The following is a 67,618-nucleotide window of genomic DNA, read 5'->3' as shown; positions in this document are numbered from 1 at the left end:
CATTTCTTTCCGGCACGTGTTTTAAGAAATGTTAAGAAAAGTGGGTGGAAAAAAGTTAGTGGAATAAAAAGTTCCACTTGTATATATTAATTTTAAATGAAATGTGAGTAGAATGAATTAGTGGAATGTGAGATCCTATTACAATTTATAGTAAGTATGAACTGAGACTCCTATTTGCGGACGGACTAAAATAGAAAAACGGGACTCCTATTCACGGACGGAGGGAGTAGTTTCTTGAGTAAGTTTGCTGATACATGGGCCTTATGGTTTCATTTAAATTTTAAACTACTTTGTGGGACGTCGTTTGGTGATAGCTCCAAATTGCTATAGTGACAAACTGACAAAGCACTCAGTTATCCCCTAAATTTTAAGCCTTAATACTTGTTAGTGCAGCCTGTCATAGTGGATGAAAAGGGGGTTGAACTTGAAGGTGAATGTAGTGGATATTTGTGTGTTAAAAGCTCTTGGCCTGGTGCATTCCGAACGCTTTATGGAGACCATGAAAGATATGAAACAACTTATTTCAGTGCCTTCCCTGGCTATTATTTCAGTGGAGATGGTTGCAGAAGGTAGTGTTTTCTTGGGAAATAAGCAAAAGGTCTTAGAAATGAAACTGAGATAAATAATGCCCTCCCTCTTCTATCTCTCGATCTCTCTCTCGTCTTCTCTGAATTTGTTTGTTTATTTTTCTTCTGGAAATTTAGGGACAAGGATGGTTACCACTGGCTCACTGGCAGAGTTGATGATGTTATTAACGTCAGGTACTATTCTTCGTTTTTTTGTCTTATGTTTAAAATTGGTAAACTATTCAAACATTAAACGACAGAGAACTTATGATCATCGAATTGGATATGGCGGCCTTATCGGGTCCATTGTGGCATTAGAGATCTGTCAACTCTTACCCTACTATGACAATCAATTATTCAATTAAATCCAACCTCTTCTTGCTATTTACCATGCATGCTATTCATTTTTCATCATCAATTTCCTATTTGATCTTTTGAGTTTTTCTTCTCAATTTTCTATTTACCATGCTTGGATCTCTTTGTGTTTTTCTTCAATAGGACAGATTTATCTAACAAGTAACAACATATGAGTATGTAAGAAGTTTGGAACTTCATGGTCCTATGATTTATGGAGAGGCTAATCCTCTATGATATATGCTAGAGAACTTTCCTGAGTCAAGCTAATATTAACTTTTAAAAAATCTCAACAAAATTTTGGTTGTTTATGTGTCTGAGACAGAAATGTATCCAGACAGACTTTTTGCAAGGTCTGTTTTACATTTGAATGAAATAAAACACTTTATCCCATCAAACATGTGGTGTTTCCTTCCTATGATAGATACAAAGGACGTAAACAACTGCAAAGAAGTCTCAGTTTCTACGCTCAATGGGTTTGAATAAAAAATGAAACAAACTTGACTAATCAGGCTTGACTTTATTTTAATTTGATGGTTTAACTAGTTCATCAGAATAAATGTTCAAGCTTTATTCTATAACATGCAGCGGGCATCGTATTGGGACTGCAGAAGTGGAATCTGCCTTAGTTTCACACCCCCTGTGTGCTGAAGCTGCTGTTGTTGGTGTTGAGCATGAGGTAAAGTTATAGCTCACTCCATGTCACTTTTATACATCATTAGTTTTCCACTTCTCTTTACACTTCGGCCTCTGAGTCAAGGCTCATCTTTAATTATTTTAGTTTTGAATATGATGTTAGGTCAAAGGACAAGGCATATATGCATTTGTTACTCTAGTGGAAGGTGTTCCTTACAGTGATGATCTCCGGAAAAGTCTCATTATGACTGTGAGACAGCAGGTATGTGGAACAATATAGTTATCATGTGTGCAGAAGAAGCAAGTTGAGTTCATGGATACACTCAATTTTATACTGATGTTGAATTTTAGGATTACATACAAGCTGCTTAGACATATGGTTACAGCAAGTAGCTGATCAATCAAATAACTATAATCAAACATAACATGAATGATATGAATCAAATATCTAAAGTAGAGTGCTTTATCAATTCATAATATGATTGATTATTACTGCATTTGCTTTGGGGAAAGGATGTTGAGAGCTGTTATTAGTGAGGGGATTGGGAGCATACAGAGAGTATTTGTTATATCTTGCAATTATTGTTTGGACATTAAAATGTGTGATTTATTTCAGATTGGAGCCTTTGCAGCTCCGGACAGAATCCACTGGGCCCCCGGTCTACCAAAGACGAGGAGCGGAAAGATAATGAGAAGAATTTTGAGGAAGATTGCTTCGCAACAGTTAGACGAGCTTGGTGATACAAGCACACTCGCAGAGCCTGGAGTTGTCGATCAGCTGATTGCACTTGCTGATTCTTGACTTATGTTATGATTACCATTTTACTACAGGATCAATGTTGTTATACCAATTTACCATATGTTGTATCATATGACTTGTGTAAATTTGTCGGGGCCACCAATAAATATAGTGGAGCAGCTTTGTTCCTATAATTAGATTGCTAGGTGTTACTTTACATTTATGAATAAAGTCGTATTGATCAAATTTGGCAGTTGGTCTCCCTAATGGACAACTTAGATTTCTGGGATGAGACACAACATGGATGCTTGTGTTTAGTGTAATAAAAATTTCTAAAATATGCTTGAGGAAATTGAGACAAAACATATCCTACAATTCTTACTGAATGAAATTTCTGAATTGGATAGATCTTATAAACATCTGCACCTCATGTTATCACAGTCAAGAACTGCTTCTCAAAGCCAAAACATAGCAAAAAAACCAAGGAAACATATAATGGTGAATTAATCTTGGTTGATCAGTCAACAAAGAGAAAATTGAAACATGAAAAACATCGAAAGGACGAGGACTTGAGGAGGAGGAGGAGGAGGAGGAATTGGATGCGAGTTTTTGTTTTTTGTTTTTTCCCCATGTTTACCTCAAAACGCATCACTTTCTCAAACCATCTAATTTCAGCTTGCCTCAAATCAAATTGTCGTCTAATTTGGATTCAAATTTGTTTGTTGTTATACATGCATATATTTATATGTGTATATCATGATTTGAGTTTCAAATTGTGCTGTTTTGAGATTAGTAATTTGGAAAAGTTTATTGTGTTTCCAGTCAATTTCAGAAGTTAGAAAGAAGAATCCATGGATGATTGGTTGTATGACAATTGATGGCTATACTTTTGATATGTGAATGATTTACTTGTTCTTTCTTGGCTATAGTGGAAATGGCGGACGTCGAGTCTGACAGAAATATTGAGATATGGAAAATCAAGAAACTGGATCAAGGCATTGGAATCAGGTAGAGGCAATGGAACCAGCATGATATAGCTTATCACCTCATCAGGATGCTGAGATGCTTGTCGATGAATATGGAACGGTTTCAAATATTAAGAGCAGGGTGAATCGACAATCCGTGCTTGGTGCCATAACTTCAACCCAGCAGAGGCTAACTAAAACTGTATAATAAGGTTCCTCCAAATGGCTTGGTTCTCTACAATTGTTACCGATGATGGCAAGGAGAAAAAGGTCACAATTGATTTCGAACCCTTTAGCTGTGTGATAACAAGTTCCACACTGAAGCTCTGAATGAAGTGTTGGAATCTGATGACAAATTTGGTTTCATAGTCATGGATGGAAATGGCACACTTTTTGGCACATTGAGTGGAAATGCTAGAGAAGTCCTTCACAAGTTCACTGTTGATCTTCCCAAAAAACACGGGAGAGAGAGAGGAGGGCAGCCAGCCAGCCAGCCTAATGTTTTTGCTGGGTCTGCTGACTTCTGAGCTGTCTGCAGAAATTCTTTCAAATGTTAAGGAGAAACGCTTAATTGGCAAGTATTTTGAGGAAATCAGTCAAGTTACAGGGAAAAACGTATTTGGATATAACAAGATACGTCTACGGGTGAGATTGTGATCACACCAACAAATAGCCTAATGTTTTAAACAGTGCAGACAGGTATAAAGTTGAAGAAGATGATGGCTATGGTGGCATCCAAAGTAATGGCAATCAAAGACAGGATGAGAGCCATAGAGACTCACCTCATCATACAATCGCTTCTCTTGCGGGACAAGAGGATGGTCCGCCACCTCTTCCATCGGAGGAATGCAGTTCGACATAGTTGAGGAGGATGACGATGTTCTCCTACCCGGTGATCCAGAGTTCCCTCTAAGCAACTCTGTTGCTACATCACCAGCAAGCGTGGTGCAGGTAGCAGAGGAGATTGAGGACACCATGGATATGGAAGACGACTACGATGACGTTTACACAGAGGAGGAGGAGGAGGAGGGGAAAGGGGAGGAATTCAAATTGGAGGATGATATAGACAAGGTGGCTGACCTCTTTATCCAAAGATTTCATCACCAGATTTGGCTGCAGAAGCAACAATCTGAGGAGGGGATCCATGCTTGAGGAGGCTAGCTCTCTCTCTCTCTCTAGTAGTAGTAGTATTCTTAAGTTTCCACTTCCAATTTTTTGTGCTAGACAATGGGATACAGAAAAGTATCCTGCATGTATTCAAAGTTGCCAGCAGCATATATGACAGTATTATTGGGTGATTTTGTTTAGTTTTTTCAAATAATGAGGTATTAATTGAGGATTTATACTAATAAGTATTCATAAAGAACAGAATATGGTACATAGAGAGATCAATCTGGGATTAACAATATGTGTGTATGTTACTCCTACTTTATACTGTGAGGAAGTAGAGTTGATGACTCCAATAAAGCTTCATCATCATCCTCCTCATCAATCCTACTCCAACCAGGATGTCTAAAAGAGAAGAACTTGTTCCTATCAATTACATGCCCTCTGAAGCCAGTTATTTTAGATGAAACCATGGGTATCACAAGAACTGACGATGCGTTAATCGATTCATCTCCCAAACCAAACGGTAGTGAGCAAGCACCCTGCACCAAAACAGAAATTTAATTTCCATATAGTTTCTATCTAAGTTCCGCATCCGGTTCAAAATCGAGAAATTCAGGAACCTTGGTCTTGGTAAGCAAGCTCGCTAGTTTAATCCGCATTGTTTGCACGAGTGATCTCAAGTCTTTGATAGAAGACTCCTCAGAGGGTGCAGCAAATCTGTAATTATTTGCACATAGTGAGTACATGTCAAGTTCTTGGGCATCTAAGTGTATTGCAGAATTACCTGTCTCCATCATTTGGATGAGCTGTAGTTACAGAGACCAGTGGTGTATCTTTGACATCCCCACCTGAAAAAATCCATCCCTGCTTATTAATATTCAAACGACAGGTGGGGGGATGATTCAAGGAAACCATTAATCATTGACATTACCTTTTACTTCATCAGGTGCCAGCAATGAAATGCCTATGAATACAGAAACCATTCCTAGTATGAACATCGTTGTTCGTAATGAATCGAATACCTGCTTGAAATAGATCACATATTAACCATGCCCTTCTCTGTTAGTGAAAATAATTGGAAGTTAACCAGGAGCACCTTTTAACACCAACAAATGTCTACAGACATAAATTCATTACAAGTCTTATGTCAAGGCAACATAAAGTCTAATAGTATTTGAGTTCTAGGAGCAATTGGTGAAACATTTTACTTGACATTCAAGCTCTTAACATTAATTTTTAAAAGAGCCTATTGTAAGATAAGGTATGCACACCTGATATTCTTGAAAGTATACAAATCCTGTACAAATGGAGAAAAATGTCCAAACAATCTGAAACATGGGGACAATGAGTATTGCATCAAACAGAGACAATCCTTCATTTAGTCTTGCCATCTGTATAAATCATTAGAGAGTACGAAAAATTAGAAAATATATCATACCAAGCATTTTGACCATATTACAAAATTAGAAGGTATAGATATCTACCCAAAATCCAGCTGTACTGAAAAACAATAGTAGCATGGAGTAAGTGAACCAACTATGCAACTGATACCCATTTGACATGGACAACCTTAGAAGATTTGATCTACAAAAGCAAGAATTAGGAATTTAGCTAATTTTAAACAGGTTATATATGGAGGAGCATACCGTAACACAACTTACAGAGACTTGGCAAACAGTACCGAACATGATCCGATAGCACCTGAAACAAGAGCATAAGAAAGTGGAAGAAGCATTTGCCAGTAGGGTTTGATTTCATGCCCTGACATAGCAAGCATCAGTTCTCCTCTCCTGCATTTTCCACAGTTGACTGATTACAAGGATTGAAAGTAGAGGGGTGGCCATCTAACCATATAAATAGATCAGAGAGGAAGCTTTCGTTTTAATTTCATTATACAGAATTCACTGTAGCCTCACCTGTACATTGAGTGACTCAAGATAACAACGATAACCAGAATCAGACAATATATCAGGAAAGTGGTATTGCCATACTTCTCTGCCAACTGCTCAGGTGTATAAACTGGTTGAAGAGAAAAGCAACAGAACAAAAGTTTTGAGTTCACCAAAATATGCATGATTCATAACTGAGAAAATATTATATGGAGCTTTAATCGTAAGCTTGCAGTAACTGGTTTGACATGTAATATATAGAAAAAGGCCAACAATTTCATAACTATGTGATCTACTGCCTCTTCTATTTGATTCGTAACACATGAAATATCACTATTGTAGCAATACATCTGAATATCATATTTTGCAAAAACTTTACTAGCTGAAAACCCATTTCAGAAGGGAAAACACAAAGTTGCTTTCGTTTTCCTTTGCATGTAGTAAAAAGGACCAAGAAATGTGCATACTGTGTACTAGTGAAGATCAGTGATGTCTGGTGATTATTGGAGAAGTTTACAAAGAGATGCTATTGTGATACAGAAAATTGATACTTCTTTTCACAATTTTTTTTTTTCAAATTTTGATCAACGTACTCTAATTCAAATTAATATGAATCAATATCATGCATTTTCTCTCATATGTACTTGTGTCTTGTGACCAACCAAATAAAAGTAATCAACCAAAAAATTTGGACATCCACCATTCCAATTTCGATCATCAAGTTGAGAGTCGGAAACTAGAGCTTTGGATACTTAAAAAGAAAAAGTTCCGTGACAAATGAGAATTCAAGTTAGACGTTAACATTCTCAGATGATATACCAGGTGATTGGTGGTTTCCAAAAGCCACAAGGAAGATGTTTCCAAGAACAATGAAGGCTGTGGCTATGAGCACTCTACAAAACACAAGTAATATGTGTTAAAAGATGAAAAAAAACTGATATTTGGTCAGAGTGAAGTGTAATCCAGCTTAAGAATTTAGAAACGAACATACTTGACAGCCACAGTTTTATTTAGCACGAAAAAGGCAAATGCGATGTTCGAGACAAATTGTACAGATCCCAGAGCTGCAAGAAGGGACTGCAGAAAAGATAAATAAAAAAATGACATTAACATACAAACCAATGGTGCAATATGCGTCTACTGGCCAGTCAAGATAACTAAATACTAGAAGATGGAGTACATGAAATCTATATCAATGGTTGATACAAAGAGGCAGCTTGATTTATGATACTCACCTGAGCGGCATAGCCAAATGAAATGAAATTAAGAGAGTTTCCAAGAATAAAAAAGATAATCCCTGCATATTAACAGAAAAACAAGATAGTAAGCTATAAGATCCAATGATCATTACTCAAAACGATAGACCTTAAATTCATAGTACCGATTCTCCATGTCTGGAAGTGTATAATATGCTTTGTAAAAGCTTTCCCATTTGTCCCATCATTGGCAACACTAGAATGTCTTTCTCTCTACAAAACAAAATTACAAAAAGTCCTCTTAAAAAAACATTTTCATGAAATCACCTAAGGCAATAGCAAGGACATCTAATAATATAAAATGAGCCAGTATAGAGATCCTAACACAAGATGCCAGCATCAGAAATAGATGAGTAAAATTTCTAGAACATCATTTTCTATCTCATCTTGCCTTATCACCAACCAATTATGGCCCTAAGGACATCCCTGTTAGTCAGTCCAGCTCCATAGTAGACTCACAGCATTACTTTTACATATTGCACTAGTACTATATAATGCATTTGCTGCATCAGCCCCTAGATTTAGTAGTAAGATCCTTATCATTAGAAAACTAGGCCAAAACTGATATCTGCTGCATTGATGTATATGTAATGCTTACCACAACAAGTTCTTCTACACACATAACCAATACTGACCATTTCCCATAATAGTATAAAGGACTAAATTTGCTGGCCGCAGAAGGAAAAAGTCTTGATGGAAGAAGGAAGGATCTATTTTGACTACTTTTCCCCAGTAGGGAAATGAAAAATAATTAGCAAGCAGTATAGGGATAAAAAATGAAAATCCCATGGCACCTCATCATGACCCAATTTAAGGAGATTAGTTCCAAAGTTGATTGCAATGCTGCCGAAAAGGTTGATGAACGCTCCAACAACCCACTCCCCCATTGATAAGCAGTGTTCAAATAAAGTCGGAAACTGTGACGCTATTCAGCCACATTTATCACAAAATGTTAATTGCATCCACTCAAAAATTCCTCGTTTGCAGCTTCCAGTTTGCGCCAAAGCCGAGAGTGGTGGTTGGTGATGGATGTACCTTCACCATCAATCAAACAAAAAAACAGTTCAGATTCTAATCTCAGGAAGATTAATCAAATCCACATTACATTGATCTGCAAATGATTTAACGGCTGAGACTGGGGAAAGTGAAATTGAATGTGTAACTGAAGCAGCTGAAATTTAAATTCCCTCAGATCCGACCTAATGCGCATTGTAGATTAGAAAAGGAAAAGGGGCTATAACCGGGGAATGTGGTTAGAACAATGAACATTGCAAAACAACGGAATTCAAACAACAAAGTAAAAATACCAAATCAAAAGAGAGGGCGATGAGTGAACAAAAACTGCAGGAAAACCAAACCGCGCGGCGTAGGGCGGCGGAGGAGAGATTAACAAAGCTTGAATTTCAAAATGGGAGAGAGAATTTGGCTGCGCAAATCTTAAACGGCAGCTCAAGCTGGCCGTCGTGTCTGAGGAAGAAGCGTCCACTATTTTTCCATTTTCATTTAATTTTATTCAAAATGAAAAATAAACGTGCCAACTGTCGGTCGGTACAAATTACAAAAGGACTTTCCAACTATAAACTGTTTTTTCAAAGAGTTGAAATACCTCCTTTGCAATAACTGCCATATTTATAAATGAAAATTAATAATGCAATCACGATGGGATAAAAACACTGTCTCGAATCTTGATTATAAATATAAACTACTATAAATATATCTAATATCTGGATTACAAATTCAATTTATAGGTTAATCACTTAATTGTATAAATCATATACTATATTTAGAAGAATTACTTCATTTGATGGTCAAATATTATAGGAATGTGGAGTATTTATTAATCAGATTGTAGTAAATCTATTTGATAGGAGGAGTACTATAGTAATTTATTTAAACTAGATTATAGTGTTTCATTAAACATTTACAAATACATCATAGAGTTCTATTGGTATATCTAAATAACAGCCATCAAAGGTTAGTTTAATTCATTATAGAATTTTATTTTCTTTACCGACTTAATTTTCTGTAATTATATTCCCTCGAGTACTACTATAAATATATATGCACAACAAACCACATTTTAGATGAGAAACAAGATAATCTAAAAACAATAAAAGAGAATCATTTGAAAGTTGAAATTATTTTGCACAAGGATTGTATCAACTATATAGTTCTCTCCTATTCTACTGTGACAAATTTAAGAATATACATACAAATTCAATCTTTGTTCATTTAATAAAACTCCACCTTAAAACGCAACTGGAAAGTAGTATATATACATAACATAGATAGCAGAAAAATGACTAGAAAAATCTAATAATTTACACAATGCAATCTATATATATACAGCATATGCTCGAACAAAGAAGAGGTCTGCAGCTCCGAAGACGATGAATAAATCATGCTACAGAAAAAGAACGCGTAGTATGACCAGGATGATGATCACTATAATTGCCAGCATCCACCAACACTATCAAAGAGGCCAAAATGAGTAATATAGTAATAAAAACATGCATAGCTATTTAAACATTTATGAACCAAGATTCATTTCTGCTGAAGCTAGCCCCCATTCTCTTGACCCCTTCTCCCTCACCCTCCAAATATTAGGCCATCTTCATTTCTCAAGTTGGCAGACATAAGCAGATTATCTAATTCTGACTCAAATGAATAAGCAGATTATCATTGTATTTTGTATACCATAAGGGCATTCAGACAAAATAGCCAACAAAAATCAGTTTTCTCTATATTTTCTGGGTCAAATCACCAATCCGGTTCAAGTGACAAATGCAACTGTTATAAAGATAAATTCCACTCACCCAAGAGGTTTTAGAATTTCCACTTTTTGATGCCTTAGAGAGCTGCAGCTTAGCTTGGGTCGTTGAGACAGCAGAAACCTCGATACCATGTTCAATGTCGTCTGTTCAAACCAAAAGAGAGATGCTCCATGAAACATAATGGTTTACAAAGGCAAGAGTTTGTCAGGTTAGAAGCTCTACCAACAGCCCTGCTCTGCTCATTAACTAAAACTGCAAGGTCCTTAAACATCTCATTTACTTCTCTAACTTGGCCCTGAATCTCTTCAATTCCATGTTCTCTTTCCTCAATTACAGCTTCATTGAATGCAACGTCGTTGTCCAGTAACCGAATCTCCTGTCTAGATAATTAGATTTCTCAGACAGACAACTGCCATACCAGCAGAAACAACTTTGAAAATTTAATCCTCATGCTACAAAGTTGATGAGGTTATAAAATCTTAGCCAAATGGAGTACCTTTTTTACCTTTCCAACTGTATCTACTAATAATGTGGTACAAGTTAATATTGAAGTGGCATCTCATTTGGGGAAACCAACATAAAGTAGTTACATAAATTCACACAAAAAAATGGAGTTGTGAACTTGTCAAGTGCCAATCATTCTACGATTTAAAATTTCTTTTCATGTATAAGAAGCATGAAGCATGGTAAGGGGTTTGCTAGTTGAACATTATTGCTGGCAATAGAGATTTTTAAGTTCTTCAAACACAGAATTTAGCACTGAAAACAATATACAAGAAGAATGTAGTTTTAGGAATGATTGATCATCTTCATTCTGAACACTCAACATTAAAGTAGCATGATCACCTCTTTTGCCCAACCTAGAATCATGATCGAAGCTCGAATTGAATTAGAACAGGTCTAGGGTAAAATTCGATGTATAATCAGGTTGAAATCGTTAGCGAGAGAGTAGAGCAGCATACATCGAGGTCGTGTGGGCGATCGGATTCAGTGAGGGACTTGAGCTTAGCAGAGGCGTCCCTTACCAAGTCCAATATACGTTGCCTTGTACTTCGCCTGCATAGTGATAGTAGAGAAGAGGAGGGGAAATGAAATTAGGGAAAATGAGTGATGATTGCGAGAGAGAGAGAGAGAGACGAACAATTTGAGACGGTGATTGATGAATCCGCGAATTTTTGATGGTGACGAATGCTGGAAAATATAGATCACGACACAGAGAATTTACGTGGTTCGATTTACTGAAGTAAATCTACGTCCACGGGAAGAAGGGAGGGCAAGATTGTATTGCTTGATCTGGGATTACAGCTTACAACACAGACTTGCTATATGACATTTTATCTCTAGAGAGCTTAACCCTTCTCTATCAGATCTAAGTTCTATTTATATATTGAACTAAGATCGTGGCTTGCATCACCACCCTAAGTCGTGGATGTCGTGTAGGTCATGGCCTAAGATCGTGGATGTAGCGTAGGTCATGGCCTACGATCGTGGCCTGAGTTGACACCACGTGGTAGTGGGTGTGTTGGAAGTTGTGGAAATCCTGTATGGGTCCACTAACTCCTTGTTCGGTCGAATACTGAGACCGAACTGCTTTGGTTGCCGATCTGAGAGTAGAGCTTGATTGGTTGGCTTTTACCGAGCTGTAGGCTGAGGCCGAACTCTTTGGTAATGCCGAACTCATACTCTTCCTTGGGCTTTGGGCTGATGGGCCGTCATTGCTGTTGGGCTTGTTTAGTACGCACGACCGAACTGCTTTGGTTGCCGATCTGAGAGTAGAGCTTGATTGGTTGGCTTTTACCGAGCTGTAGGCTGAGGCCGAACTCTTTGGTAATGCCGAACTCATACTCTTCCTTGGGCTTTGGGCTGATGGGCCGTCATTGCTGTTGGGCTTGTTTAGTACGCACCCCATCACTACCCCCCCGAAGGGCGAAGTGAATCACTTCGGTGAAGTGAGTCACTTCGGCATTCTGGATAATGGCAAGGGGGAGGCTGATGTCAGGGGACGTGCCTTGCACGTGACTGCATTAAATGCGACAGTAAAATCCGGCCGTTGAATCCTGAAAAGGTGGGATTCGAAACGGTGCGACGATTTTGAAATCTTCGCCGAATCTGATAAATACCTCCTTTCTTCATCATTGAAGCACTTTTGCGACTGCTTCTTCTGCACTCTCTCTTTTTTGCGAAAATTCTCTCTCCGCTTTCAAGAATTTCTTCAGACTTTCTTCACCTTCAAAAAGTAAGAAAAATGTCTTCTTCTTCTTCTTCGGAGTCGGGTAGCGGTAGGAGAGGCGGTAAGGGGTCTTCTGGCCGGAAAGAGTCCGGGGAGAAGACCGTAGAGTATTTCCATAGTATTTTGAGTAAGGATACTGTGATATCCCTACCCGAAAAATACTTTTTTCCTGGGGGGAAGGCGGTGGTACCTGACGGTGATCATAGGGCTGACTCCCCGCCGGAGGGTTACGCCACCGTGTACGAGGCCTGCTTAGAATGCGGGCTTCGTTTCCCCCTCCCTTCTGCCTTTATAGATTTACTAGATTTTTTTCAGCTTCCTTTAGGCCAGGTGACTCCGAACTCTTGGAGGCACTTGTCGGCCTTCGCTGCCGAACTCCGTAAGTTAGGAAGGGATTTGTCTTTGAAGGCGATCCTTAAATTCTTTCAATTTAAGAGGAAGGGGTCTTGGTTTTACTTGATCCCTGTACAGCCCTTTAGGGCCTTTTGTAAAACGAAGTGGCCGAAGTGGCAAAACCGCTTCTTCTACTATGATAGGACCGCGGCTCCTAGTTTTCCCTGGAGAGGGCCGAAGTCCGTTATCCGTCATCCTCGGCCTGAACCGTTGGACGAGCTCGATGGCGAGCTCAACAAGATTCCCATAGTTAGGAAACAATACACGGAGTCTGAGCTCGTCAAGGGCGACGTCGTGTTCGACATCTCGTCTTCGGACGAAGAGGCCGAGGGTGAGGATTTCTCTTTATCTTTATGCTCTACTGCTTTAACGAAGAAAATCTGACTTTGTTGTTGTTTTTTTTTTTTTTTTTTTTTTTTTTGTTTTTTGACAGTGAACTTGCTGCATAAGGCTATCCGAAAGTCCTCCGAGCTTGTGGAGCCGGAGAGGCAGAGAGCCCCTCGCTCGGCGTCTGAAGCCGAGAAGAATCCGAAGAGGCAAAAAACCTCTTCTTCGGATCCGAAAGAGCCGGAGCCATGTTCGGCTAAAGGGAAGGGGAAATTTCATGAGTCCCCAAGAGTGCCGGGGAAAGACCTGGTCATCTCCGAGGTGGTTGCAGACATCCCGGAACACGTCCCTGAGCCTTTTCAATGGCCGACGAATTTTGTGGAGGTAAGCTTTCTGACTTGGCTTCTTTTCCACATTTTTTGATGGCCATTCTGTTGAGTTTTTTCCTTGTTCATCTTCAGAGAGCCAAGCTCGTCTCCGTGGAGCTCTCCAAAGCATCCCACGACTACGAGGAGATGCAGAAGAAGTTGCATCTTGCTCGTAGTCTGGCCGAACAGGCTGAGGCCAAATTTGAGAGGGCCCGAGCTGCTAGGATCTCGGCTCAGGATGAAGCCCGGTCAGCCAAAAACCAGCTCATCATCCTGCAAGAGCAGACGAAGCACCGGGAGGCTCAGAAGGAGGCTGCCGCCGTGGCTGCCCAGGGGGAGGCTCTCCGTGTTTACACGGAGAAACTCTTTTTGAGCGGCCAGTTCTCGGCCTTTGTCGGTAGTCTGGTAAGGCTAATTACCGATAAGGGCGAGCAGGGGGCCGACGTCGTGCTGCCTCTGTACAGCCGAGAGATAGCAGCTCGGCTTCAGAATCTGCCGCTCCTTGAGGAGCTTGCTTCATCCTCGGTCCTGCTTTCTGCAGACCGAGTCCGGAGTTGTCGAGCTGATCGGGACGAGAACCTGGAGGCTATCTTTGCCTCCGTGGGACCCGTTTCACCCGCTTCGACTTACAACGGAGAGGGTGAGGCCGAGCCGCTGGAGCAGGAGGCCGAAGTCGAGCGGGCCGGGCATCCGGAGAAGGAAGCCGATCAGGAGGCGGAGGCGAGGCCGGCAGGATGCGAGGCCGAGGCTGAGGTAGCTCAGGAGAAAGAAGCTGGACCAGACCGAGGAGCCGGAGACGAAGCTGGCGGAGTATGATTTCGTCTCCCTTCTCTTAGTCTAGTTTCTTCCTTGTAAAATGGCCTTGAAGCCCTTGTGTAGAAAAAATTTTTTCTTATGAATGAAAAAATTCTTCTTTCTGCTCTTGTGTCTTCGTATAGCCTTTCGTACTCTCTTTTACTCCTGTTGTGGTTTACTACCTGCTCGGTAAGCTGAAATGCCGAACTGACGTAGCTGCTTTGTATTCTTAACTCTCAAGGAGCTGGAGGTACTTCACTGGAAGCGGCTGTACTCTTCGGCTTTAGACGAAGCTGAGAAAAGAGCTATAGCTGACCAGATGAAGAATGACGAACTCTTGGCTCGTTCAATGAAGCTGGAGGCCGATAATAAGGACTTAGAGTCCGAAAAGAGGGATCTGGAGGCCGAGCTGAACACTGCCGTCGCTGAGAGGACTGCGTATGAGGATTTCATCTGCAGGCGTGGGGGAATGACCATCTCCGAAGTTCAGGAACGAGTTGACGAACTGTGGGAGGAATATCATGTACTCCGGAGGAACAATGCGCTGGAGAACTCGGCTTGCCAACAAGTCGTGAAATCATTGCGGCGCTGGGCTTCTCGGTACGACATCATTCTTTCCCGGCGTCCCTCAATTGAGAGATTCCTCAGGCATTTCCCGCCAACAGATGCTAGTACTCCAGCTCAAACCTCTGATTCACTTGCTCAAAACCGTACTCCAAGTCAGCAACGAACTCAGGGACAACCAGAGACGTCAAGTCGAGGACGGACTGAAGTTCGCAGAGGAGCTGTGGTTATGAGTGAGCAAGATCGGCAAATGCTTCGTGAAGAGACTCTTCGCCGCCGAGGTGCTAGGGCTTCTCGGGCTCAGGGAAGAGGCGGTAGGTCGATTAGAGCATCTCGTCGACCTGCTTATTCTTCAGCTGCCGAGAACGCCCGAACTCGGGTTCACGAGGATTTTGTGAATAGATGGCTCAACTTTAGCAACCCTGGACAGTAGGATAGTCCTTTGTAATAGCGTAACGCCATCTCGTAGGGTAGCGGAGTTGTGTGCCGAACAAGATTTGAAAAATGAAATTTTGTTTTCGCTTCTAACACTGTGTATTTACAGCTTAGCGAAGAAATTTCATCGTACTTGTCCTCGGTCTTATGAAGTAAACTTCTTTGACCGGACTCGTCTTTGGTCTGATGAAATAAACATCTTTGACCGGACTCGTCTTTGGTCTGATGAAATAAACATCTTTGACCGGACTCGTCTTTGGTCTGGTGAAATAAACATCTTTGACCGGACTCGTCTTTGGTCTGGTGAAATAAACATCTTTGACCGGACTCGTCTTTGGTCTGGTGAAATAAACATCTTTGACCGGACTCGTCTTTGGTCTGATGAAATAAACATCTTTGACCGGACTAAGCTTGTGTCCTAATTTGGCGAGTTTTATCGCTTGGATCGGACTTTCCGTTGTCCTAATTTGGGGATCGGACTTTCCCTTGTCCTAATTCGGCGAGTTTTATCGCGTGGATCGGACTTTCCCTTGTCCTAATTCAGGCAAGTTTTATCGCGTGAATCGGACTTTTGTTGCAGTTCGTTTCAGACGAAGTGCTTGATTCTTAAGCTGAATTGTGGTCTTGTATCCTCTTTAGAAGCTTGGACTTCACAATCGTTGGCTTATTGCAGTTCGTTTCAGACGAACTGCTTGTTTAAGCTGAATTGTGGTCTTGTATCCTCTTTAGAAGCTTTGACTCACAATCGTTGGCTTATTGCAGTTCGTTTCAGACGAACTGCTTGTTTAAGCTGAATTGTGGTCTTGTATCCTCTTTAGAAGCTTTGACTTCACAATCGTTGGCTTATTGCAGTTCGTTTCAGACGAACTGCTTGTTTAAGCTGAATTGTGGTCTTGTATCTTCTTCAGAAGCTTGGACTCACAATCGTTGGCTTATATATGTTCTAAAAAGGGGATCAGCCTTCGAAGAACAAGATACCTCAGCAACATTTGTAAGAGACGACACGCACATAGACAGACAAAACGCACATAGACAAACAAAAACGCAAGTAAAAAAACAAAGAAAGCACATACCCTTAGGACCGAACTAGACACAAGACTGACCGGACTGTCTCTTACAAATGGAACTTTTTGAGGTTGGAAACGTACCATGTTCGGGGTGCTTGTTCTCCTGACATGTGAGTCAATTTGTAAGACCCTTTGTCGAGGACTTCTGGCACCCGATATGGACCTTCCCATGTGGGTTCGAGCTTGCCCAGCTTTTCTGCTCGGCTTACTTCGTTGTTTCTCAAGACGAGATCTCCCACTTGAAATTGCAGCTTCTTCACCCTTTGGTTGTAATACCGGGCTACTTGCTCCTTGTACTTGGCTGCTTTTATGCAGGCCAATTCTCTTCTTTCTTCGGCAAGATCTAGTTCGGCTCTCAGTCCGTCACCATTCAGTTCTGTGGAGAAATTGAGTTCGGGGACTGGGTATGCCGATCTCATCCGGAATCACGGCTTCAGTGCCGTACACCATCGAGTTCAGCTCCGGTGTGACTTCGGTCATTTCGCCTGCCTCTGACTCCGGCTACTGTGATTGCTATGCTTGATGGTGCCGAACTGATTGCTCGGCACTTTTAAGCGCAATCTGCGAACACACTTGCTCTTTTTCGATCACCTTGGATGACCGCTATCCCTCCTTTGGTGGGGAAGGTGTTCGGCGAGGAAGCCTCTGGTCGCTATGATCGGGCTTCTTTTTGTCTTCTCTAGATGAGCTGTCTAAAGACCGTTTTCGACGGTCTGCCTCATCGGCACGAGAAAACTTGTCCGCAATGTCCCACATCTCTTGAGCTGTTTGCGGACTGCATTCCACGAGCTTTCTGTAGAGAGCTCCGGGCAGGATTCCATTTCGGAATGCCGAAATGACAAGTAGATCGTTGAGATCATCTACTTGTAGGCATTCCTTGTGGAATCTCGTCATGAAGTCGCTGATCTTTTCGTCGCGACCTTGACGTATAGAAAGCAGCTGAGCCGAAGTGATCCGGGCTTCCGCTTTCTGAAAGAACCTCCTGTGGAAAGCATCCATTAGATCTCGGTAAGATCTAATGCTGCCTTGGGGGAGGCTATCGAACCACCTTCTCGCGTTCCCGATAAGCAGCTCGGGGAACAGCTTGCACATATGGACCTCATTGAGACCCTGGTTCGCCATGTTATACTGATAGCGTCCCAGGAAGTCATGAGGATCCACCAACCCGTCATAAGTCATCGACGGAGTTCGGTAGTTCTGTGGAAGGGGAGTTCGGGTGATATCGTCCGAGAACGGAGTCTTCAATGCTCCGTACATGGCGAACCCGACATCTCTTCGGTATGGAGGAGATGGAGATCTCCTGTGATTCCGGTACCGAGGAGGAACAGGAACATGTCGGGGTTGAGGATTCTTCTTCCTGGAAGACACGGCACTACTGCGGTAGTGACTTTCATGTCTGGATGAGGAAGGAGAATCCACCGTTTTCGTCTTTGGCTCTTGGCTTTTTTGCAGGAAGGCTAAGAACTCATCCTGCTTCTCAGCCAAGAACAGCTTGACAGCCTCATTCAAATCAGGCTGCTGGGAAGACTCGGTGTGTGGACCTTTTGAGCGGCTTGTTCCTTCATCGTGAAAACTGGAAGTAGATGTCTCCCGAGGCTGTTTTCCGGACCTGCGGGCTGGACTAGCTTCCTCATGTTTTTCACGAACGGTATTACGGGTAGTATGTGATCTGGTATGCATTTTTTTGGGGTGGAAAAAGGGTCAAAAATTCGCTTTATCACAAATTTGGTTCTCTGTTTCCCACAGACGGCGCCAGTGATGAATCCGCGAATTTTTGATGGTGAAGAATGCTGGAAAATATAGATCACGACACAGAGAATTTACGTGGTTCGATTTACTGAAGTAAATCTACGTCCACGGGAAGAAGGGAGGGCAAGATTGTATTGCTTGATCTGGGATTACAGCTTACAACACAGACTTGCTATATGACATTTTATCTCTAGAGAGCTTAACCCTTCTCTATCAGATCTAAGTTCTATTTATACATTGAACTAAGATCGTGGCTTGCATCACCACCCTAAGTCGTGGATGTCGTGTAGGTCATGGCCTAAGATCGTGGATGTAGCGTAGGTCATGGCCTACGATCGTGGCCTGAGTTGACACCACGTGGTAGTGGGTGTGTTGGAAGTTGTGGAAATCCTGTATGGGTCCACTAACTCCTTGTTCGGTCGAATACTGAGACCGAACTGCTTTGGTTGCCGATCTGAGAGTAGAGCTTGATTGGTTGGCTTTTACCGAGCTGTAGGCTGAGGCCGAACTCTTTGGTAATGCCGAACTCATACTCTTCCTTGGGCTTTGGGCTGATGGGCCGTCATTGCTGTTGGGCTTGTTTAGTACGCACGACCGAACTGCTTTGGTTGCCGATCTGAGAGTAGAGCTTGATTGGTTGGCTTTTACCGAGCTGTAGGCTGAGGCCGAACTCTTTGGTAATGCCGAACTCATACTCTTCCTTGGGCTTTGGGCTGATGGGCCGTCATTGCTGTTGGGCTTGTTTAGTACGCACCCCATCAGTGATCGGGGGTGTCCTTGGAGGTTCCGATGGCATCAACGCGGCGAGGGCGGTGTTGGCCTGAAACAAGGCGGCAGCGACGGCCTGGGATTCCGATGGATTTTTGGCGGCAGATGTAGGCTTGCTGGCAATGCCAACATCTTGGAAGCTCATTTTCTGTTTGAAACATCATATGCATATAGTATTAATAAATCTATATATTTAATTATATTAATTATATGCCGTTTGAATATTTATATATATATATGTTGGGCCACTTCACCAAAAACTATTGATGTATATATCTATAGTGTTTAGAAAATAAAATATTGAAAGAGAATGAAAGCAAGAGAATAGATTGTGGTAAATGGTGGATTCGGAATCAATGTGTACAATTGATAATGTCTGATTTTATAATAGTAGCAGTGTCATTTTCAGTTATACAACAACCATGATGAAATTCATTCTTATAAATACAGTTTTTATAAATTTATTTTAATATAAAGTCAAAAGATTCTTATTGTCAACTACCTGTGTAAGCCCATTGGACCACAATACTCATTCAATTTTGGTGGATATTGACGGTGTAGGCCTACTCGAACTGTGGGCTTTGGATTAAAAACTTGAGTTGCGAATTTCAAATTTAAACGCACGAATATCGAATGTTTTCTATTTCCACTTTTAAAGAGGCGCCGAGAACCAAGTGGAACTAACTCATTTAGCTTGCAAGTTGCAACTCTCAAATAAAGAATATGAATACGAATCGATTAATTTATATATAAAAAAGAGTGTGTATTATAATCATAACTTGCTTACTCATTAACGTACTAGTGTATTAAAAATGTTAACACGGTCACATTAAAATGTTAATACAAATCTGTGTTAACATTTTAATATACTATGTTGACATTTTAAATATCAATGTCAACACGGTATATTAGAATGTCAACTAAGTTTATGTTGACATTTTTAATATACCACATGATGAGTTAATAGAGTTAGCAACTTAAGAAAATTAGCAACGAATCACATCCTTATAAAATAGGAATATGTTAAAACACTCAAACAAACATCAAAATATACTTGTCTCTGACGACAATGTTAAAAAAATAATAAAACAACAAATTTTTAAGAAGGAAACATGAATCAACTTAATTTAGGAAAATTAAGATTCTTGAAGCTAGTGAATCCTCCATCCACAACAAGGTTATGGCCCGACACAAATTTGGCCTCATCCGAAGCCAAATACAATGCGGCCTTAGCCACATCCTCCTCTTCACAAATCGCACCCCTTAGTTCCCCTAACCCATTGATCAACCCTACTATCTCCTCCCTCCTCGCATTCGGCATTATTTTATTAAATTGTTCGATAACCAATGGTGTCGGAATTGGAGACGGTGAAATACAGTTTATCCGAACCCCGTGTCCACACAATTCACTTGCCAGAGACTTCACTATCCCTGGTATAGCAAACTTTGACACGGTGTACGGATGCGGGCCCAGCCCACCCATCAGCCCGCTTATACTTGCGGTGCATAGGATCGAGCCCGACCCCACGGGGATCATCACCCTGGCCGCGTGCTTGATCCCGGCCATGGTGCCCCGCACGTTGACCGCTATGACCCGGTCAAACTCGTCCAGGTCGAGATCGACGATACTTGGCGGGAAGGGCGACCCTGCAATCCCAGCTATGTTGCACATGATGTCGAGCTTGCCATGGCGGGCCACGGCAAGGTCAACTGCGTCCGAGACCTGGGCCTCCACTGAGACATCACATTGTACAAATTGGGCATGTGGGCCCAACTCTATGGACGCTTGTGGGCCCAATTGGGTATTGACATCGGCAATTACGACACGAGCTCCTTGTTGGATGAATGCACGTGCGGTGGCCTTCCCGAGGCCGCTAGCACCACCGGTTACGAGGGCTACCTTGCCTTCGAGACTGCATGTGACGAGATTAGTAAACGAGACGAACTTGAGCCTTGTAAGTTACAAACAAAACAAAATTTGATGTAACAAGTGTGCATATGGGGTGGAATTATTGGACAAATGCTCATCATGTATGTTTTAGAATGTCTTTCAATAATGCGTTACTAGTGTCTATTCATATGTTGGAGTACTAATTTTGAGCTAGTGATGTATCACTTTCTTGAAGTGTAGTTTGTCGACCACACTTTAATAGTATTGTTTTTGCCAGTTATACCAAGTTTTAGGGATTAATTATTTGGCATATTATATAAAACTATACTCTTTGTATATATGTTGACAGTTTGGTCAAAATAAAGTGTATAGTATATGTTAATCTTCTAGGTATTCGGTTAACAACATTAGGTAGTCTCAAAATATACAAGAAGGATCAAGATCTATATTTAAATATAGTTATTTATAAATAAAATTAATGCAGAAGTAGGACATAAACACAGTAAATTAATCTAGGATTTTCAAACTTCAGCCACAGATTAATTTAAATGCAATCACCCGTTGACTTTAATAATTATTACCCAGCAACAAAATTAATTACAATGATTCCTGCTGAGTGGTGATCCCTGTGTAAAAAGATTATTACTCCCATACTATACTACTATTTATATCACTTTACTGGGGAATGGGGATTAATTAATTATTAACAAAATAAAACAAAACAAAAAGAGTTACTAATAAACAGGTAAAAAGAGGCATCGCCAGGCTGCCAAGCGTTGACCAATATTTATTCTTTACTTTATTCTTAACGAAATTGAAAACCAAATTTATTTAATAGAAAAAAAAAGATGGCGATTCATGATTCATGAAGGCAGCATGCAAAAGAAAAACACTGAGAAAAAAAGAAATGCAAAGCGTCGGCATCAAAGCCTTAAAAGCCGGCACCAAACAAGGGACCGCATCGTATTTTTTCCCTCTATGAATTAAACACACACACACACACACACATATATATATAGAGAGAGAGAGAGGGGGGAGGAGGAGGAGGAAATAATTACCGGCGTCCATGTGCAGAAGCAGCAGCGGCGGCGGAGGAAAACCTCGTTGTAATCGAAGCCGAAACGACATCAGCAATCTGCGTTTTAGGGTGTGATCTGAACGCCGCATGCAAAAAGACAAGCACAAAAACGCATTAGCAATCTGCTTTTTTGGGATAATGATGAAAAGGCAAAGGGAAGAAATAAATTAGAAAATGAAACACGCTTTTTGAGTGAAGTTAATTTTAGAGAGACATACCTTCTTAGTAGTCTTAGCATTTCTCAGGCTGTTTTCCGACCTCTCTCTCTCTCTCTGTGATTGTGTGTATTGTAGTATACTATAAGGTTTGGTTTACGAGTGAAGAAACGATATACACATAAGTAGTACTATTAATTAATAGGAAATGAAATGGAAGTAGCATATATACCGATTTATTGTAGTGATGGTGGACCAACCTAAGTAGATTGGGGTCCAGATCTGTCACGCGCTACATTATAAAATTGTATAATGCCTCATTTTTTTTCATATCATGGTTTAGTGGCTGACATCATAATTTCGTGATTTGAATATCGTCATATCCATTTAGATGATACTACTACTACTACTACTACTACAATATTGCTTCAAATTTAGACAAAATTATGTATGTATGTTTGTCTATTATTATTGTTACTATACTTGTTAATGACTGCAGAATACCATTTTATTAAATACAAGTATCAAGTATGGATTCGGTTGGTCGTATTTATCAATAGATTATTAACAAAAACATAGAAATTGGCAAATAAGATGAAAAGGAAAACGGATATTTTTGGTAAATAGAGTAATCATCATAATATTGGAAGTGGTAGTAAAATTCCATAAGGCAAGTTTTATCCAATTTAAAATATTAATTTTAATAAGATTTATTTATAGCTTTCAATAAATATTGTATGAAATGTATGATATGAGATTTTTATATAAAATATGTGAATGATGTAAGATTTTCAAATTTTATAGTAATGCTATTATTTACTAATATTGCAAATTATGGTACTCCATCTTGCATTTTGTGTGAAATGGACCAAGAAATGTAAGCTCGTTAGGAATGGTAGTGAGCGCAGGCCCATTCGATGCAAATTGCAAACTATGTTCTTTTTGGGCTTGTTCATGAGGTCCAATATATTTTACAGTAAAATATTTTGGATATATTTTTATTTTAATTAATAATTATATTTAATTAAGTTAGAGCACGATTCACATTCAGGATACCAACAGATTCCGTAAATAGCCATAAATATTACCAAAAAAAGTGTATCTGTCTTAAAAGTTTAAAAGTGGATCTGTTAAATAGTAGTATTAAAAAATAATTACTCATTATTTAGGAATATTCCGCTTAAAATTATTAAAGAAAAAGGGAACTCTTTTGTTTATTTGGAAAGGGACTACACAATTTGGTCAATTAATAGACAGAGCAACACATGTGAATTGATGGTCCCACTAACATACAGACAAATTAAACATCTCTCTCCAAACCACACATTTGCTGTTTGCTTACTTTTTAAACATTCAGATAAAAAAATATTTACGATTGATCCAAACAAACAAGCATAATAATATTACTCCACTCCTAGTGTATTTGCTTTGGCATGTAAATCACAAAATTTATGATTAAATAGATTGGAATTTTGCAATACAAATCAGATATCTAACAACACTAGCTTGATTCTTGAATTCATTGTTAACAGATGCAGTCATACCATACCTACTCATAATCCAGCAATTAGACTGCTTGCTAAGACAAGATTCAAACCTACATAACACTATGAAATCCAGCAGAATCCAAGAGCACCGCTTTGATCTGCTCCGGCAACACGTCCTGCCCTTCCCTGAATTGCTGATATAGAGAGGAGAGACAATGTACTAGTTTAGTTTAGGACACATCAACGGAGAGTGAGCAAAGGATGTCATTTAGATGCATGAACAACGAACGCCTACAGATCATCGAGAAAGGCAATCCCATAAAAGGAAAGGATGATACTACTTCTACATCTTATTCAACTAGTAAGATTCAGACAGTGTCAGTCAGCCTTTTAGCTATCCATGTTCTTGACTGTTCACCACAAATCTTTTCTAATTTTACACGAGTCTCAATTCATCAGATAATAACAAGGGTGTCATTTTACTTATTATCTTTCTGGCTTCATTCCAAGAGCCTCTTGTATAAGTGCTTCATTTCATTACTTCGAGAAACCATAAACAAATCAAAACACGTAGATTACTGTGTGCTAGTAATCTGTAGGGTAAATCTATATGTTATGAGATGCATACCAGTTACCACCAAAAGCTTGGTTATGGTATCTAACAGCTACATACTCCAAGAAAACTACATTTATTTTAGAAATCTACCTCTGCTCGGAACACATCCAAGGAAAAGCCGTTGAAACAGCTTATCACAGCTTGCTGAATGTCCAGACCAAGGTTGTCCATAGCCCTCATAGCCGACAGCAGGAGACCTGGTCTACGGGCGCAGACCATGTGTATATTCACAGCCCTCCCTTCTCTCAACCTTACTTCGACCTATCAGAAAATTTAAGCACACAACGCTCACAAGCATGTAAAACCATTTCGCATGTATGAAATTTGAGCTGTACACCATAAGAGTTTTGATCTTCTAAAGCTTATTATCCGATTAAACATGCAATCATGCAAAAAAAAACCTAATAGCCCATCTAAATCGAGAAAATATGCATATAAATGTACCCTTGCAGGTTGGTTTTTGGGGCTGGGAGCTGAGCTTGCGCAGATTTCCTCCTTGACGCAATAAGGGAGGGCGAGAGGCGTGGTGGCCGTCAAAGGATGGAAGCTCGGTGATGGATGCATCAGAGAAGATCCAGCTGGGGTAGCTTCAAGTTCATTGTGAATATCATTTATCCGTTGCAAAAGCTCCTTCAAATAATCTATTGCATCGCCGAGAATTGAAGCTCTATCCATCTGCGAATCAATCATTTCACCAAAAAGAAAACAGAAAATGATAAATCAAAACCGGAAATGGAGCATTTACTCCCAATATTAACAGCACAGAAACATGCACTCTGATATTTCTGATTCTGAACATGACGAACAACGAGATTCATTAAATGCAGGAGAGAATTCACATTTGCACAAACTCAGTAGCATAAATTTTAGTAGTACTAAAAAAAAGAAATTGGACGAAATCCGATAAACCCCCAAACAAATTGTACGAAATTGTTTAGTGGATTGGGGAAATCGAGACCTACCTTGCTGATTTTAGGCACAATGGATCTGAGCATGTAAAGTCTGTCGTTGAGCTTCTTCCTCCGCCGCCGCTCCGCCATCAAATTCTTCGCCGGCATCCCCTTCTTCTTCCCCTTGTGGCCACCCACCGTCACGCTGCTGTTGGCGTTGGAATTATCGCCGAATTTCTCCGCGGCGTCATCGGAATCGTAATTCTCCATTTCATCCTCAAATTCCGCTTTCCTCTTCCTCCCCATACTCATTCCCCCTGTATCATCAACGCTTGTCAAACCCTCGTCGCTCATAGCCCCCAAATTCTGCCGCAGCGCCGCCCTCTTCTGAAACAGAGTCGGCTGCGCTCCCACCGACGGCTGGACTTCGAGCGGCCTCAGCAGCTTAGACCTGTCGAAACCCTCGAAATCGAATGTGCTCAAAGCAGCACCTCCAATGCCGGCGGCGCTATAGTCGGAAAATTGAAATTGGGGATTAAATCCATTAAACATAGGCGCGTCGGGAGCGGGGAAGTAGGTCTGGTCGAAACTCAAATCGAAGAGAGAGGGCAGCATAGATTTTGGGGGTAAAAATGCGTGCAAGGGGTCGAGTTGGGAAGGAGAGGAATCGAGAGGGTTGAACAAAAGGGAGGTGAATTCAGGGTGGTGGAATGGATTGGGGGCGTTGATGGCATTGTTGATGAAGCAATCGGCGTCGAGCATGGACTTGAAGGAAGTGAGAGAGGCGGCGTTGTCGTTGTGGGGCCGCAGCGGCCATGAGATGGCTTCGTCTTCTTCTCCGTCCATCCAAACGCCGCCGTTCGACCTCGGCATTGTGGTGTGTGTGTGTGTGTGTTTTCTGTAAAAGAGAGTTGCAGAATGCAGAGACGTAGGCGGAAAAGGTCACTAGCTTTCAGAGAAAGAGAAAGTGGGGAGGGAAGGGAAATGTGTATTTTTTTTACTTATATAAATTAAAATTTTATCATTATATAAGAACATCTAAAGTAGGAAGTTGACAAGCAATAGCTCAGCCCAGCTATAAACTCCTCTGCCACATCATCAACACTAAAATCCCCTGCCACATCATCAACACTAAAATCCCCCTGCCACATCATCAGCACAAACAACTGGACAAGCAATAGTCCGGTCATAGTCTAGCCACATCATCAGCATTAAAAACAAATAATTAACAATCACACAAAATGCGAAATTAAATTTACGATACAGATACGGAAAAATTCAATGATAATATTACATTTTTAAAAAGTACATTAATTAAAAAAACACACTTCATTAAAATTAAAATAACATTACAACATCCTCATTAATGAGTTTGTCCCACATCGAAAGTGGAACATAAAACATTCAGGGATGTCTCTATAAAAGAGAAACAACCAAGAATGAGTTTGTCCCACAACGAAAGTGGAACATAAAACATTCAAGGATGTCTCTATAAAAGAGAAACAACCAAGAATGAGTTTGTCCCACATCGAAAGTGGAACATAAAACATTCACGGATGTCTCTATAAAAGAGAAACAACCAAGAATGAGTTTGTCCCACATCGAAAGTGGAACATAAAACATTCAAGGATGTCTCTATAAAAGAGAAACAACCAAGAATGAGTTTGTTCCACGTCGAAAGTGGAACATAAAACATTCAAGGATGTCTATAAAAGAGAAACAACCAAGAATGAGTTTGTCCCACATCGAAAGTGGAACATAAAACATTTAAGGATGTCTCTATAAAAGAGAAACAACTAAGAATGAGTTTGTCCCACATCGAAAGTGGTACATAAAACATTCACGGATGTCTCTATAAAAGAGAAACGACCAAGAATTAGTTTCATAAAAAACATTAAATAAAAAAATTAAAATTTCCGCTCGCCGATTGGGAGGCTGCAATAGGGGCGAGCCGATCGGCGAGCGCCCGGGAATCGGCGTGCGCTCGCCGAAATTCTCGCCGATTTAGCGCTCGCCGGCTGCAATAGTTCGGCGAGCGGACCAGCGAGCGCCAAAAATCGGCGAGCCGGTGCGCTCGCCTCTATTGCGGATGCTCTAAATGCTATTGGGTCATTTATTTAATGAGTCATTTCTTGTTATAAATTTTATCATAAAAATGTCTTCAAGTTAATCAATACATTTTTATCATAATATTTAAATTATTAGTGTTTAGTTATATTAAATAGATAGCAAATAAAACAAAACATAAAATATAGTGTGTCAATCAAACGAGAATAGAGTAGATAATTACATACATTAAATATGCATAATAGTAAAACTGAAGGGTAGATAAAATAAAGAATATTATAGAATATGATTTTTGCTAAAAGAGAAAATGACACTCAATAGAAACTAAAAATGTTTATTGAGTACACAACTCAATCAGTGACTCAATCAGTGTAGACAATAATTTACGTATATCTACTAAAATATTTTTGTATAGACAACCATAAATGATTACATATAATATCTAAATTAACATTAACTAGTATTAGATAAAACATGGACAGAACAATCAAGAATCAACAATGAGTCTTAAAATATTTACCTAAAAAAAACATGAAAGGTAAGAGCATCCACATCCGTGCTCTTGCCAACGAGTATGGATGTGGGTCCGATCCCACTTTTACTCCCTGCTCTTAGGCAAGAGCACAACACCCACATCCGTGTTTTTCCACAAGGACAAGCTCAATGGTCCAACCATTCTATTATTCAATTTAAATAAAAACATTTTCACAAAATTAAAATGCATTAAAAATACCCGGAATAATATTTCAAATTACAAAAAAATAAAAATTACATAATTAAAATACTAAAAATTAAAAATTACATGATTAAAATACTAAAAATTAAAAATTGAATAATTAAAATCCTAAAAATTAAAAATTACATAATTAAACACCTTAAAAATAAAAATTACCCCCGTGGATGACTATTCATCCGGTTATACTCCCAATGTTCTTTGGAGACCCCGTATCATCGCCACATGCGAACGAAGTTGCCCGGGGGTCATAGTTGACCTATCGACCAAATTGAGTTGGGCCAAAATCCCCCACAACGAGTTGGTGGGGGTTGAGGTGGCACATAGGGAATGGGGGCGGACAGAGTCGCGGCGCGACGACGGTTGGCCGCCGCCTTCTTCCTTCCTTGCAGCCGGCGTCAGGAACTGCTCGAGCCGGCGTCAGGGCTACCCAAGTTAGCTCCGGCAAGTTGGCTAGCCACATCCTCGGAGACGGCGTCGGATAGGGATACCGACCTCGACCGTTTGGAGGAGGAGCTAGAGGAGGATGATACGCCTCCCCTATACTTCGGATGCGCCCGCGTCTCCGGCCAAATGTTGAGGTACTTCAACGGCTTGTAGTTCATGGATTGGTAGGTCGTCAAGACGGAACTGATGATGTCAAGCTCGCACTAGCCACTCCCCGCTGACCGCTCTTCCTGGAGGTAATATATCTAAAACTTTTGGATTTCTTCGTTGGCTTTGTATATAACATTGCGCACCATACTCTCGTTGCGCTCGATTGTTTCAGCGGCCGATTTTGATTGTACCGGCGACAGATGCGCCACCAATAATGGTCATCGGATTGGTTCGTGTCAACCCCCGGATCTTCGGAGATTGACAAGTACGCTTTGAATAATTGCTCCATCTCCCCCGGAGTGACGGATGCGGACACCACGAGTAGGAAGAGGGGGAGTTTGAGAGGGGCCGCTCCCTCCCGCTCTAGGTACGGGTGGTTCGGGTGTCCACCCGTATTGCCCTTCAGGGGCATCTTGGTCGTCGATCGGGTAAGGCCGGTAGCCACCCGGAACTTGCGAACCTTGGGTTTGAGGAGGGGCCGAATATTCCGTTTCCGGACTAGGAAATGGTTGTGAACCGAACCAATCGGGGTTCCAACCGTGGGAGCCGGAGGGGTGATCGCCGGAGCCAGACATTTTTTTGTTGTGTGTGAAAGAAAGATTGAGAATTGTAAGAATATAAATGAGAGAATTTAGATGAGATTTGTGTAGTGTGGTGTGAATTTTTTGGTGTGGAAGTGGGGGCATTTATAGATGAAAATGTGTATTTTTGGGGAAAAAAATTAAAAAATAAATTAAAAGTGGGTATAAAAAGGATATAATTTTCTGGGAAGTGGGAAAATATTTTTTTTATTTTTAATCAGATTTTTTAATTAAAATCCGGTTTAAAAAAAACAAATTGCCAACGGCATTGCCGTTGGCAAATCACAGGCTGACACGTAGGCTGCTCACTGGCACGAACGTGATCGATGCATCTAGTAGCGTCGTGTCAGCGGCAAGAGCACAGCGGCGAGCAGCGGTTGCCGCGCCGCTGGCACGGACGGACGGCGGATTTCAACCGCTATGGATGCTCTTAGAAATTCTATATATTGTCGTGGGCTGGGGATATTGCATAGTTATCGTCTTTATTGCTAATGACTATTGTGTTTTTACTGTCCTTGAAATATAAGCCCAACAATAAGTCAAATTAATTGTATTTTAAAAGTGAAATAAAAGATACTCCGTCCCTAAATAAAAAGTACAAACCACATATTTTAATAATTTTAATATATACTCTACTAATTAGAAAAGCAAAAGAGGGAGAAATAAATGGTAGTGTAGGTAGTGCTGGTGAAAAGTGAACGATCTACATCATTAATAGTGTAGTGTAATGGTATAAGTTGTAAATAAAATGATGTACTATACAGTAATGGTATAAGTTGTAAATAAAATGATGTACTATACAGTAATGGTATAAGTTGCAATGATGTACTATAGAGTAACATGCTTAAATTAGAAACAAACTAATAGAAAAATAGTTCATACCTTTCAAAGATGGGGGAGTACTAGAATTCAAATCAATCTCATCTTCAAATCAATCTCATCTTTCATGCTATTTGAGTATTAGTGGTAGACAATAAGGTCATCCGCAACGCTGTCTTTTATCCGTCTCTTAATCGTCTCATCTCTTCACTATTCATGGGTCCCACTGTACTTTTCATCCAATCTCTTAACTAGGAGACAACACCTGCAATCCTCCATCTCTTAACCATCTCATCCCTTAACTATTCATTTAATTTCATTTTTTATTTTTATTTCCGACAAATACAATTAATAAAAACACACTTCATTAAATAAAATAAAATTACAACTTAAAATTCTAAAAAAAATAAAAAACCACATTAATAAAATCCAAAAAAAAATAAAAAATTACATAATTTAAAATCTTCCGCTCACTCTCTCTAAATTCAAAATTTCAAAACTCAAAGAAGCAGAAGAAAGAGTTGTCTAATGGCGATCATGTACGTCTACTAGTTGCCAAATTTTGCCCAAATGTGATCCATTAGATCCTCCTGGAGTTGGGCGTGGGCGGTAGAATCACGTGTCCTTGCCCGAACAGACAACCGATCTTTCATGGACGGATGCACTCCACTGCGAGGCAGACTACTTGCGGTAGAGCTTCCCGGGGTTTCAGGGTCGAACCAATTTCCCGCCTCAGGTCCTTCGTCGGCGACAATCATGTTGTGCAAGATTATGCATGTATACATGATGTCGACCATATTCTCCATAAACCACGTACGAGCCGAGGCTTTGATAATGTTGAAGCGAGCTTGGAGAACCCCGAACGCTCTCTCCACATCCTTGCGAGCAACCTCTTGCTTCTGCGCAAAAAGATCCTACTTTTCGTTCATCGACCCGTTGAACGTCTTCACGATGGTTGGCCACTTCGGATAGATGTCGTCGGCAAGATAGTACCCCATTTTATACTACCGGTTGTTAGCGATGAAGTTGATGGCCGACGCTTTACCATTCAAAACTTCGTTGAAGAGGTCAGATTGGTTGAGCACGTTGACGTCGTTGTTCGATCCGGGGACCCCGAAATACGAATGTTAAATCCATAGCCGGTAGTCGGCAATGGCCTCGAGTATAACGGTGGGGTGGGTGCCTTTGTGGCCGCTCGTGTATGACCCCCTCCACGCCACAGGGCAAGTCTTTCATTGCCAATGCATGCAATCGACGCTGCCAAGCATCCCAGAAAATCCGTGCACTTGTTCGTGAAGTCAGAGCAGAAATTGACAATCTGCGGTGCTTGGTTTCCGGAGAAATTCGTCGGTGAAGGCTGCCCGGATGCCTTTGCAGAAGTTCATCAAACACATTTTCCCAATGATTTCTCCAATGTGCAGGTATCCGTCAAACAAATTCGCCGTTTGTCCAGTAGCAAGCTGACGGATTGCCGCAGTACATTTCTGGAACATCGTGTGACTGGGACGGTCAACGACGTCGAACCCTTCTTGGAAGAACTCTTCCCGGGCTGCCAATGTATTTGCGATATGCAGAAATAGTCGTTTCCGCATGCAGAAACGGCGACAGAAGTAGGTCTCTCCCCATACCGGGTTCTCACAGAAGTAATCGCGTACCAACCTTGCGGCGACTTCCTTCCGGTTACGATGGATGTAAGTCTGGGATCGCCTTTGAGGCGTCGCGGCTTCCTCCTCCTCCCTATGTCGATCTTCTTCTAGTAATTCTTCCATTATTCGACGCATTTGCTCAAATGGATCCATGAATGGATTAAATTTGGGAGAAGAATAATGTTTTGAGATGAAGAATGTAGAGTGTTTGAGAGTGTTTGAGTGAGAATAGAGAGTTTTTTTGTGGATTAATTTGTGAGAATGATTTGATATTTATAGAAGTGATTGGGGGCTTAAAAAAATAATAAATAAATAAAAATTTGTAAAAAACGGCTATAAACGGTTAGTATAATTTTGAGATTTTTTTTATTTTTTTCTGAATTTTAAAAAAACAAAAAAAATACATTTTCAAATGAAATAAACGACGCCCACTCGCGGGCCGGTGAGTGGGCGTCACGGACGAACCACAACTCGCCACATGGCCAACGAGCGTGGCGATACGCTCGCGGACTGCCTCTCAGCGACGAGATACGGGACGAGCTGGGGACGGGCTGGGGATTAGACGGAGCCCGCAATGTTGTCTCGATGCGGTCTCGTCTCTCCGATACGAGATAGAGACAACAACGAGACGCGTTGCGGATGCTCTAAGTTTCATTTCATTCACCGGATGATGCACCATCATAGAATTTTGATGTTGGTGTATGCCAATACCCTCGCCTCTTCCGATTCATACTTATTGTAACCTTCATTTGACACACATACTAAGATTCAACATAATCTATGAAGTACATATCATAACTATACTAAATTTGGGTAACATTTATCTTAGGAAAGTGCCATAAATATGTTACTATAGAGGTTTAGTAGGAAAATTACATAGTACCAAACCTAGTATTACTCTACCTTTTTATTGCATGTAATAGGCTCCCTATAATGTCTAAGAGTTTTTCATTGTTTTATTATTTCATTATAATCCATTCTTGTCAAAATCGTAATAATTAGGTTGCCCACCAAGTCCATTTTTACCATAGGGTACGCTTGGTGAAAAAATCACGTACTTTAAAAGAAGAAGAAGAAGACAACTCTATAGTGCAAATGACCATGATTTGTTCCGGTGATTAATTAAAAATCAGCCGATTAAACAAATTAAATTTCAAAAAATAAAATAAATCATATACACGAAGTTTAACACTTGACATTTTTAATCAATGGGCATTTTCGAAAATCAAATTAATATGTCACATAAAAATGTCTCTGAAAATATAAATTGAAATTCTTTTTGACTGTTTGATATGTTTATAATCAGTTTTCATTTATCTCGCTCTTAATATTTAATGCTTGTTTATGTAACATATGGTAGCTTCGGGTAAAAAAGTTTGAATTCAAATGGAAACTTTTAATTTTGATGTGTCTTTTGTGTGAGGATGGAAGAAGTCCAAATTCCAGCCAATTTGAAACCAAATTTAAATTCAAATGAAATGAGTAGCTAGCTAGTTGAGTGGAATAAATTTGTTGAATTGAAACCTCAAGTTCCACGTGACTCCTCTCTATTAATAACCGTTTAGCTAATACTCGTTTCGTTCGTCACGTCACGTTTGGGTTTGGGTTTGGGATCGGTACGTGAGTGCAAAACTTTAGTAAATTGTGGATTCTAATTTTATACTATATTAATTTAATTAAATGAGTGAACTACTCTATAAGACATATTATGAATTGATTCGGTACTTGATCTCTCTGGTTGGGCAAATCAATTTCGATTTAGTTACTCTCAACTTGAGCATATCAATTAAGTTTGCCTACTACCCACGGAATATCAATCATAATCTATATCCATATGTATACATAAAAGAATCATTTTGGAGAAACTTTTAGGCAGAAAACTTGAAAGTACTATGGTAAACATGTCTATTGGGTGAAACATAACGAACACAAGATTGTAGGACAAGATGGCTGTCTTCTAAGAGACAATAGCTTCCCAAACAAGATTGAAATCTCTATAAATACCATTTACAAATTCTATGAAGAATATTAATTGAGTACTTTTTTTTATTTTAGGAAAGTTCTAAGATAATTGAGTCAGGCAAATAGTAACTCTCTATTTTACGTTATTCTCTCTACATCTCTCTTACTTTATTCACCATTCATTTAACACACTATTCTTAAATTTTATGTCGAAAAAAAATGTTTCAATAAAATAGTAAAGTAAGTAGCAGAATAAGGTAGATAAGAATCTTATCTACATTGTTCTCTCTTACCTTACTTTTTCTCCACTTTAACTATTTGTTATCATTTTTCTAAAATGAGTGCAGAAAATGAAATGACTCGATTACTGCGGAACGGAGAGAGTAGGTTATTAGAATGGGGAAGAAGAAGATGAGAAGTATTTCTAATTGGGTCAAGTTCTGGTTTGGGCTAGAATAATTGTATTAATTCTTTTGGGCTAAAAAGTAGAAGCATTATTTTTGCCCAACTCCATTTTAAATTATATGGGCTGCAGTAAATAATTAAAGGAAGGCCCAATTAAAAATTTATTTAATTATTTGGGCTAAAAATGAAAGGCAGTCTTGGCTCATATGCTAATCCTTTTAATTTATTGGTATTTATAGTATATATTTTAATAATTAAATACTTTTTAATTCAATAAATTAAATATTTTAATTTATTAAATATTTTTTCATTCCACTTTAGTAGAGTGAAATTATTTTTAAATTATATTTAATACAAATTATTAATTATATTTAATATTCAAGCTATATAAAATGTTTAAATTATTAAAATATATTTAGTTAAAATTGGCTTAGACTTTGATTTATTCTATTAAAATATATTGTTTGTTGTTCAAGACTTTTATTCATCATTTTCTAGAAGATAAAGAGTTAGTTATTTTATTTGTACTTTTAAATTTATCTTCTTCTCTTAGAGTTGATTAGTTTTTTTTAAATTATATAATTACCTTTTAAGATGAGTGATACGCTCGAATTATGCACTGTTTTAATATTATTGTTTGGTCCATTTTGAGTATCAAAGTTGCATTGCATGTCCATTATTTGCATATTTTATCTATTTTGATATTTTGATATATTCTGTGAGAAATGTGCAAAATATAGCCCAAAAATGACAGAAAAATGTCGAAATATGGAAGTTGGAGGAGAGCTCGAAAACTTTCCCAACGGCCCGCTGGGCCTGTTCGCGCACAACAGTCTAGTTAAACATGATGCCCGAAGCCCCGAACGAGACGTGTCTTCTCTGGCACTAGGCACCGGCAAGGCCTTCACGGGAAGAAGTCCGGTAAGAGCAGGCCCCAGATAGTGACGACGGGAGACAATGAGGCCAATGATGAGATGTCTCCCCGAGTAGTAGTAGTAGTAGTGCCCAATAGCCAAGGTGTGACACGAGACATGAATGCGAGAATCACCCCCAGTTCTTTCGTGTCTTCTTCGTATATTGGAGTGTTCAGCCATTCCATGTCGATCAAATGCCTCCTGACGGGCCTCCTGGGGTGCAGCTCCGTGATGACACAGAAGTTCTGTGTCGAAGATTCTTCAATCACGGTGCTGCAACGCTAGTGGAAAACCGGCTGAGATTGAACGATACATCGCATCTTCGGCTTCTTTGATGGTAATAACACCAAGAATGTTGGTTGTTTCCCTATTTGTGTTGTTGGTAACACGTGGATGTATTCATTAAATTGATTTTTCATTGTTAGTGGTTTCATTTCTAGTCGATGTAAGTTAATACTGGAGTTGAGACAACAATCATGAGTAAATTTCTTCGTGTTTTGGAGGATTTATCCAGCTTTATTGTTTATGCACTCGTCAAATGTCATTATTTTCTCTTGTCTCTCGTGTTTATTCATCTTTTAACTAATAATAAACCAATTAGTTTTACCTTTTCTATTTTACTAATTTTATGAAAGTATTTTTTGGCAAATTAATTAAGCTATATTTACATGTGTTTTGGTATTTTTGAGGGATGTGTTTTGGCAAATTTTGTTATTGTTAATGCAATTTCAAATAGAGCACATTTACTTAAAGTTTGAATAATATTCACTTACTGAAAGGAAAAAAGACTATCTAAAATACAGATTATTAATTGGAGATACTTACCATTTGAATCATAAAAATTTGGTAAATACTTAGTTCCGTGCGGATTAAAACTGAAACTAATATGACAAAATCACATATGACATGATAACAATACGACATAGTATCATATTTGTTGTTATATATGGTTTGATTAATATGTCAATATATGGTGTTGTTGTCATATTATATTAGTTTCGATGTTAACATTTTAAAAAAAATTATGATGTTATTAAATATATACGTATTAGTTTCGCCTCAACTACGAGGGAACGAGAGGGAGTATCAAAACTTATTTGATAAACTAAATATAACTAAAAGTTATGATTTAAAATTACAAAGGGTATGGACGAGGTATAATGACTATACTACCCATCATAATCTCCGTATTTAGCGGTAGGCAAGGCAAAACGACCGGTGCATTATAGTAAACGCGGATATAGGGCAAATCTCACATTCCTAGCTCGTATATAAATTACGCATGATTTCCTTTTCCCAGTAACACTGCTGCGCTTTCTGCTTTTGGTTTTCTTCAATCGGAAAAAACTCTACTACCGTTCCCGGAGGAGCCGCCTTAGAACCGCCGCCCATGGCTTTCTCCTCCGACCGCCAGTCTATCATCCCGTCCTATCTCTACAGCTCCTCTTTCACCTCTAAACCCCTAAATCTCCATAAAATGGCATCGCCTTCCTCTACGCCGCCGGCGGCGGCTTCCGCTTCCAGCGGCGGATTCATGATTCAGGCGCCGAGCGATCCAGGGAAGATCGAGATGTATTCTTCTCAGTTCTACGCCGCCTGTACGGTTGGTGGAATTCTCAGCTGTGGCCTTACTCACATGGCTGTCACTCCTCTCGATCTCGTCAAATGTAATATGCAGGTATAGATCTCTTCGCCCTAGCTTCGTTTTACTTCATTATTGTTACGATTGTGTCGTATATCTCGTAGAAGATGTATTTGACTCCGTGTATTCTCGTTGCCGACGAATCCTTTTGCCATTTACTTGTGTCGACTAGTTTGTTGATTAGATCTATATACTCCCTCTCTGTTTTTATTTATGATCGTTGTTGTTGTGATCTAAATTCAAGGTTTGTTAAAACTGGTGATGAATCAAACACGCCTAGTTTCATGATCTAGAACCTGATTTTTATCTATTGATGACTTGATGTTACCATGTTCGTCTCTGTGTTTTCTCATCTAATCATGATGATAATTGAACTACTATGTAAGTTGATTTTGTTAGATCAGAAACATGTGATGTTTATTGAAATCAGAAATGTGAATAACTCATTTGGTTTCTGATCCATTTATAGCAAAACACATTCTATGGTATCTTCGTGAAGATTTGAGTGTCCGACACTCCAGAATTTTGTGGATGTTTACCAAATATGATGAATTCTGAAATCAGAAACACGAATAGCTCATTTGTTTTTTCATCATTTTATTTAGTGAAGAATATTCTCTGATATATTGGTGAAGATATATCATACAAAATTTTGTGTTTGCGTACTATGGAAGGAAAGTGATTGATCTTACAAAATATATAACTGGAAAAGTGTCTGCTGATAGGTTGGTAATGGGGCATTAGGCAGCCGGAACTCAAGTCTAAATTAAGTCTATGTTTGTCTATGTTGCCAGATTGATCCCGCCAAGTACAAGAGCATCTCATCAGGTTTCGGAGTGCTACTAAAGGAGCAGGGAGTTAAAGGTTTCTTCAGGGGCTGGGTACCTACTCTCCTAGGTTACAGTGCTCAGGGTGCATGCAAGTTTGGATTCTATGAATTCTTTAAGAAGTACTATTCCGACCTTGCTGGACCAGAAAACGCAGCTAAGTACAAGACTCTCATCTATCTTGCCGGCTCTGCATCTGCTGAGTTGATTGCCGATGTTGCCCTTTGCCCTATGGAAGCTGTGAAGGTTCGGGTTCAGACTCAGCCTGGATTTGCTAGAGGTCTGTCTGATGGATTTCCCAAGTTTGTGAGATCCGAAGGAGCTCTAGGGTATGTTAGATAACTTATGCTTTTGTTTTGACCTTCTATAGCTTGATATGAAGTTATGTTAGTCATAATCTGTCAACCCTTGCAGACTGTACAAGGGCCTGGTTCCTCTATGGGGGCGTCAAATTCCATGTAAGTTCTCAACCTCTTTTTTATTTCTTCTTCTGGTACTTTATCTGTAATTGTAAACATTGTTTGATAGTGTGCTACAATGATGAAGTTTCCATTGGTTCATCACTATTCTGCTTTGTATAAGAAATTTCATCTCACCTGAGAGCTAATGTTTTAACCTGCAGACACAATGATGAAGTTTGCGTCCTTCGAGACTATTGTGGAGTTGATCTACAAGCATGCTATCCCCACACCTAAAAACGAATGCAGCAAGCCCCTCCAGCTTGGTGTGAGTTTCGGTGGTGGATACATTGCTGGTGTGTTATGTGCCATTGTATCACATCCAGCTGACAACCTCGTCTCTTTCCTCAACAATGCCAAGGGTGCAACGGTTGGTGATGTAAGTGCTCTTGTTTCCTTTGATTTTTCCACTCAACAAAACATTTAAGCTGCCATTTATGTGTTTCATTCCCTTTTGTTTTTTTGTTTCTAAAGGCTGTAAAGAAGATAGGGGTCGTGGGTCTATTCACCCGAGGACTTCCTCTTCGTATTGTCATGATTGGAACTCTCACCGGAGCCCAGTGGGGTATCTATGATGCTTTCAAAGTTTTTGTTGGCCTGTAAGTATATTTTCGTTGCTGTTACATTATGACCCAACTAACTCCCCACATTCGTCGCTGACATTCGTTTTTCAAAACTTTCAGGCCAACGACCGGTGGGGCTGCTCCTGCAGCCCAGCCTATTAAGGCGTAGAACAAGTTACATAAATTCATCATAAAATCAAACTTTGCTCGCCATCAAGAGATCGGGAGTATTCTTTCGGGTTTATCGAACTTTCGACTTTTTTTTCATATGCTTTTGACTGATTTGATTTTGAAGAGATGAGTACTCTGCATATTTGCAAACTTGTAGACTAGATGCCGCAATAGGATTTGTGAAAGTGCCTCCCTGCAAAATTTAAAATAATCGGCAAAATGTGTGGAGGGTTCAAACTTAGCCACTGCAACCTTCTACTTTTTTCCTGTGACAAATAACTGAGATGATCCTCATCATTGAGAATACGAGTTTTTTATTGTTTTATTTTGTTTCTTATTTGTGATTTCATTATTGGTGGGAGGATTCATGGGAGCTTGTTTTATTGATTTTATTTTATAGGGATGATAGTTACAGCCATTTGATTTGAATTGATTTGATTTTTGGGCATTTTTTACAATAGTTATCATTTAGAAAGATTTGGGAATTGCAAGACATTATTTCAATTTGGTTAATCAAAGCTTGAAGTACAGTTTGGTTGGCTGATCAAAATGATCAAAACTGTTGGCTGAACGTCTACTCACATAATAATGAGTATCAATAGTAAAATTTGATTCGATTTTTTTTGTTTTTTTTGCATTTCTTTATTAGGAAAAATCAATAATGCCAATGCGTATTTGAAAATGGCGTGCAAACAGCGCATTCGAATTGAAGCTCTACTCAGTTGATGGATTGATTGTTGATTTTTTGGGATGGATATTTATCAATTGGATTGGCGTGATCAGTCTACTGAACATGCCATTTGATTTGGCGTGATTCCCATTGGAAAAACTTTTTTCCTAAATTCTATACTACCTGAACTTAAAAAAAAAATGAGTCCGAGTAACAACAAAGTTCTGGATATGTATAACGATAATTTAAGTTCATTCAATAGAAAACACAGGAATATGATAGTACCTTACCTTTTATTCTAGCTTTATGTATTTATTTATGTGTACGTAACCAATACTTACCCCATCCCACATACTTCTTTCCAAACCAAAAGTTTCAATACTTTTCACAACCCGAAGTCGAAGTCGGAGTCTTCATTATTTTTGGCTTCGGAAGAGGAGTCCGATCCGAGGTTTGGTAAGTTGATCGAGTCCCCCGTGTAGTTGAGGGGAGAGTCGTCCAAGAACTCGTTGTCATACGCATACACCATCTCAGTGTAATCTAGATCAGGGAGTTCGAGGAGGTCCAGCTCGGGTGCTGCTCCAATCATCGCAAGATTGTCGGACATCCTTGGTGCAAGATCTTTCCCTTTCTTTCTTGCCTCGATGATCTGCAATATTATGCAAAGTCACCACTCCATTTTTTTTATCGAACATGAATGTAAATCAAGTATGCATATGTAAATCTTTGCTTACATATCCTCCGTCTTCGACGTTTTGGTAGACGAGAATGAAGTCGTCGGTTACCAAACCATGAACGTGCACGAATTCCCCTGAGAAGATTTGCCACCACATTATATTGATTTAAGGAGCAAACAAACTGGAAGGAAGCAAATGACGCAAGTTGGTTAAAGGTGTTCATACCGGTGTACTCAAGCACGTACATCCGACTGCTGTTGTTCGGCCAGAATCTGTGTCGGATGATGCCATAAACCAAGTGAAAAAAGACGCAAATAAACTTGAAAATGACACAATACTTTGTATTTCAATGTCATAAACCATGCGAAAATGGTTTGCTTGACTTGATATGACAAGTTAAGATATTGTGTAGATTTAATGACTATGTTTTTAGCTTATAAGGATCTTTTTCTTGACGAAACTAAGAAACCAAACAAGCCCTGAATGTGAGAGAAAGCAAATACAGTGGAATAATTAGGCAATTTTGGCAGCCTACTTATACAAACCATGAAAACACCACTTTTCCTTCAAACATCTAGGATCTAAACAAGTATTTAATGAACTACAATCTTACAAGTATATATGTATGTTGGATGAGAAAATATGTTGTTTACGAGAATATGTTCAATTCTAACCTGTACTTGAACCACCACTCGTGAATTCCATCCATGTCGAGCATGCTTATCGCAATTCCTTCTTTTGATTGAAGGACAGGAAGATATTTCTCAGCTTCTTTCTGAAATTCGTGAACTAGTTAATCAAATGTCGAATAACATTTACTTGGTTAATGTAACATTACAAATTAGAGGAGAAACGATGCATGAAGCCGTTACACTTAGACGACTAGGATTTAATTGATTACTGTGCATAACGTATTAACGAGCAAGATTAAAGCTGTGGACCTTTGGAAGGATCATCCTTCTCAAGACTCCTACGTCGCTGTTCCTTAGCTGCTTATTGAAAAGATATGCAAGTTTTGTGACATCTATTTCCTGAAAACATTAGAAAACAATCAAAACTGTCTTAATCTAACAAATCTACAATAACCAACTAACTACATATAATTACGTGCGTATAGATAGGTTAACAACCGATGTAATGAGGATCGAAAAACAGATGCATCATTACTCCAGGATCGAAAAAGAGATGCATCTATTACTTGTTAACAGAAAGATTCGATGATTGCATATATACACATACAAACATATTACTGTATTAATCAAGATCTTGTTAACCTAAGTTATACCATAGTCAAGATATTGGACAAAGAGGCATGGAAATAGGCCTATAAAATCACGGAAAACTCGATAAAAACCAGTCCGGACCATGTGAGACCTTCCCGCAAGGATTTACTAGTTCTAGTGACGCATATATATAACTAATGCACAAGCATTAGTTCGAACCGTTAGTTAAAATTTACGTGTATTTTAGTGGCATATATACACATAAAATTTTAACTAATGTAGAGTGTATGTTAGATATGCTGAGATGTTATGCTTGAATATATAGACCGGCGAATATTCGACTTTTATAGACTTGATTAATGGTACGTATGGCGCATGTACAATAATATAGGTCAATAACTGATAAAAAAATCATAATTTTAAGGAACTTTAGATACAAAGGATTCTTATTTTTTTTTACCAAAATAAACATGTCTAAACAGTATCTAAATATGTCTATATAGTAGTACATTTTATCTATTGATGTGTCACACACAAACTACAAGGCCGGCAAATTCGGAAACATTGACTAGACCTAGCTAGAGGCGTACATAATTGGTTAATATCCATTGTAGCAAGAATTCAGTTACTCCAACGGTCGTTCGTTATTAACCACCAGAGTTCGTTATAATCGTAAAAATAATGTTTAAGACACATATACCCAATAAAGACATAATTAAAACACCCCACTATTGTCACATCCATGGCATGCTATTAACATACTACATAAGTTATCACATTCTTCTTAAGCTAATCAATATCTGGAAACTTTACCCTTCATGCTTGAATTAACATGCACTATTAGTAACTGATCAGATTAACAGATTAATTATAAACATACACATAAACATAGTAATTTTATGTTACATAGCTAGTACAATTTAATTATTTAGTAACAATTATCATGTGATTTTAAACTATAATGAAGCATGCTTTGTTCTTGACTAGCTGGCCATTTGTTTTTATCTATACCTGCATTAAATTAAATGACTCAGCAATTCAAATTAACATATTTCTATCAAAGCAGGACATCGATGTAATATTTAATTTTAAAATAGTATACACATGTACTATAGTCTATACATAATTTAAATTTTCAAACCAATAACTTTTAATCCATTATTTTATAATTTTTCAGTTACAAAATCATCCAGCCTTCACCGTCTTGTGTAGTAGACAAAGTGCAAAAAGTGGTTAGCTAACAAACGAAAACATTTAGTTCAAATTTCTGTGCTCCCAACCAAAATAGCTCCAAAATTTGTAAATTTCGAAAAATTAAATTCACTTTTTTGTCTCATAATGTAATTGTTTAAATCACATAATTTCCACATAAAAATACGGGAGAAAATTGGTTGCGTTTTGTTTTTCATTTCCTGTTATGGAGAATTCAGTTAGTAAAAAGACGAACATTAGTAAACCCCCCCCAAAAAAAATCATTCCATAATAATAAAATAAACGAATGGCTAAAAAAAGGGGTTTAAAAAAACTCACACGTGCGACAGGCAGAGGCGGCACGTGCACTCCGGGCATCGCGAGGCTGGCCCGCGCCATTCTGGGCCCTCTCTGCACGTTGAATCCCAGGCCCGCCAAAAGATCAGCCCGGCCCAGATTGTGGCGGCGGCCTCGGCCTCGGCCCCTCCCGCTTCTTTCCTCAGCCGCATTGCCGTTTCTGTCCATGAAAAATAAATCTCTGGTTTTGTAGAGAGAGGGAATATAATGGTGAAGGAGAGTTGGGGATCTTATAAAGGGAGGAAATGTTCTAAATTTAGCAAGGATGGTGCGGGCAGCCACGACACTTGTGCAAGCTTCATTCATGGTGAAATTTAAAGATTTGATTTTTAACCACAGTTGAGAGTTGGAGTTATTAAAGAGAGTGACGAATGGAAATGAGGTGGGGGGAGAGGAGGAGGTCCAGGTGTTGATAAAGCTCTGATGAAATCAATGGCGTTGCGTTACTTTGCTTTTCTCTCTATTACTCTTTGCTATTGTTAAGAATTAAGAGAGAGAGAAAAAAAAAGAAAGAAGATTAGAGCTGTTTCTATGAGAATAACACTGCATTTATTAGAAGCGCTATTGAAATCGGGCATGCACCTCCGTCAGCTGTGTGGTTGCCACGTCGACAACAACTCTACGGCATACCTCACCTGAATATTATTTTATTCTTTTTTCAGTGACATCTTATTACACAAATTATTAAAATACTAATTCTTAGAATTACTACTATAGCTCAAAAGTCAAAATACTAAGAAAGTGATGTCAGCCAAAGTATTCAACAAACATGTGTGTAGATTACTTTATTCTAATGGAGTGATTCATAATCTTCACAGTTACTAGTGGTAGTGATTCATTAGCTACTGCAGAGTGCAGGACAGGGTTTATTTAGATTTAAGAGTTAATTGGCATTTTAGCTTTTTGGTATGGTATAGCTATGGAAATACTATATAAAAAATAGACAAGATTGTGAATGATACGGATTTTATTTTAATGTATAATTGGTAAAGTAAGAAAGAGATATGAAATGTAAGAGAGAGGGAGGGAAAATGTAGTGAAATGAGTGTTAGTGGATTAAGGAATTCACGTTTAGAATGATGTGTAGGGTTAGTATTGATCCACGTTTAATTACTACTCCTATGATTTGCACGAAATCGGACTTTTTATATCGCAATGGAAATTATATCCATGTATATAAAAATGTCGAAATAGTAATTAATTTTAACTACTATGCCCTTACATGATTTGCACGAAATTATATATTCATATAACGATATAAATGATGATGTTAAAAGAATTACTGTAGGTTCATGCTATATTATAAAAGAATTTTCTCGCGTAATCATCGTTATTTTATAGGAATAATAAAGTGAAAATGCTATAGCATTTCCATAGTTTTATGTAGTAGAATATATTTAGAGTCTCAATATGTGAATTGTTGGGCTGCGCAATACAATAGGCCCAACTTAATTGATGAGCTGAGAACTAATCTAAGCCCATAAATTTCTGTTACTTTTTTCATTCGATTATTGCGAAACAAGGTAACATTTGTTGAGCTACTGTTCGAGTTGCTGTGCTCACGAGCGGGAATTCGAGCGTCTGTATTTGGTAATGTTGTATTGATTTGAGTGTGTTTTATGAAATCATTTGTGTTGCGTGCGATGATAGGCTCTGAGTTTGGAGTTTATGATCGTTAGCTTCCATCAGTAAATGCTATCATTTGCAGGATTCGTATCATTCGTGATTTGTGTATTTATAATTCACTATGAGATTTGCTCAATTGCAGGGAAGTTATTGGTAAATGCTCAATTTATCAGTCGTTATTTGGAGGATTCGTATCACTCGTTATTTAGGTGTATATAATTTGCTAGGAGATTTTAGCAATTTTCCAGTAAGTTGATTATTTTGTGCGCTACTTCATGTTATCTTTTGATACCTTGAAATGTTGTGGCATGTGTCAATAGATTGAAGGCATCAGGTTGAGGATATATCCATGTCTATGAAGGTTATGAGATACTCCAGTACATTAATTGCTAGTAGTAAACATGAAAGAAATCACCCTAAAATCATGTTGAAATTAAAAATAAAAATGTAATTAGTTGATATTGTTTTCCTTTATTAGTTAGTGTTTAGCATTTCATTTGTTTGTATTTGTGCCTATATATAAGGCCTTCTTTGTATTTTGCAATTAACTTCTTTCAAAATGTAGTCCATAATGAAAATTTCCCTTTTTCTTCTCCACTCTCTCTATCGAAAGTTTTCCCCAATTTTGGCAGTTACTTCATCCTCCTTCAATGGAGGTTTCTCAATCCAAATGAATTCACCATTTTCAACAAAATCTCCCTAAAATCGTATGTGATGTGCTGATTAGAGTGAAAAGTAGTAGTAGTAGTTTTACTTTTCTGATTTTATGTTGGAAATATAATGGTGTCATTTGATATCTTAAGAAGAGATCAAATTCAGGTGACCTTATAAGACTTTGAGATGAAGTTATGGGAAATGGAATTATAGGATACTAGTACTAGAATATCACAGGGCAGTAGTTTACATAACTTCACTCACCTGCTCTTTTGCTGTGGCTGCTAGCTCTTTGTGGTAAGTAAACAAATGTAGTGTTCTCGTATCAACTCCTTTTTTTATTCAGTAATAGTTTTCTAGAATCCTTTATGCTCTAGTGAATTGTAATTGGGTTATTGGTATTTCTCTTGACCAAAGATGGACACACTCAATGATGATGGCTAATGGCTATTGAGTCTGCCAATCCTCCTTCATTACTAGCATTGCATTTCATCCTTTCCTCTGTCGTTTTGTTAATCCCTCTGTGAGAATTGCCTTGAATTTTACCATAATTGAGTTGAGTTGTTCTTGATGCTATATACATGGTCCAAATTTGACTTACAAAGAAAATATTGGGAGAGGGGGTGGGAGTGACAACATCTCCAACCTGTTTTGAGTCGGTGGTGGTGTCTTGCTGGATGCAATCATTTGATGACTGTGTTGATGAATTGTGGTATTTGATATTACAGGTGCCCACTGCGTAGGTTTGTTTTTTTAATGGGCATATTTGTTTCAACAATGATTCAAATATTTTAGACACCCTGCAGTTGGCCAAGCAATTAAGCAAGCTGCACAGGGGTATCTGTCACGCTCCAGTTTTGATGTAATGCGTCTTTGGAGTGAGCTTTTATGATGGCTGATTTTCCATGCCCAGAAATGGCTCCAACAACTCTATGGTGTGCCAATACACTACTTCTTCTTCCAGTTCACTTGCAAGATCAGCTGTGACTTCTTGTTTGAGGCATCCAGAATACTTGAATTTGAAGGCAAAGATGATTCGTTTTAAATGTTGTCAAATGTGGGTTGGCAGAGATATGGAACTTGATGTTATTGTCTGCAGGGATTGTGGATAACATGAATTCAAATGCAGATGTGTAGGTTTTGCAGTGCAAGCTGTAATTCGTTTGTCATCGCCTGGCCACACAGCTTAATTTTGGGGGGCCGCTGCGCGCTTGTGTCTGGCCATGCACTGGCTACTTAAGGGGGTTCTCACGATGTTCTCTAGTCTGTTGTGGTATCGATATTTATATTAAATCAGAAGTTGTGTTTAGGTGTGGCCTCATCAGTATGATACTATAAAGGTTCATTATGTTGAACCATAGATATAAAGTAGTTTTTGAGCTAATTACTTTACAGGACATGATGTTTCTAATGCAATTGACATGACATGATCTGTTGTTCTTTGTTACTATTATGTTAAGATCATGTTTTTTAAGATTGGATGAAAGCTGGACACGACAAATATGGTGGGGAATTTGACAAAATTAAATTTCTTTGACACTATAGAAGCAATTGCCCATTATGTTGTCACTTCATTACCCATCTGGACTGTGCTATTGCAATAGTTCTGCATTTATTTGCCTGCGAACATCTTGATCTCTATTTGTGGTGCTGACTCTCTGCTTTCACATGTCAAGTGAAATGTTTGAATCTATCTTTGAACACTAATTGCTACTGCTTTACCTCAACGCTGCAGAACTCTTCTTGGTGATGGAGGCACAAATTGAACCCTTAAATATTGTATTACTCATTACTCGTTAGCTGCTGATAATCATAGGAACAAACTACATATCATGTCTTCAGCTTGTATTGTGTTTCTAGTGCTATTTGGTAATATTTAATTTTTTGTGTCTATGTTTTCTCCACCACCTCGACATGGAGTTTTTCTTGCACGCAACTCTATATGCAGTTTTTGTTGAGGCTGTGGGTTAGATATGTAGGTTGGGGGTGGCTGCTGCGCATGGACCATTGCACAAAATCCATGGTTGGAAGGTCCTCAGCCTATGTGACTTTAGTGTCTTGGACATGTTGCAGCGCACAGGCTGTAATCGTTTTATGTCAATTATATTGAACTTTGTTGTTCAATGTGATGCTCTTTCTTGATCATTCACTAGGAGAGCACGAATTGCAGTGAGGATAGGAATTGTTGTTCAATGTGATAGTTGGAATTATTGTAGTTTGTGATCCTTAAGACTATATATATAGTTGTTTATGTGTGTCATTCTATGCTTGAAATTGGAGCAGGGATGCCTTCAATTACAGAACCGAACCAGTAGAGCCAGTATGCTGATTTCAGCTCAGCCCGCGAGCCCGGCCAGTCCCTAACTTGAATTCTCCTTTTGGTCCTGGTGAGTACTCATCACAAAAATATGAAGATGATTTTATATGAAATACAAATTGAAAATTTAAATAAATGATTTGAATAAGTAGCAGTAGCAGTAGCATAGTAGAATGAACGTACTAGTACATCGAAATGGTTTGGCATTTAGGTTCTTGGCTGTGAGCTCAGATTGCGACACTATATACAGATGGTTGTTCACATGTGGGGAGCAATTCTCGCAAATGATGGCCTCTATTTATCATCATTATTTTTAGATGCCTTTCTTTTCTCAATTATTTTCTTATTGTAATCACATGCAAGTTGAGACCCTTCCAATGTTGCATTACCACTTACCACTAATTTAGTCTTTTATTTTGAATAAATTGCCAAAAATATTTCAAAGTTTGGTCGATTTATAGTTAATTTAGTTACTCCTAATTTTGGGAGTATTTTTTTTCATTTGTCTTATTGATTTGGATTTGAGTATAGTCTAATACTTACTACTTATATTTCATATTTTTTGAACTATATACAATTATGCATTAAAAGTACGGATTTCAACCTCTACCGTCATGAGTGTCAGTCACAATATCAATTGAACTTCAGCCAAATTACTTTATGTTTAATGTGAAAAAGATCCATAGCCACTATTGGTAAAATCACACAATAGAAATAGATTATAAAATAAATATTAGGTAATGATTAAAAAAAACATTGATGGATACTTAAACCAACTAATCCAAGTCAAATACATTAAATTATGGATTAATGATTTTCTTATTTTTAATTCCCATGCTAGACAAGTTTTGCCAGCCGCCCATAAACCTCCCACTCACCTTTTTTTCTCTATTTAAAATCAAGTACTGCTAATAATATACTCGTATTTTGTATGAAAAGTGTCATGCACCTCCCCAGTTTCTTACTTTCTTTGTTTCGTTTAAAATAATGGCCCCATAATTGTATTTCGTGTAGACTTCAAACTCTTATTTGTTGCATACACGTGTATAATTATGCTTAAATAACTCCTAAATTTCATTGTGTTTGACAATTTTCGCACCATATTTCGTCCCAATTAAATTAAATAAAGCATTACTACGATTAGGTTGTAAAATTCATATGATTCTAACGTCTAGGACCTTTAATATTTTCAACATGGCAGCTACTTAATTATCTTGCCGTATTACATAATTAAATTAGTTTTTTGCCAATTACATTTTTTTTCACCATAATTACTAATATAACCTTTTTTTTCAATTGTCGCATAATCTCAAATTTAGAAAAAATTATGCTGATGTGCCTGACAGAAACAAAACATTTAGATAATTTTAATAAATCTAGTTAGCCAACTCTTTAGTGTTTTTTATATATGTAAATATAAGTACTACTTAAAATTATACTATAATTAATATTTTTAAAATTCGAAAATTGATCAAAACTTAAAAATTTGGCCAATAAATGATTTTTATTTCGAATAATAGTAGATCTCACAATCCTTCAAATCAATAATAAATGCTTTAAGTATTCAATCATTCAATATTTCGACCCTGCCCACAAAAAATATTAAAAAAAAAACAAAACAATAATCAGACCTCGAAAAAAATGGCTGACACACAAAATAAAATCAGAAGAAAAAGCATACACCACACGGCACGCGCTGGCGTAGGGAAATGAAACCACTCGCGCGGCGATTGAAGGAGATCCCCACATGGGATTGTCTGGGCGCGTGCGAAACAACAACGTTATCGCCAAAGTGGAAATTGGAGTTCCCAATTCCATGAGGACGTTTTGGCAGAGGTGCTTGCACATCGAAACCAGAGAAAAGAAGACACATGCCCTTTCTACGGTCAAGATTCCATCTTCCTTCGATGCCAGCCGTTGATCTACCTAACCATAGTTAAGCTTCCCCCTTCTCTCTTTCTTTTGTCTGATGATGAGATGGATGAGAGAGTGTTATTTCAGCTTTATCCCTTTAACATGACTGAATGAGGTTAGAGAGAGAGAGAGAGATGGAGATGAGGATATATTTTTTTTGCTGTACAAACTCAATTAATTGCTGGATCTAGGTTTTCCTTTTTTTTTAGTTCCAATTGATTTTGGATCTTTTAGTTAAATAAATCGATTAATTGGGGAAGTTTTTTTCCAATCGGCAGTTGGATTTGGTGTTGAAGATCTTGCTCTATCGAGATTTTTTACCTTTTGATTTTTTTTTCTCTCTGTTCAACTTAGTAATCATCACCTTTTGATTTTTGGATGATGATGGTGATAAGTGAGCTCAGAATAATCTCTCTTTCCATTATCTTATAGTTTTTCAACTCTATTCCCCTTTTCAACCTCCCAAAACAGTCGATTTCTTCAATTTCCTCTTTCTCAGCTTCTCAGATCTGCTTGTTGCTGTGAGATTCCACCTTCCTATCCGCCGAATCACCACCACTTTCAGATCCGAAAAATTTGGGTTCTTCATCGGAAAATCAGAGGATGTGTCTGTTTCAGTTTCAGAGCGTGATGAATTACTTCCCGGAGGAAGTGCTCGAACACGTGTTCGATTTCCTGACCTCGCACCGCGACCGGAATGCGGTGTCGCTGGTGTGCAAATCGTGGTGCAGCGTGGAGCAATTCAGCCGCGAGAAGGTGTTCATCGGAAACTGCTACGCCGTGAATCCGGAGCGGTTGATTGCTAGGTTTCCGCGGCTCCGATCGTTGACACTGAAAGGGAAGCCTCATTTCGCGGATTTCAATCTGGTGCCTGATGGCTGGGGCGGCCACGTGTACCCTTGGATCGAGGCGATGGCCAAGAGCGGAATCAATCTAGAGGAGCTGAGGTTGAAGAGGATGGTGGTGTCGGATGAGAGCCTCGAGCTGCTTGCGAAATCTTTCCCCAATTTCAAGTCTTTGGTTTTGGTCAGCTGTGAAGGGTTCACAACCGATGGTCTTGCTGCCATTGCATCCAATTGCAGGTCTATTTTTGGTTTTCATGAATTCGATTAACTTCTTTATTCCCTTTCGGCTGTGTGGTAGTTGACCTGCTATTTTGTGCTATCGGGATAAATTTGGTATTTTTTGGATTTGGTTTGATGGATTAAATTAAGTTGTGAGATTTCATGGTATACAGTTTTTTTCTTGCTGGTTTGAGCAATTGGAACTAGCTGGGCTTGAGTTATTTTTTTCATGCTGAACATGTAGTTAGTTGTTCTGCTATGCTGTTTGTGATTCAGGTTTGGTGTGGAATATAAATATGGTCATGATTGTGGATAGTTAGGAGTATAATTTCAATCAAGTTCTTGGCTTTTATGGTATAAGTAGTTTTGTTGCTGTTTTGACTTTTGCTGTTAGTGATTTTTGTTTAGTGTGGAATATAAATATGATCATGATTGTGGATGGTTAGTATGAATTCAATCAAGTTCTTGGCTTTTATGCTCTAGAGTATTTTTCTTGCTGCTTTGAGCAATTGGAATTTGTGGGCTTGAGTTTTTTTATACTTAACTTTGTAGTTGATCTGTTATGCTGTTGGTGATTTTGGAATGGAATATAAATTTTGTGACGATTGTGGATAGTACGAGTTTGAATCTCTTTCTTTATAAGAATCACAATTTTGTCAATTGAAGGTTTGTAGTGGATTAGATTTGTGGTCATAGGAGTGTTTGCTTTGAGTGGTCCAATCCATAAAATCGTAATGGCTAAACTGCCATTTACATTGATGGTTTGGTTAGTTTTGGACTTGTTTAATCCTTCAAAAACTCGATCTTATCACACTAAACTAACACCTCGTGTAATATGTGGAGTCAGGTTTTTAGTTGTTTATACACTCAAGTTGTTCCTCACACTAAACTAACACCTCGTGTAATATGTGGAGTCAGGTTTTTAGTTGTTTATACACTCAAGTTGTTCCTCTGTTAGTTCGAGGATATTGCTTCTCGGTTGTTGATGACTCGATCTTTCACGACAGGTTTCTCAGGGAGCTCGATCTGCAGGAAAATGAAGTTGATGATCGCAAGGGCCAGTGGCTCAAGTGTTTTCCCGAGAGCTGTACCTCTTTGGTCTCGTTAAATTTTGCATGCCTCAAGGGAGAGGTTAACGTTGCTGCTCTCGAGAGACTGGTTGCAAGATGTCCCAACCTTAGGAGTCTAAGACTGAACCACACAGTGCCTCTGGAGGTTCTGCAGAAGATTTTGGTGCGAGCTCCTCAGTTGAGTGATTTGGGCACTGGCTCCTTCACCCATGATCCGGACTCGGAGACTTATATCAAACTGACAAATGCTATGAAGAATTGTCATTCAATTAGAAGCTTGTCAGGGTTTCTGGATGTGAATGGACGCTGCTTGCCTGCCATCTACCCAATCTGCACCAATTTGACCTCGTTGAACTTGAGTTACGCCCCTGGAATCTTCAGTAATGAGCTTATAAAGCTAATCTGTCACTGCAAGAAAATAGAGCGGCTCTGGGTTTGTTTTTCAATTCCTGTTGAGCTTGTTTCGTTGTAGCTACTTGTTTCTCTTTTCTTTCCCTGTGATTAATTGAGGTTACTTTAACTACACAGATTTTAGATACCATCGGAGATAAAGGACTTGGTGTCGTGGCCAACACATGCAAGGAGCTACAGGAGTTGAGAGTCTTCCCATCTGACCTCTATGGCGTGGGAAATACAGCTGTAACGGAAGAAGGGCTCGTTGCTATATCAGCTGGATGCCCGAAACTGAACTCAATCTTGTACTTCTGTCAGCAGATGACCAATGCTGCCCTCATCACAGTAGCCAAAAACTGCCCTAACTTCATACGTTTCCGGCTGTGCACCCTTAACCCAATTGTACCTGATGCTGCAACCAACCAACCACTCGATGAAGGTTTTGGGGCGATTGTCCAGTCATGCAAGCGCCTGACACGGCTATCAGTCTCAGGCCTTCTGACGGATCAAGTCTTTCTTTACATAGGCATGTATGCTGAGCAGCTTGAAATGCTCTCTATCGCGTTTGCTGGTGACAGCGATAAAGGGATGCTCTGCGTGCTCAACGGGTGTAAGAAACTGAAGAAGCTAGAGATCAGAGACAGCCCGTTTGGTAACATGGCACTTTTATCGGACATGGGGAAGTATGAAACAATGCGATCCCTTTGGATGTCCTCATGTGAAGTGACCCTCGGAGGATGCAAGACTCTGGCTGAGAAGATGCCGCGGCTCAATGTTGAGATAATCAACGAGGCTGGTGAGGGGGACGGCGAGGCCACCTATGATAATAGGCATAGAGTCGAGAAGATGTACTTGTACCGGACGCTTGTTGGGCCTCGGAAGGATGCCCCGGATTTTGTTTGGACGCTGTAAATGCAGCAGCCGGAGCTTGTTGGCTCGTATGTATTATTTAGCTCTAGGTTGTTAATTTAGACACTTCCTGTTTATGCATTTGCTAGTTCACTGATGGCTTATTGTTGTTATATATGGAGGGGGATATTCATTTGACTTCAAACTATGTATCTTGCTTTCGTTTATATCCACTATTTCTCACCTCAATATCTCTCTCTATTTATACACTTCTTGCATCCTGATGTGCCTAGTGCACTGCAATTTTAAGCACGCCTAATTTTTTTCAAACTCCTAATTTCTTAGTTCTTTTTTATGGATGAATAAACAGACAAAGTGGTAAGAAAAAATGGCAATTGAAACGCCCGCAAACCAAGAACTATACGAGAAGACAATCCAATTGTATTTCCACGAGGTTCTATACGTCCAGAATCCAATTCAACAGTACTTACATATTGCCAAGATTACAAATACAGTTTAGTTTACTTAATGACAAGAATTATACGAGTAGACATTGTCATAAAACAAATAATAGTATTTCCATGAGGTCCTCGTCTTGCACAGTAAAGTCCATCACTCAGAAGCCGCATTCTTCCAGCACGCAACAGCAACAAAGGGCAGCAAGACTGCTCATTAAACAAATCACCTTCACAATTATGATTTGCTTAAGGTGCTTTTGAGTTGCTAAGAAAGGGTAGACTAATTACACAAAATTAAGATTAAAAAAAAGCTACTAGTAACTAGTCAGATGACTAAGATTGTAGACTGGTGGTAGCAACATTTCACATATCAAGCAATATTCATAACCTTAATTGATTAATTTCCAAGCAAGGATTGTATTAAAGAGTAGCATGGCTGAACAGAATTATATTCTTGAAAACATTTAAGCACAAAACGCAATGTGATGAAAGTAACAGTTTGAATCTCGATGAGGTTTACTCTTCTCCAAGACAATGTGATCAAATGGTTCATAAAACACACTGTCGGTATATCCTCATGATTGAATCCTTCACAAGCCACTCACATTAGTTCTCTAGAGTACCCCATCATCCCTAAGAATTAGTACCACCAGCTTTAAATCATGAACCAGATTAGTAGTTCTCTAGAGCCCCATCATCCCCAAAAATAAATACTTGAAAATTTCAGTACATCAGGCATTAAACCATGAACCAGATTATTACTAGTTCTCTATAGTGCCACATCATCCTCAAGAATAAATACTCCAAAAATTTGTAGCACCAGCACTAAACCATGAACCAGATTATTATCAATGAATTGTATCCAACCAAAATCAGTTAACTTAGTTATCTACTAGATAATGGCCATCAAACAAAGCTCAGAAAGCTAGTTCATACTAAACTATACAGGAAAAGAACCACAATGCTCGACGAGTCTAAAAGTATTTCAAAGGCCATTAAACAATTATCCCAAGGTCACACTAAGTTTATCTGTAAATATGAACAGTCCCTCAACCAAATATTGCACTCCTATCTTTCATCTTTTTTGCACATTCTGAGGCTCACTTAAATTCCATTAACCTAGATTAATTTAGCTGGAACAGTTCACTCATACAACATGAACATACAATCACAATCACAATCACAAATTGATCCAACCCTAAATCTTAGAGACAGAAGTAGATAGAAAATTCAGAATTAGCATACCAGCCTCGGAAAAAGGAGGAACCATCATCGTGATCACAATGGTGAACGTGGTAGGAAGGCGGAGATCCATGATTGAAATATCCTTGATATCCACCACCGTGCTGCTGCGGCGGAGGCGGAGGCGGAGGCGGGTACGGATACCCTGTCGGCCGAGGGGGCGGGTAAGGATATCCCTCGTGCCGTGACGGAGGCGGATATGGATAACCCTCGTGCCGTGACGGAGGCGGATATGGATAACCCTCGTGCCGTGACGGAGGCGGATATGGATAATCCTCGTGCGGTGACGGAGGAGGATACGGATACCCCTCTGGCGGTGGCTGAGGTGGCGCGGACGGATACGCCGACGGCGGAGGGTACACCGTCCCGTACCCTGAATAATAGAACAACACAATTTCGATTAATTGTGCAACTTTCAATCAATCAATTTCGAGCGAAACGCATTGTTGGTTGAAATTAAAATTGAAATCAAAACATCAAATTTTTATAGAATTGAAGAAAATTGACCTGGAGGAGGGTAATCTTCGCGCGGCACTTTCTGATAACTCATCTCCGATCCAAACGCCTAATTCTCTCCTCGAAATTGCACAGTCGATTCAAAACCAGTCGACTTTGATCAACAGCCGATGAGGATATATAAGATGAAGACGTAAATTTACGGGGTAAATACACTATTATTATAAAATAGGTTTCACCGATGTTTTAAATATATACAAAAAGTTTTAAGTTATCGTAGTATTATACAAAAAGTTTTATTGGTATTTCAAATTAGTACATCTGTTAAATATTAATTATTTCTTAGTACTATTTTTTCATCGTATTTGCATGATACTCCTGAAAATAAAAATCGTGATGAACACCTAAAATTGAATAATACTTGCATTAGTGAAATAAAAATCGTGGTAAACACCTAGAATGAAATTCCATTTTCATTAAAATAATGATTAAAATGAATAATACTTGATGAGTGATGGCACACCATTGCTGCTAGTCTAAGTTGAACAGCAATGAAGATGGATTTTTTTGCCACATCCTGCCTCGTTGCTGCTGTATGCATTTCTTCCTTTTTGTCTTGTTGCTTTGATTTGCCTTGTTGTAGAGTTTCACTTTCGAATTTTTTCATTGTTTCAAATATTTAGTATTAAACTGAAGCAGATGCAGCGTAGCATTACATTCCTCTATTCAGAATGGATTGTTAACCCCATTGCTTTATGCTCTAAAAAAATCCCATCATTTTTTTCTTTGCTTTCTTGTTTCTGATACTGCTGTTTCCACTGCTTCTCATCTTTCTTTGAACATAAGGTCTCATTGGATTTGATAAATATAAAAATAAGAATTTATGGGATGTCAAGCATGAGAAAAGTGGTTTGATTAATACTCATTAACGGTGTTAGTGTTATTTGACGAAATGTACTAATTTGAAACACTAATCAAACTTTTTGTATGATATATGCTAACTTAAAATCTTTTGTACTAATTTGTAACATTGATGAAACATTTTGTATGCATTGTGTAATTACCCCTAAATTTGCAGCATTAGATACTTCTAGTTAAATTCAATAAAATAAATTTAAATATTAAAAGAATCTATGTAAAATGTCTCTGGCCTGAAAATTTGGGCCCACCTTGGCTATAAATATGGGCCTTGAATTTGGGCCAAACCTGAATATCGGATGGTGAAAAATACTACTCCTATGTGGTGATATTAACCTTATGGAATAATATATCCGTTCCTAAGTACTGAAACCATTTTACTATTTTAGTACGTTCCATGCCAGTGGAGTCATTTTCTCTTTTAGTAAAAAATTAACTCATTTCTTTTTACTTATTTTATTTTCTCTCTCCATCTCTCTACCTTTTTCATTTCTTATTTTATTCTTCTTTTACTTAACTCACTTAACACTATTTTTCTGAATCTCCGTGTCGTAAAGAAATGTCTCTACTATAGAACGGATGGAGTATGAGATTAACCTTCTCAAATGTCAACTTTCTGGCCGAGTCAAACTTGGGTCAGGTTTGTCCTGCACTCACTATGCGCATTATTGGTCTAACAAGCATGCGCAAACTCTAAGTCATTCCGTCTCAATTTCTTAGTCTTCACTTGACAATTTTTGTTATTAACTTAAATAAGATGGAATATTTTGTAAGATTTATGTAAACTAAAGTTTTTGAATATTAATTTAAAATATTAGTGATATATTTTGTGTATAATGCAATTATCCCAACAAAATGTGTCTAAAGTGTAAATTGATTAAACATACTAAGCAAAGATCGTTCTCAGGTGTGCACACATGTCAAAAAATCTTCAAACAATATATCTCACCATTAAAGTAATCCTAATTGTTTATCAAATCACGATCAAGTGTTAAACTATGTAATAAATTTTGTAAATCCAATAATATTTTAAAATATTAAAAAATACTACATCTCACCAATAAATTAATCCTAATTGTTGCCCGTTTACCCAATTCACATCATGTGACTTGTTTAATACTCCCTCCGTCCCGGGCTACTCGCTCATTTCCTTTTCGGCTCGGAGATTAAGGAATGAGTGTATAGGAAAGTCAAAAATGACGGCTGTAGGTGAAATTTTTTACTAGAAATGGAAATAGTGCAAGTAACTTGGGACGCCCAAAAAGGAAATAAGTGCGAGTAGTGCGGGACGGAGGGAGTACTATGAATCATTGACGTCTCAATCTTACATCTAGAAGATTGATTAAATCAAGAAATATGTGACACCCCCCAAAAAAAATCACACGGCTAAGCAACAAGTACTACTACTACTCTATATTTAAATAATAATTATTAAAATACTTATGAACATTCAAAGGTCAACAAATGCGTCTTCGCGCCGTGTTGATTCACTCCATCAACCTATATAAATACCAATATCCTCTTCAAATCTTCGACAATTCATCCACATTATTCATCATCATCTTTCAAAAAATCAACACTAATCCAACTTCCAAACCAAACTCAACCAACAATGAGCGGCAAAAATCAAGAATCCCAACCCATCCATTACCCTCACATCTCTCCCTCCAACACCCACGAGACGGCTCCGGAACCGTCTTTCTCAGCTCCGGGGCCATCTTCCCCTGCTCCTGCCGATGCCGAGAAGCGGGTAAATCAAGAATTCCAACCCATCCAATACCCTGAGATGGCTCTGGGTCCGGAGCCGTCCTCCCCTGCTCTGCCTGACACAGAGAAATGGGGGACCCACGTGATGGGCACGCCGGCAGTGCCGACGTGTCATCCAAACAACCAAAAGGCAGCTATGTGGGGTGTAGCCGATCAAAAGGACTACCAAAACCATCATCAACCCTATATCCAATATACCCCTATTGACAAAAACAACTCAACTCCATTCAATTCAGTTCTCCACAAATTCAACGCGTGGAGCACCAAGGCTGAGGCCACAGCTAACAACATTTGGAATAATCGTAAGCAACTTTTCTTTTTCGACATGAGATTTTAAATAGTACTTAGAGTACTACTTTTGATACGAGACTCATTTTCCATTAATAATATTTCAATTATTTTTTTTCTTTTTATCTCTATATTACTTTACCAATTATGCATTTAAATACGTGTTCCCTCGAAAGTTATTAAAGTTCTTACTTTTATGGTACTGAGTTAGTATATTATTTTGTGCATTAAGGAAAAGATAATACTCCTAAAACCGAAGAAAGACATTAAGTAGAGAGATTGGTGTTTCCATTTCTTCATTACATTTTCGTGTGTGGATGACATGTATTTATTTGGCACGTGTGTAGTGAAGACGGGATCGTCTGTGTCGGGAGCAGCGTGGGGGAAGATGAACTTGGGCGCCAAAGCAATCACAGGGGGTGGATTTGAGAGTCTTTACAAACAATCTTTTGCTACTTATCCAAACGAGACACTCAAAAAGACATTTGCTTGTTACCTGTCCACTTCCACCGGTCCGGTCGCCGGAACCCTCTATCTCTCCGACATCCACGTCGCATTTTGCAGCGACCGCCCCTTGTCCTTCACCGCACCCTCCGGCCAAGAGACTTGGAGTTATTACAAGGTACAAAATTTTACTTAGGGTAAATTTTCAAAATGTAATCGACTTCTAGTCTGTCTTGCATAGCAATTTAACATTTTACTATGTCAAAAAATGCATCACAATTTAACATTTGATGGATCCTGAGTTGAACTCTCAGATGCATAGGAATTTTCATAGTAATTTTAAAGAATAATTAAGCAATGAGTAAGTGATAAAAATGGTGCAGATTTTGATACCATTAGCAAAGATAGGGAGCGTGAATCCAGTGGTGATGAGGGAGCATCAAACGGAGAGATACATACAGTTGGTGTCAACGGACGGCCACGATTTCTGGTTTATGGGATTTGTCAACTACGAAAAAGCCACCAACCATCTCTTTGACGGCATTTCTAAGTTCGCGGCAGCCGGAGTTCCTGTGTCTCAACCTCCTCGGCCACCCGGAGTTCCCACCGCTCAACCTCCTCCGGCCGGTGGGCCAAAGTATGCTTAGAGCAACGGCCTATATGGTCTGCATTGAACATTGAGTTCCAGACAACATTTGCTATTTCATTTTTACAGTTTGAGATTATCATTCCTTTTATTTATATTGGTATTTGATTTTCATTACTTTCGTTTCTATTGGCTTCTCTATTTTCTTATAATATACTAACATCATATACTATTGATGTGTGACAATATTAATGATTTGGGATTTACATAAGAAAAATATATACCTAACCTTGGAGAATCTTGAACTTTACAAACTGTTCATCTACTTATGTAATTATGTTATAGAAAATGCAACACAAATAAGCAATAGATAATGGAACCATTTGAATGAACTCATGATCACAAATTCACACTACAACACAACTGTAAATTCACTGCAAATCTTCATGATCTAAGGACTGAAAATAATTCGTATTTTTTTTTAAATCGTGAAAACTAAAATCACGATCATTGCAATGAACTTATAAAGTCACCACTGCATTAAATTAACTGCACTAAAAAAAATAAAAATTTTGCACAATTCAAACATGAAACTCGTTATAAATTAGGACATGACACAGATGCATTCCACCTTTTAACTTTAGAGAGCTCTCAACAAAAGCAAAACATCAATATGAAGACTTTTTATGGATAGTTTAAATATCAAGCGAGGCCGGCGTACTATCATGCTATCTGACATCTAGTGTCTAATGCTACAAGTGTGAAAATTGTACGAACAAAAACAGAACCCAAAAACTAGTAGCACCAGTTACAGAGTAGAGGGCGATGAGGTTGCAACGCACATTAGCTTGTTGATTAGCGCTTCTTCTTGCTACCCTTGGCACCACTGGATGGAGAGGCCACCAGGTACACGAACAAGACAACAATGATTACCACCGAAACAAGGGATCCGTATTTAGCCAGCAGCTTCTGCGAGTGTGAAAAATAGTTTTTCAATGATTGCAGCATTGAGGACATTCATTAATCATACATAAATTATTCCTATCCCCACACCAATGTCCACATTTCCCATATAAGCAAAGTTTGTGCAAAGTTGGGCAGAAATAGCAATCTCACGTGTCAGATCAAGGATGGACTATCTAACTTAAAAGAATCAACGGAGAGAAATAAACTGTGTGTCGTACCTTTGCCTAAATTATTTCAGGTGACCCCATAAATCAATTCCATTCCAAGATCACCACAAGGAAAGAGTAGAGAGAGGAAGTATTAGTTAGTAAATATGAGAAGTGAAATTATCGAGTAAAATTTTATTAGAACTTACCCAGTCAAGCTTCTTCACCGGAGGCCTATCAGCTAGGATTTCAAGTGGTAGGATTGGAGTTGAGAATGCCTCCTGAAATGTCACAGTTTAGAAATAACACACTTTCTAAATTTGTACATAGTATATTTTTTCAGAAAAATAACAGACCTGTAAGGTGGATTTTGTAGGAACACGATAAGTTACTACTGCTGGTGGACTATAAAAAACAGTTTTTGTTTTCGCCTCCAACTCAAAGGAATGTGATAGAACTACCCCACTGAAATTATAAACATTAACAGCAAAATGAAAAACTAACAAAAAAAGGACTAACTGCAGTAATAGATTAATCAAAGGAATATCATTTTCGCTCAATAATGACTTACACATCAAGCCTTTCCCATGAGACTGAAGTGTTACCAGCGACAATGCCAAAAACATCACTAGACCAGTTATCATCGTTAAGTGTCACGTCGTAAGCAGTCCTAAACATGCAGAAGAGTATTGCATTAGAACATCATTGTAGGATACTGTACAACTGTCAGAGCACAATAGGAATTAAGAAAGAGGTTGATTTCATTTAAGAACAGCAGAAGATGTGATCTACTATCAGTGGATTCATTAATACTCCTTTCCATATTAGGGAAACTCATTAATATATATGAAAAAAACACAACAAAATATGTGAATCTGCATAGATACTCTCTCCTCCCATCACAACAAATTCTATACCTTGTTACTAATATCCTACAAAGTCAATCATCAAACTGCCTCTGTACTAACAAGGGGGGCAAATAATAAAAGTCCAGCTCATGGATCAAGATTAATAGTGCAATAATCATTTTCAAGTTTCCAATGGATCGGGTAACATCAAGCACTCATTGTCTAAAGTCAATTAGCAACTAACTGTAGATGGAAGTCTCTTTGTACTAGATTAAGTGAGTTTGCACATTGCAGTAGCACACCTATCAAATTCAATGGGAACTGCAGTTACGAATTAGGGATCCTCTATAAAACCCTAATTAAACCTCAAAGTTAACAATATAAACCCCCAAAAAACATTGATCAGAAGCATTTATTAAGTAACCATAAACCCCCCAATAAATATCATAAAATTACGTTGCAGCAACGGAATTACTCCGCTGGATCACAGCAATCTAACAAAATCACCATCAATAAACACAGATCTGAAAGGAAAGCGGAAGTAAAACGAAGTATAACATACGCGGATCCTTGATTGTAGATATCGATGGAGACGGAGACACGTTCAGAGCCGGATTTGAGCCTAGTGAGAGAGGCCTTCTTGTGGGCGACGATGAATGGAGCTTGGGAGGTGGCGATCGTCGACGCCGCCAGCAACAGAGAGGCGAGAATGAAGATCGGGAAGCCGAAATTCGAATTCGCCATCAGTGCTTTGAAGGAGAGGAGAGGAGAGGAGAGGAGAGGAGGAGGAGGAGGAGATCAGAAGAGAATTGGGATTCAATTTCAGAGCTAGGGTTTACCTTTATCGTAATTTCCGACCACTATTCAATAATTTCACTGCCTTATTTCTTCCTCGCGACAAATGTACAGTAGTATTTTAATTGACAAATTGCTGCTTGGTTTATTTCTATTCAACTCGATGCCAGGTGCAAAATAAACGACATATATTAATGTTATGTTTGAATTCGGATACGATATAATATTAATTATTATTGGGAGATTTTTCTATATGTTTTAATTTACAATTATTTGGTTATATTAATGTTATTTCAGATTTTTTCAGTTTGGAAAGATTTTTATTGTTCAGATTGTGGTTTTTCTATATTACTTTTTCAGATTATTCGATTACATTCATTTTTAATTTTCGCTAAGATTTTGAATTTTTGGTTTGATTTGAATAAAACAACTAAATCAGAAATTAAATGCTCACCCATAATTGCAACTACGTGCTAAGCTTGCGACCGCGTTAAGCAAGCACTAAGCGGGTGGCTTCAACACAATAAGCATGCCATACCCATGCGTACATGTGTGCAAGGGCATCTACATGTACTCAAAGCAGGCCCGGTCCTGAGTTTTTATTGGCCCGGGGCGGAACTAAAAGAGGGGCCCCATAATAATACTATAAACTAATAGTTTAACAGTGGGCTCTTGTTTCTTGCTTGGACCTGGCCCAGTAGCATGTATATACTCATATATGTATTTGGATTTTGGAGGCCCCAACGTTTTGGGGGCCCGGGGCGGGGGCACTGCTCGACCCCCCCAGGGCCGGGCCTGACTCAAAGACAAGGCCGTCCACAAAAAGTCTCAACAACGAACCTAAAGTGACAAAACATACCAACACCAACACAAAATCAAACAACTCACTCAAGGATAAAGCTCTCAAACCTGAAGACCATTCCCTAGTTCGCTCGAGCTATGGGTCCTGTCTTTTGTCTAACCATCTCTTCAAATCATTGAACTTTTTGAGAGCTTGTTATGAAGAGAATGGTATGGAGAATCATGGCACAAACCTCGAGTCCATAAGCCAAGCTGCCAAAAAAGTTTCATTTTTTCAAAATCCCAATTTGGATTCAAGCCTTGAAAAACCATCTTATTATGGATTATTCCAAATGGATCATGTAATGACAAAGAATAGTGACATTCAAATCTTCCTGTCAAACTTTACAAAAGGCGCCCCATTCCAAGAGATAAGACTTGTCTTTGTTTGGTTTGGGAGATAGTAAGAAAAGTTCCATTGATGGGAGTAGTAGTACTACAAGCTGCTAAAGAATCAGCATTTAAAAAAAAGATAATCAATGGTTTCACTTTCATCCCCTCCATAGTAGTAGTACTATATTTGGGAGATAGTAAGAAAAATTTCATTGATGAGAGTAGTAGTAGTACTCCTATATTTGTTATCTTACATTGATGAGAGTAGTAGTACTAAAAGCTGATGAAAGCTAGTACTCCTCATCAAAAATTTAAAATTCCTTCGTATAAAAATTTACGGCAATTTCCTAGAAATTCTCAGCTCCTCCTCCCCTGACGTGTGTCGAAGCATGTTTTTCCTTCGAACCACTCTATATCAACTACTCTCTCCGCTGCTAATCCAACGTACGCATATTATTGGATTTCGTCCAATGAGAACGCTACTATTATCTAAATTCTTGCGCAAATATAAGAATATTGCATTCAAGTGTAAAGTTATTATATTTGCAAAAAAACAGTTTATCGACTTATCATTCGAGTTTTCCCCGATCATTCCCCTCAATTTCATCCCATATTCACACTACAAAATCCACTACTTCACATCTCATTGTTTGTTCGACCCATTTGATAATCTATTCATATATTCCGCCCTTCAGGTTCACGTCTGAATTGAAGGAAGCTACCGACAGACACGTAGGCAAGATTCTCTCCCTCTCGAAGTGCAGGCAGCCCACCTGTTCGATGAAATGACCTTTCCAGCTGCTGCCCAATGAAGCTGCTCCTGTGTTATTGTTTCTCGTGATATCTTTCCTGCCATCCCACCGATGTAAACAAGCATTCCATCTCGGAAATTCAGTCCACTCGAGTCTCCATTTATTCGCTCGCCAACTGTTAAGGTACTTTTTATTGCATTGATGGGAAAATGAAGCCTTAAATGAAGGAGAAGAGCAAGTGAGATTAGCCAAATATCAAAACTAATTTAACAGAACCCATGCATTTCCTCACATCTTTCTCTAGGTGAAGTAAGCTAGCTGTATAGATGGAATTTCATGGAAAAGTAGGCCTAGCATGATTAAGAAGAGCAAGTGAGATTAGCCAAGGAGACTGCCTACATCCAATTACTACATCAAAAACTAATAATTAAACTTACTTTTTGATGTGTAATTTGGCATAGGCAAGTCATCCTTGGCTATCAAACTCTAACTCTTATCTTCATGCAAGAACTCATTTCCTCATATAGTACCCTCTCCATCTCTCTCTCTCTCTCTCTACGCAGAGAAGTTGCATTGATGGAAAAAGAGGCCTAGCATGAATGAAAAGAGCAAGTGAGACTAGCCAAGGAGACTGCCTACTTCCAAACACATCAAAAACTAATCAATTTAATTTTTGATGAGTAATTTGGCACAGGCAAGTCATCCTTGGCTATCAAACTTGAACTCTTATCATCATGCAAGAACTCATTTCCTCATTTAAAGCTGTATTGATGGAAAAGTAGGCCTAGCATGAAATGAGAAGAGCAAGTGAGATTAGCCAAGGAGACTGCCTAAATCTCAAAACATCAATGATTAACTAAACTTAACAATTGATGAATTTGACACAGGCAAGTCATCCTTGGCTATCAAACTTCAACTCTTGCCCTCATGCAAGAACTCCCTCTCCTCACATAGTGAGATGTACACACACTCCATTGATTTTCCTGCTTATGATCATTACACTGCATTCCTATTTATAGCTGAGGGGTGACAGCCATGCATGATTGACTACTTTTTTCTTTTTTGGTAACTCTCTCTAATTTATTCTATTTTTGTCCATTCCTTTCTGCAACATTATCCCATTGCCCATATAAAGAATATATTCTGCATGGCCCCAGTGTCTTCTCTTTCTGCACCATGCATGTATATGATTATCTGAAAATAATTGCTCACCAATTTATTTATTTTCAAGAAAATAAAAAATAACATATACATCTGCTAATTTATAGATCTTATATATTATGCATATCGATCATATAAACTAATCCTTCAAATTTTATAAGTTCAAAGATGGTTGCATGTCTATTAGTCAAATTTTATAAAGAGTTATTATGTCAAGCTCAAAGTATTTATATTGCTATTGTAAAGATAGGTTTAAAAATAGTCACAAAGATTAACAAATACTACTCAAAAAAATTAATCATTTGGCTTAAAATACTATTTTTCCTTTAGTTCACATGAATTACTCCTAACGTGAATTAGCATTACTTCTTCATTTATAGGGTCATTTTTTGACTAAAAACTTTGTAATTGTGAATCATTATAATAATACTATTAGTTTAATTTGCACTTTTATAAATTGGTTTTGAAAAAGAAATGTCAAATAGAAAATATTGATACTTGAAGTAAGAGCATTCTTAGCCAACAATCCATGCAACTTGTCATGATACTTCAACAGGAATACATTATTATAATATGTAATTTTTGAAGTTGCCAAAACAACAGTATTTTATTTTATACTATTATATTGTTTTATTTTATAACAAGTTGATTTTGTCTATTGTAAATTACTACAATCGGCTAATAACTAGTGAGTGTGTATACTTTAATACTTAATTAATGATACAAAAATACAAAATACTATATATTTTCCGGATTTTAGATTTGACCTTGAGTGGTCACATCATTTTTTGTTATGTGGACTGCATAGTAATTCCATTGACCAGTTCAATTCGTATTTTTCTTATTAAACTAACTCGTGGAATTGGGTTGACATTTATTTGGAACGTATATATAGAATAACATCTATTGTAAAGTAGCATTCAAATTTGACTACGATTATTTGATCCTATAGAATCAATTTGATTGTGTGCCAAAAGTCGTAACTCGTGTCTCATTCTGATGTGTTGGAATTAATTCTTTGATCCCCACTTGAATTTTTCAACCAATGGCTCTTCCCACTTATGAAATTTTAGTTTATCCACAATATTATTTCGTATTATATGTATCCAACCTTATATAATTGTTAATATAATTATGGAGTAATATATTTATACGTGGATGAAGATATTAAAATTACTTTATAGTATTGGTAATGAAGCTTAGGGCACTCAAACAATCTCCAAATATAAAAGAGGCATAAATAAATAGATAAACAAATATATAAATTAACTAAAGCATTAAAATTACTCCAAAAAACAAGTACTCCTAATTTATATATATATAAATTATTGAATACTCCTAATCTAATCTTTCTTCATAACCGACCCAAAGTAAATACCCCAATTATGATTCGGGTCGCAAAAGAATATATCCCAACTGTCCATTGGGCAAGGGTTTTATCTACCAAAAATGAAAAAAAAAACTAAGTGGATAACATTTCACGGACGAGCAAAATGACAAAAGCGGACAACATTTCATGCACATATCAACCAAATATGCCCAGCTACCTATTTTGAGTATTTTATGGCAAAAATTTACGATTCCAAACCAAGATTCAGACCCCAGCTAGAAAATGGTAAATTTTTGAGAAATCTCAGTGGTGACGATGATATCATTTTTAAAACTATTAATGATCATTATCCTTCTTACATCATCTGGTAAATTATTAATTTAATACTAATTCTGCAAATAAACCTGCACACATAAACATTAATTAATACATCCAAATCAAATAATACTACAATTAGATGATTTCTGTGAATATTTATTACACTCCAGATTGCATGTTGGTGGCTCAAATCTCATCTCATTAGATTCGCTATTTCAGACCATGTTTTATTTCTGGATTTACCATTTTCGATGAATAAATTAACATGTAATCCCTCCAGCTTTTCTCTACATAATAATAATAATAATACAAAAAAGCATATTTCATAGTTAATCGTGAGAAATTAAATTAGTACCGTGTTTATAATATTAAAATCCAATTAGTATGTGCAACTTGAATATAAATATTATAAAAATGATACAAAAAGCATATTTCATACTACTAATTAATATGGGAAATGTAAACAGTGCCGTGTTTATAATATCAAAATCCAATTAGTATGTGGCGATGAAATCAAGCAATTTTTGGACCGAAAATCAAGTGTTGACAAATAGACATAAAATAATGTGAGAAACGAGGGGATTGATAATAATGTGTGGAGTGAAGCTTAAAAAGTTAGTGTGATTTAGAAGTGAGGTTGCGTTGATTTCCTTCTAACAAAGATTATCATGAATTAATAGTAGTATATATTAATAGTCCATCAACTTATGTACTCCTATAATCTTCTTTTTATATTCTTTTTATTTTATTAAAAGTATTAATATTATCTATATGCTCAAGGGATTTGTACTGACTACTCCTTTGTTAAATATTGGTTTATGCACCTCAAACAATAATGTCTAAGTTCCATGCCGCTAGGACAAAATCTTGAGGGTGTTGAGCATGAGAAAGTTGCATGTTTACGTATGCTTGAGCTCGATATTCGTAATCCATACACACATGACATTGATTTATTTATGAGATATATTCATAATTATTACTGTATAACAAAATTATCAACATTTAAAAAGTTTGTTTTGTATCAGATAATTAGTGAAATATTATAACTATAAATTTTAGATACGCATATTATAATAAATAAATTAGTATAATGACATGTGTCAAGCATGGGCCCATGAATAGTCCCATAACTAAAAAAATTTCTTATTTTGTCTGTTTGTCGCAAAATTATGGCGGGGGAAGCAATGGGCATGGGTGTAGCAGCACCGGCAATATTAATACGCATTAAAATTTTATTTTAGTTGTATTTCTCATGAAACTCTTATTACCTTCGTCACTTTTTCTGAGAAAAAATCTTATTTTATTATTTAATACTTACTATATTAATTAATACAGATAATAATGAATCATTATTTAGATATATATGTCTTGCCTACAATTTCATGTAGCCAAATTTGTTCTAAAAAAAAAGAGTTAGACCAACAAAACATGACACTGGGAGTGGTATCAGATCTAGCTTTATAGTACTAGTAAAGAAT

General features: G+C 38.2%; 11 protein-coding genes across 16 annotated transcripts in view; 4 read left to right on the top strand and 7 right to left on the bottom strand.

The window, feature by feature from the left end:
- The window catches only part of LOC121756780 (acetyl-coenzyme A synthetase, chloroplastic/glyoxysomal-like), a 7,060-nt gene extending 4,519 nt beyond the window's left edge, over nt 1–2,541 (top strand). Inside the window, exons 14-18 of the mRNA XM_042152171.1 lie at nt 394–569; nt 705–761; nt 1,509–1,599; nt 1,720–1,818; nt 2,173–2,541. Coding sequence (XP_042008105.1) covers nt 394–569; nt 705–761; nt 1,509–1,599; nt 1,720–1,818; nt 2,173–2,358 — 609 coding nt within the window. The 3' untranslated portion in view covers nt 2,359–2,541. The remainder of the gene's footprint in view (nt 1–393; nt 570–704; nt 762–1,508; nt 1,600–1,719; nt 1,819–2,172) is intronic.
- A 2,072-nt stretch (nt 2,542–4,613) lies between these two features.
- On the bottom strand, nt 4,614–9,062 carry LOC121756702 (probable magnesium transporter NIPA8). 2 transcript variants are annotated; one of them, XM_042152166.1, is made up of 14 exons: nt 8,823–9,062; nt 8,310–8,550; nt 7,641–7,728; nt 7,495–7,556; nt 7,251–7,336; nt 7,079–7,152; nt 6,287–6,389; nt 6,032–6,160; nt 5,855–5,954; nt 5,642–5,761; nt 5,302–5,392; nt 5,155–5,218; nt 4,991–5,087; nt 4,614–4,909 (listed from the first exon to the last, which is right to left on the bottom strand). In XM_042152166.1, the coding sequence occupies exons 2-14, from the start codon at nt 8,400–8,402 to the stop codon at nt 4,685–4,687; spliced, it is 1,332 nt and encodes a 443-aa protein (XP_042008100.1). In that variant the 5' UTR covers nt 8,403–8,550; nt 8,823–9,062; the 3' UTR covers nt 4,614–4,684. The 2 variants fall into 2 exon arrangements, with proteins under 2 accessions (XP_042008100.1, XP_042008101.1); XM_042152167.1 differs by lacking the exon at nt 8,823–9,062 and adding an exon at nt 8,621–8,803.
- Nucleotides 9,063–9,713: 651 nt separating this feature from the next.
- LOC121756744 (syntaxin-22-like) lies at nt 9,714–11,380 on the bottom strand. Of its 4 annotated transcripts, none has more exons than XR_006041115.1 (4): nt 11,136–11,380; nt 10,512–10,669; nt 10,332–10,432; nt 9,714–9,985 (listed from the first exon to the last, which is right to left on the bottom strand). XR_006041115.1 is itself a non-coding variant. In XM_042152170.1 (4 exons), exons 1-4 carry the CDS (start codon nt 11,157–11,159, stop codon nt 9,920–9,922), a joined length of 345 nt encoding a protein of 114 aa, XP_042008104.1. In that variant the 5' UTR covers nt 11,160–11,380; the 3' UTR covers nt 9,714–9,919. The 4 variants fall into 4 exon arrangements, 2 of the variants coding, with proteins under 2 accessions (XP_042008104.1, XP_042008103.1); XR_006041114.1 differs by having other exon boundaries at nt 11,252–11,378; XM_042152170.1 differs by having other exon boundaries at nt 10,512–10,665.
- Nucleotides 11,381–19,910: 8,530 nt separating this feature from the next.
- On the bottom strand, nt 19,911–22,306 carry LOC121756728 (zerumbone synthase-like). The gene is made up of 3 exons (XM_042152168.1): nt 22,173–22,306; nt 21,935–22,030; nt 19,911–20,898 (listed from the first exon to the last, which is right to left on the bottom strand). Exons 1-3 carry the CDS (start codon nt 22,190–22,192, stop codon nt 20,103–20,105), a joined length of 912 nt encoding a protein of 303 aa, XP_042008102.1. The 5' UTR covers nt 22,193–22,306; the 3' UTR covers nt 19,911–20,102.
- A 1,225-nt stretch (nt 22,307–23,531) lies between these two features.
- LOC121802687 (transcription factor ICE1-like) lies at nt 23,532–26,085 on the bottom strand. The gene is made up of 4 exons (XM_042202367.1): nt 25,175–26,085; nt 24,657–24,887; nt 24,303–24,473; nt 23,532–23,790 (listed from the first exon to the last, which is right to left on the bottom strand). The coding sequence occupies exons 1-4, from the start codon at nt 25,973–25,975 to the stop codon at nt 23,707–23,709; spliced, it is 1,287 nt and encodes a 428-aa protein (XP_042058301.1). The 5' UTR covers nt 25,976–26,085; the 3' UTR covers nt 23,532–23,706.
- A 10,036-nt stretch (nt 26,086–36,121) lies between these two features.
- Nucleotides 36,122–38,812, top strand: LOC121756686 (mitochondrial phosphate carrier protein 3, mitochondrial-like). Its single transcript, XM_042152165.1, has 6 exons — nt 36,122–36,504; nt 37,263–37,624; nt 37,710–37,753; nt 37,918–38,132; nt 38,228–38,352; nt 38,437–38,812. Exons 1-6 carry the CDS (start codon nt 36,217–36,219, stop codon nt 38,483–38,485), a joined length of 1,083 nt encoding a protein of 360 aa, XP_042008099.1. The 5' UTR covers nt 36,122–36,216; the 3' UTR covers nt 38,486–38,812.
- Nucleotides 38,813–39,542: 730 nt separating this feature from the next.
- Nucleotides 39,543–42,676, bottom strand: LOC121792771 (B3 domain-containing transcription factor FUS3-like). The gene is made up of 6 exons (XM_042190858.1): nt 42,588–42,676; nt 40,776–40,865; nt 40,509–40,609; nt 40,060–40,106; nt 39,892–39,968; nt 39,543–39,806 (listed from the first exon to the last, which is right to left on the bottom strand). Exons 1-6 carry the CDS (start codon nt 42,645–42,647, stop codon nt 39,543–39,545), a joined length of 639 nt encoding a protein of 212 aa, XP_042046792.1. The 5' UTR covers nt 42,648–42,676.
- A 6,339-nt stretch (nt 42,677–49,015) lies between these two features.
- LOC121756670 (protein AUXIN SIGNALING F-BOX 2-like) lies at nt 49,016–52,741 on the top strand. Its single transcript, XM_042152164.1, has 4 exons — nt 49,016–49,137; nt 49,616–50,198; nt 51,188–51,683; nt 51,779–52,741. Exons 2-4 carry the CDS (start codon nt 49,720–49,722, stop codon nt 52,553–52,555), a joined length of 1,752 nt encoding a protein of 583 aa, XP_042008098.1. The 5' UTR covers nt 49,016–49,137; nt 49,616–49,719; the 3' UTR covers nt 52,556–52,741.
- Nucleotides 52,742–52,911: 170 nt separating this feature from the next.
- On the bottom strand, nt 52,912–54,861 carry LOC121802672 (cysteine-rich and transmembrane domain-containing protein WIH2-like). 2 transcript variants are annotated; one of them, XM_042202357.1, is made up of 3 exons: nt 54,700–54,861; nt 54,196–54,565; nt 52,912–53,177 (listed from the first exon to the last, which is right to left on the bottom strand). In XM_042202357.1, the coding sequence occupies exons 1-3, from the start codon at nt 54,740–54,742 to the stop codon at nt 53,174–53,176; spliced, it is 417 nt and encodes a 138-aa protein (XP_042058291.1). In that variant the 5' UTR covers nt 54,743–54,861; the 3' UTR covers nt 52,912–53,173. The 2 variants fall into 2 exon arrangements, with proteins under 2 accessions (XP_042058291.1, XP_042058285.1); XM_042202351.1 differs by having other exon boundaries at nt 52,912–53,157.
- A 2,254-nt stretch (nt 54,862–57,115) lies between these two features.
- LOC121756638 (GEM-like protein 5) lies at nt 57,116–58,840 on the top strand. The gene is made up of 3 exons (XM_042152162.1): nt 57,116–57,635; nt 57,969–58,243; nt 58,449–58,840. Exons 1-3 carry the CDS (start codon nt 57,179–57,181, stop codon nt 58,710–58,712), a joined length of 996 nt encoding a protein of 331 aa, XP_042008096.1. The 5' UTR covers nt 57,116–57,178; the 3' UTR covers nt 58,713–58,840.
- Nucleotides 58,841–59,255: 415 nt separating this feature from the next.
- On the bottom strand, nt 59,256–61,530 carry LOC121756654 (translocon-associated protein subunit beta-like). Its single transcript, XM_042152163.1, has 6 exons — nt 61,174–61,530; nt 60,335–60,433; nt 60,120–60,228; nt 59,973–60,044; nt 59,836–59,841; nt 59,256–59,620 (listed from the first exon to the last, which is right to left on the bottom strand). Exons 1-6 carry the CDS (start codon nt 61,353–61,355, stop codon nt 59,507–59,509), a joined length of 582 nt encoding a protein of 193 aa, XP_042008097.1. The 5' UTR covers nt 61,356–61,530; the 3' UTR covers nt 59,256–59,506.
- Between the last annotated feature and the right edge of the window lie 6,088 nt (nt 61,531–67,618).

This window comes from Salvia splendens, chromosome 1, assembly GCF_004379255.2.
Source record: "Salvia splendens isolate huo1 chromosome 1, SspV2, whole genome shotgun sequence".
NCBI classification, from domain to species: Eukaryota; Viridiplantae; Streptophyta; class Magnoliopsida; order Lamiales; family Lamiaceae; genus Salvia; species Salvia splendens.
This window is presented reverse-complemented; position numbering and strand designations above follow the sequence as displayed.

Coding starts and splice junctions, on each gene's coding strand:
- LOC121756654 (XM_042152163.1), bottom strand. CDS start 61,355: ATGGCGAATTCGAATTTCGGCTTCCCGATCTTCATTCTCGCCTCTCTG. Junction 60,229..60,334: donor TCATGGGAAAGGCTTGATGT/GTAAGTCATTAT, acceptor TTATAATTTCAG/TGGGGTAGTTCTATCACATT. Junction 60,045..60,119: donor CTACAAAATCCACCTTACAG/GTCTGTTATTTT, acceptor GTGACATTTCAG/GAGGCATTCTCAACTCCAAT.
- LOC121792771 (XM_042190858.1), bottom strand. CDS start 42,647: ATGGCGCGGGCCAGCCTCGCGATGCCCGGAGTGCACGTGCCGCCTCTG. Junction 40,107..40,508: donor GAGTGGTGGTTCAAGTACAG/GTTAGAATTGAA, acceptor CATCCGACACAG/ATTCTGGCCGAACAACAGCA. Junction 39,807..39,891: donor ACGTCGAAGACGGAGGATAT/GTAAGCAAAGAT, acceptor ATAATATTGCAG/ATCATCGAGGCAAGAAAGAA.
- LOC121756638 (XM_042152162.1), top strand. CDS start 57,179: ATGAGCGGCAAAAATCAAGAATCCCAACCCATCCATTACCCTCACATC. Junction 57,636..57,968: donor TAACAACATTTGGAATAATC/GTAAGCAACTTT, acceptor GCACGTGTGTAG/TGAAGACGGGATCGTCTGTG. Junction 58,244..58,448: donor AGACTTGGAGTTATTACAAG/GTACAAAATTTT, acceptor AAAATGGTGCAG/ATTTTGATACCATTAGCAAA.
- LOC121756686 (XM_042152165.1), top strand. CDS start 36,217: ATGGCTTTCTCCTCCGACCGCCAGTCTATCATCCCGTCCTATCTCTAC. Junction 37,625..37,709: donor AGATCCGAAGGAGCTCTAGG/GTATGTTAGATA, acceptor CAACCCTTGCAG/ACTGTACAAGGGCCTGGTTC. Junction 38,353..38,436: donor TTCAAAGTTTTTGTTGGCCT/GTAAGTATATTT, acceptor CAAAACTTTCAG/GCCAACGACCGGTGGGGCTG.
- LOC121802672 (XM_042202351.1), bottom strand. CDS start 54,742: ATGAGTTATCAGAAAGTGCCGCGCGAAGATTACCCTCCTCCAG. Junction 54,566..54,699: donor CGAAGATTACCCTCCTCCAG/GTCAATTTTCTT, acceptor TCTATTATTCAG/GGTACGGGACGGTGTACCCT. Junction 53,158..54,195: donor TCCTCCTTTTTCCGAGGCTG/GTATGCTAATTC, acceptor TTTAATGAGCAG/TCTTGCTGCCCTTTGTTGCT.
- LOC121756744 (XM_042152169.1), bottom strand. CDS start 11,159: ATGATTCTAGGTTGGGCAAAAGAG. Junction 10,666..11,135: donor TTCTAGGTTGGGCAAAAGAG/GTGATCATGCTA, acceptor TTATCTAGACAG/GAGATTCGGTTACTGGACAA. Junction 10,433..10,511: donor TGAGCAGAGCAGGGCTGTTG/GTAGAGCTTCTA, acceptor TGGTTTGAACAG/ACGACATTGAACATGGTATC.
- LOC121802687 (XM_042202367.1), bottom strand. CDS start 25,975: ATGCCGAGGTCGAACGGCGGCGTTTGGATGGACGGAGAAGAAGACGAA. Junction 24,888..25,174: donor TTGTGCCTAAAATCAGCAAG/GTAGGTCTCGAT, acceptor ATTGATTCGCAG/ATGGATAGAGCTTCAATTCT. Junction 24,474..24,656: donor CCAAAAACCAACCTGCAAGG/GTACATTTATAT, acceptor ATTTTCTGATAG/GTCGAAGTAAGGTTGAGAGA.
- LOC121756728 (XM_042152168.1), bottom strand. CDS start 22,192: ATGCTAAGACTACTAAGAAG. Junction 22,031..22,172: donor ATGCTAAGACTACTAAGAAG/GTATGTCTCTCT, acceptor TGCGGCGTTCAG/ATCACACCCTAAAACGCAGA. Junction 20,899..21,934: donor GCTTCTGCACATGGACGCCG/GTAATTATTTCC, acceptor CGTCACATGCAG/TCTCGAAGGCAAGGTAGCCC.
- LOC121756670 (XM_042152164.1), top strand. CDS start 49,720: ATGTGTCTGTTTCAGTTTCAGAGCGTGATGAATTACTTCCCGGAGGAA. Junction 50,199..51,187: donor GCCATTGCATCCAATTGCAG/GTCTATTTTTGG, acceptor CTTTCACGACAG/GTTTCTCAGGGAGCTCGATC. Junction 51,684..51,778: donor AGAAAATAGAGCGGCTCTGG/GTTTGTTTTTCA, acceptor TTAACTACACAG/ATTTTAGATACCATCGGAGA.
- LOC121756702 (XM_042152166.1), bottom strand. CDS start 8,402: ATGGGGGAGTGGGTTGTTGGAGCGTTCATCAACCTTTTCGGCAGCATT. Junction 7,153..7,250: donor AATAAAACTGTGGCTGTCAA/GTATGTTCGTTT, acceptor TGTGTTTTGTAG/AGTGCTCATAGCCACAGCCT. Junction 5,088..5,154: donor CATCCAAATGATGGAGACAG/GTAATTCTGCAA, acceptor AAATAATTACAG/ATTTGCTGCACCCTCTGAGG.